Source organism: Pongo pygmaeus, chromosome 1 (genome assembly GCF_028885625.2).
Source record: "Pongo pygmaeus isolate AG05252 chromosome 1, NHGRI_mPonPyg2-v2.0_pri, whole genome shotgun sequence".
NCBI lineage: Eukaryota > Metazoa > Chordata > Mammalia > Primates > Hominidae > Pongo > Pongo pygmaeus.
In genome coordinates this window covers 42309510-42361709 of record NC_072373.2, presented here as the reverse complement: position 1 = coordinate 42361709, position 52200 = coordinate 42309510, and the positions used below count along the sequence as shown (strand labels likewise).

General features: G+C 39.3%; 2 protein-coding genes across 10 annotated transcripts in view; both read left to right on the top strand.

Moving 5' to 3' along the window:
• Positions 1–6901, top strand: part of C4BPB (complement component 4 binding protein beta) — a 10774-nt gene extending 3873 nt beyond the window's left edge. For both annotated transcript variants that reach the window (XM_054475294.1, XM_054475212.1), the window contains exons 4-6: positions 3548–3641; positions 5169–5283; positions 6699–6901. In XM_054475294.1, the coding sequence (XP_054331269.1) occupies positions 3548–3641; positions 5169–5283; positions 6699–6839 (350 nt within the window). In that variant the 3' untranslated portion in view covers positions 6840–6901. The remainder of the gene's footprint in view (positions 1–3547; positions 3642–5168; positions 5284–6698) is intronic.
• Positions 6902–11097: 4196 nt separating this feature from the next.
• C4BPA (complement component 4 binding protein alpha) lies at positions 11098–51812 on the top strand. 8 transcript variants are annotated; one of them, XM_054456885.1, is made up of 13 exons: positions 11138–11293; positions 19894–20060; positions 20984–21169; positions 22293–22392; positions 30736–30821; positions 30989–31180; positions 33532–33714; positions 34306–34356; positions 38394–38588; positions 41247–41435; positions 47942–48112; positions 50656–50831; positions 51384–51812. In XM_054456885.1, the coding sequence occupies exons 2-13, from the start codon at positions 19919–19921 to the stop codon at positions 51555–51557; spliced, it is 1845 nt and encodes a 614-aa protein (XP_054312860.1). In that variant the 5' UTR covers positions 11138–11293; positions 19894–19918; the 3' UTR covers positions 51558–51812. The 8 variants fall into 8 exon arrangements, with proteins under 8 accessions (XP_054316837.1, XP_054312860.1, XP_054315283.1 ...); XM_054459308.1 differs by having other exon boundaries at positions 19891–20060; XM_054457754.2 differs by lacking the exon at positions 11138–11293 and adding an exon at positions 13934–14078.
• Positions 51813–52200: the final 388 nt, after the last annotated feature.

Here is a 52200-nt window from a genome sequence, read left to right as displayed (position 1 = left end):
ATCACAGGATGCCATTATTTGCAGAATATACTTCAAATATCCAAGAAAGTCTACTAAAATATTTAATATATGCTTGGATACAAAATGAATATTGAAAAAATCAATGTTTTCATTTTCTATTAATAACTATTAGTTGAATTTGAAATGTAAAAGTAATTCTATTCACAAGATCTATATGAAAATTTACTGAAAGATATAAAACAAGACTTGAATGAAAGAAAAGACATGCATGATCCTGGATGGGCAGACTTAGTATTACAATGCAATGCCTCCCAGAATTTTAAATTCAAAAATATGAAAAAAACATTAATTAAAGAATCTCATCTGGTAGGATACACATCTAACATTGTAAATATTTTTGGGAAAATGATGAATGATGTATATATTTGACTGGATCAAAGGGAAAGGAATACTTGCCGTATTAGATAGTAAAAAATACTACAAAGTTACTATGAGCACAATATGGCAAACTGTAGGTACTACAAATTATATATCATTAAAATAGCAAAGTATAGGTACATATAAGTAGAACAGATTAAGTCAGGAGGAAAAGTCTATTCAATGGTGATGGAATAATTATCTATTTGGAAGAAGACAAAGTTAGGGCTCTAGCTCACACCATATGCCTAATACATTCCAAATGGATTTTAAATATATAACTATAAGAAGCAAAATTATTAAATCATTAAAAGAAAACATGAGATAATATATTTATTACATTGGGATGGGGAAAGCCTTCCTAAGCAGTTTCATAAAACTCAGAAGTCATAAAGGAAGAAAATGGACAGATTTAATTAAACTTTTAAAAGAAAAACTTCTACCTACTAAAAGACATCATATTGAATAAAGTATTTGCAACATATTTGATTGTTAAAGAGTTAATGTTTTTAATAAACAAAGATCCCCTAGAGATCGGTAAGAAAAAAAACAACCCAATAGAAAATAAGCAAAGTTGGGTAAGGACAGGCAATTCCAAAATAATGGCCCTAAACAGCACTTCTATCTCCTGATTATATGAAAGGATATTGAACATTACAAATGACTATAGAACTGGAAATTAAAATTAGATATACATCTTTTACTGATCAGATTAGCAAAAAATGAAAAGATGGATTTAATTTAATACTATTCATGACCTGAGGAAATAGCCATTTACGTCAGTGAGAGTGTAAAGTGCTGTCACTATTTGGATGTATTTTGGCAGTAGCTACTAAAATAATAAAAGCCAGGCATGGTAGTGCACACCTGTAGTCCCAGCTACTTGGGAAGCTAAGGCAGGAGGATAGCTTGAGTCCAGAAATTTGAGGCCAGCCTAGACAACATAGTGAGGCCTGTCTCTAAAAAAAAAAAAGAAATGATAAAGACAGGCAGTTTAAGAGCACAAACTATATAGGCTCTTACATGAGGGAATTTGGGGTTATTTAAAACATGCATACATACTATTATATATACAGTTAAATTACATGCATATAATAGCATTTTACGTCATTAGCTTGACACAAGTTTAAAGTATTTCCTTATTTCTTCCAAATGTTTTCTGTTTTACTCTCTTTTAATTCAGTAGTTTCTATCCTAGCTCTTAACCACAGGATCCCTGTCTTTTTATGTCACTTCATTATCTAAATCTAGGATAAGTTCCCTAGGTTTCTGAATAAACCGGATTCTTTCTGTTTATTCTTTCTGTTTACCACATCATCTCCTTCCGTTCAAAATTGTACTCATAAAAGTTACCAGAACTCTGGTGGACTGGAATCCCCCGAACAACTCCTGGAAATTCTTCTTGCTTTCCTCTATTTAGCCTTTGAGCTCAGTCTCTGAGCTTTAAAAAATTACAGTGTATTAACTGCATAAGTAATATTAATACACCTTTGTTGTAGAAAAATACAAAAAATAAAAGACGAAACCAATTATGTACAAGCCATCTAAGGATAAGGGCATTAAGTATTTTGGCATATAACTTTCCATACTTTTTTCCTGTGCTTGTGTTTGTGTAACCATGATTTACAAAAATAATATTATACATGCTTTTTCATGATCTGCTGTTTTTACTCAACCATTTGTTCAGAAGATTTTTATGTTTCTGTAAATATACACCTACATAATCATTGTTGGCCACTGTTTTTGATCGACATGTTTAGTGTCCTGTGGTCTCAGAGCTGACAGGGACCTTGAGATGATATTATTTAACCTGCTTGTCTGATAATATTAGGAAGGAAGCCAAGAGGAGCAAAATGGCTTTAGTGCTACATAGCTAGTGGAAGAGCCAGTATCAAGACTCACAACTCCTAACACGTCATCCTGCTTTCTTTCCACAGTTCCACAGACTTGTCCTCTTCCCTTCCAGCCATGTCATCCCCTATTTCTTTTTCTTTTGAGACAGAGTCTTGCTCCGTTGCCCAGGCTGGAGTGCAGTGGCACGATCTTGGCTCACTGCAACCTCCACTTCCCAGGTTCAAGTGGTTCTCGTGCCTCAGCCTCCCAAGTAGCTGGGATTACAGGTGTGCACCCACGCTGGGCTAATTTTTGTATTTTTAGTAGAGACTGAGTTTCACCATGTTGGCCAGGCTGGTCTCAAATTCCTGACCTCAGGTGATCCACCCACTTCAGCCTCACAAAGTGCTGGGATTACAGGTGTGAGCCACCGCTCCCACCTTCTCCCCTTTTTCTGATACTCTCTTTGATGTAGTTTGGATGTGTGTTCCTGCTCAAATCTCATATTGAATTGTAATCTCCAGTGTTGGAGGTGGTGCTTGGTGGGAGGTGACTGGATCATGCAGGTGGATTTCTCATGAATGGTCTAGCACCATCTCCCTAGGTACTGTCCTCATGACGGTGAGTGAATTCTCATGAGATCTGGTTAAAAGTGTGTAGTGCCTCCTCCCTCTCTCTCTTGTTCCTGCTCCTGTTATGTGAGATGCCTCCCTTCCCTTTTGCCTTCTACCATGATTGTAAGTTTCCCAAGGCCTCCCCAGAAGCCAAGCAGATGCCAGCACCACGTTTCCTGTACAGCCTGCAGAACTGTGAGCCAATGAAACCTCTTTTCTTTATAAATTACCCAGTCTCAGGTATTTCTTTATCACAATGTGAGATGGACTAATACACTCATGTTTCACAACTCTTATCCACAGGGGATGTTAGCTTCCATTTGAGCTCACATGTTTCATCTCGTCTCTCAGGGAGTTATTTCTTCAGCCTTCACCTATGGCCCAATTTTTCTTTTCTTGTACATTAACAATTAGCTTCTCTACAACTTAAAATTTCTTTCCTTGAGCTCCTGCTAGTCAGATAATACTCCCAAATCCCTAATAACTCAGAAGATGAGCTGGGGGAAAGCTCTTTCCCATGGAGAAATATGATTTAGAAGAGAAGGAAATGAATGAAGAACATGTTTCCAGATCCCACAGGTGTTGCTGTGAGGATGTCAGGTGCTGGCACAGGTGTTGCTCTGAGGCCGTCAGGTGCTGGCATAAACAGCTGCAATTAGGGGTGCTGTTCATTGAGCATGCCTGGCCCTCATAACTGTCACTTCTATACTTCTTTCTCTCAGGGGACTGTGACCCTCCTGGGAATCCAGCTCACGGCTATTTTGAAGGAAAAAATTTCACCTTAGGATCCACCATTAGTTATTACTGTGAAGACAGGTAAGTGAACACAGCCTGTCAAATGCCAGATCTTGCCCCTTGGCAGCATTGTTTTTGGGAATAACCCAGTCTGTGTCCACCTGGTCATCTGATTTCCTACTGCTGCAGGATTCTGAGCTCATTCTGATTTTGAGAGCTGCTTTGGCCCTCTGCTAGCTCTCCTCAATCCCTAGAAGACAGACTGATCCTACTAAAGTATCCTACTTACCCCAATGCAAGTATCCCTTTTTCCTCTCTGCCAAGACAAGATAAATTATTTAAAATGAATGGATTTGGCTGGGCGTGGTGGCTCACACCTGTAATCCCAGCACTTTGGGATGCCAAGGCAGGCGGTTTGCTTGAGGCCGGGAGATCAAGACCAGCTTGGCCAACATGGCAAAACCCTCATCTCTACTAAAAATACAAAAATTAGCTGGGCGTGGTGGCACACTCCTGTAATCCCAGCTACTCAGGAGGCTGAGGCATGAGAATCGCTTGAACCCAGGGGGCGGAGGTTGCAGTGAGCCTAGATGGCACCACTGCACTTCAACCCAGGTGGAAAAGTGATACTCTGTTTTAAAACAAATAAATAAATAAAATGTATGGGTTTTTTGTTTTTTTTGTTGTTGTTTCTGAGACAGTGTCTCCCTCTGTCACCCAGGCTGGAGTGCAGTGGTGTACTCATAGCTCACTGCAACCTCTGCCTCCTAGGCTCACGAGATCCTCCCACTTCAGCCTCTCTAATAGCTGGGACTACAGGCATGGGCCACCACGCTTGGCTAATTTTTTAAGGTTTTGTAGAGACAGGGTCTCCCTACGTTGCCCAGGCTGGTCTTGAACTCCTGAGCTCAAGTGATCCTCCCACCTTGGTTTCCCAAAGTGCTGGAAAGTGCTGGAATTACAAACATGAATCACTGTGTCTGGCCTAAAATGTATGTTTTTCTAAAAAAAAAAAAAAAATCAGAGACTATAAATACTAAAAAACAAATACAGAAGTGCAGGAATAGAAGGACTTAGTGTATAGACCCTTAAAGCCCCCAATTAACTCAGAGTCATGTGGCCTCACTGGCATTTCGATCTCATTATATTCCTTCAATGCACTTTGCAGGCAACTCTCATATTTTTCTGATTAAAAGCAATTGCTCCTTTTTAGCCCCTTTGCTAAGATTTATTTGCAGGGTGTCTCTCATTTTCTACTCCTTTTTAGAGCTTAGATGCCAGATGCCTTTTTAGGTTATTGAATGATAAAGTGCTTCTATCACTCTCCCCACCCGAAACCTGTGTGCGTAAACACCTGATTCAGAATTTCTCGCTTCTCTTATGTTTTATGGGTTGACTCATCATTTGGGTCCTCCCCACCTCCAGGAGAATGGTTTTACTTTGAACTGCTTTGTAATACTGATATAACTTAAGCATGCATTGAGGCTCAAGGGCAGGGAGGTGGATTCCATCACAGCATGAAATACTGAAATACAACTACACAAAACCAGTCTCCATTACCCAATTCAGAAAGTGGAAAAGCTAAGCCTTGTTCTAATTTCTGTTCAGGTACTACTTAGTGGGCATGCAGGAGCAGCAGTGCATTGATGGGGAGTGGAGCAGTGCACTTCCAGTCTGCAAATTGATCCAGGAAGCTCCCAAACCAGAGTGTGAGAAGGCACTTGTAAGTAGGAGGCTCGTGTCTGTCTTGTTCACAGCTGGATCTCCAGGGCCTGGCATCACTCCTGGCATATGCTCAGTATATATCTGTTTAATGTGGGACATTTTGCTTTTGAATGGGTTGGCCTTGGCCTGGCTGTAGAAGGGGCTTATAAGCTATTAACTCACATTTTTATAAATGGAAGTTGGAAGTTCCCATTCACCATCATCATCACAAATACCTCATGAGACCCTGTTGGTAGAAGTTGTTGTCTCATGTGCCTTATAGAGCAGTGGTTCCCAACCTTTTTGGCACCAGGGATGGGTATCATGGAAGATGACTTTTCCATGGATGGGGGTGGGGAGAGTGGGGATGGTTTGGGGATGATTCAGATGCATTACCTTTATTGTGTACTTTATTTCTATTATTATTACATTATAATGTATAATAAAATGATGATATAACTCACCATAATGTAGAATCAATGGGAGCCCTGAGCTTGTTTTCCTGCAACTAGAGGGTCCCATCTAGTTAGGAGTGACAGATTATCAGGCATTAGATTCTCCTCTGGGAGTGCTGGGAAACAGCGACAGATCATCAGGCATTAGATTCTCATCTGGGAGTGATGAGGGACAGTGACAGATCATCAGACATTAGAATCTCATCTGGGAGTGATGGGAGACAGTGACAGATCATCAGGCATTAGAATCTCATCTGGGAGTGATGGGAGACAGTGACAGATCATCAGGCATTAGAATCTCATCTGGGAGTGATGGGAGACAGTGACAGATCATCAGGCACTAGATTCTCATCTGGGAGTGATGGGAGAGAGTGACAGATTACCAGGCATTAGATTCTCATAAAGAGGGGTCAACCTAGATCCCTCGCATGAGCAGTTCACAATAGGGTTCATGCTCTTATGAGAATCTAATGCCACCGCTGACTTGACAGGAGGTGGAGCTCAGGCAGCAATGTGAGCGAAGCAGAGTGGCTATAAATACAGCTGAAGCTTTGCTTGCCTGCCAGCCGCTCACTTTCTGCTATGTGGCCCAGTTCCTAATAGGCCGTGGACAGGTACCGGTCTGTGGCCCTGGGGTTGGGGATCCCTGTTATAGAGCAAAGCATATAAGCACAATGCATGAGAATTGGAAAAGTCTCTAAAATTCTTCTAGGCTCCAAAACTAAACAAACAACACTAAACAGATCCATTTTCATTGAGATTCTTCTTTTAGTTCATATTTATTACTGGGATAATATTAATAAGTATATTTAAGCCAGAAAATATAAATGATTTGCCATGTTGAAAACCCAAATCTTTACTTAAGCTAGCCTGGTTCTCAGCCCCCATTCAGAGAGCTAACTGCTGCTCACTGGCTTCAGAGTATACAGCTGGGTCTCAGTCCTTATGTTGTAACTTGTAAAAAATTTTCTTTCTTCAGCTTGCCTTTCAGGAGAGTAAGGACCTCTGCGAAGCCATGGAGAACTTTATGCAACAATTAAAGGAAAGTGGCATGACAATGGAGGAGCTAAAATATTCTCTGGAGCTGAAGAAAGCTGACTTGAAGGCAAAATTGTTGTAACACTGCAGCTGAGCAGATGTAATAGAAATAAACCTATGAATAAATTTTCTTCTTGGTTCTGAGATTGGTTTCAGATTTACCTCTTATTGGGCTGAAATTGCCAACTGCAGTTGTATAATGCACTGTGTGTGTGTATGTGTGTGTGTGTGTGTGTGTGTGTGTGTGTTGTTCTCAGAATGTGAAAAGGCCAAATGTAGTGGTTGTCTAAGGCCAGAATTAGCAACATATTATTGGAGAATAGAGGGCTTAATTTCCAGTCTGTAAGGAGAATGGAAAACTCTGATCTCAGCCAAGAGCGTAACTCGTATTTTAACATGAGACCATGAATTATGAAACCAAAACTAACCGCAACTTATGAGGCAAAAATTAACCTTCCATTTTGGAAAATATTCTTAGAATAGTTGCATCCTTACAAATGACCCATTGGGACAGAAGGAGAGCTAGGACCCAAACTCTCCTCCCAGTCTTGCCCACATCTGGCTTATGGAAACAGGTTTCCAAATCTGCAGGAAAATTGCTTACTGCCTCTTGAATGAAACCTGGTCCTGCATGGTAGATTAGAGATGGTGCAACACAAATGAATATATTTCTTCTTTTTTTAGAAACAAAAATTTTAAATTATTTTTTACTTACAATTCTCCTTTTTAGAGGGTAGAAGAAATAAGAATCCTAAGGCTTTCAATCAAAATGTCATACTGAGCTGGCATGACAAGTTTCTCCCACCTCTCATCCTGACTGCTACCTGAAACACATAGGATATCTGGATAAAGTGCAACCAAAATATATAAGCCAGCTTGAAATAATAGAAAATCACTAGGTAAAGTTATGAAGGGGAATAAGAGATGGACTCTCGAGTACCCCAGAGTCTACTAGTAGACACAAGACATGTACACACGTAGCATTAGAGTGGTTAGAATGAACTAAACATTTTTCAGAAAACAGTGGGCTATGAGAGCTCAGATGAGAGGAGGTTCACTTCTGTCTGGGAGGAGGAGGCAGGAATATTGTCAAGGAAGAAGTCACAGTTATTTGGGCCTTCAAAAGTAAGTGAGAATTAGAGACAAAGATTAAGGAGCTCATTCCGGTTGGAAAGAGTATTTGAGAAATGGAGTAAGACAATATTAAGATTTTTTTTTTTTTTTTGAGATGGAGTTTCGCTCTTGTTGCCCAGGCTATAGTGCAATGGTGTGATCTCAGCTCACCACAACCTCTGCCTCCTGGGTTCAAGCGATTCTCCTGCCTCAGCCTCCTGAGTAGCTGGGATTACAGGCATGCACCACCACACCCAGCTAATTTTGTATTTTTAGTAGAGACAGGGTTTCTCTATGTTGCTCAGGCTGTCTCGAACTCCTGACCTCAGCTGATCTGCCCACCTCGGCCTCCCAAAGTGCTGGGATTACAAGCATGAGCCACCATGCCTGGCCAATAATAAGATTTTTAACCAAGTAAATTCATTCCTAGGATTAGTCTCACTGGAGCAAAATGATTGAAATTGAAGCTACTTCTTATTTGTATATATTATCTATCTAGGAGGACCTTATGAGCATTTGAAATGTCTACTCTTAGGAAAATTTTGAATAAATTATGGTACTTTAAATGTAATGCAGACCTATATGGTGATAAATATGAGGAAGTAGGAAACCTTAAAAATATAATCTTAAGTAAAAATAGAATATTTAATAACAAGGGCTTATGATTGCATTTATGTAAAACCTTTATTCTCGTGGGAAAGGACTAGACAATAATAGGCACAGATAAAAACAATTGTCTTAGAATATAAAATTATAAGTGTTTATTCTCTTAAAGTTTTTTAATGTTGTAAAATGAATTTCTAATAATAATTTTAGAAGGCATTGCACAGAGGCAGAAAAAATGGGATATGTTTAGGAACTTGCACATAGCCTGGACTGGCCTAGATGAAGCATGGAAATTGGTGAGAGAGAAGGTGGCTGGAAAGATAAGTCAAAGCCAGTTTATGGAGGGTTTTGAATGACATGCTAGAGAATATACACTTGTTTTTGGTAGGCAGAGAATAGACATTTGTTTTTTGGCAGTGAGACCATGAAGACATGGAAGCCTTTCAAACAAGGAAGTAATAAGGACAGAACATAAAGATTTCTCTCACAATGTTGGTTGTAGTATTGGTTGATGAGGGAAAAGAACTAAGAGAAACCAATGAAAGGACTCCTACAATAGTCCATATGGGAGGCATTATCAACCCAAACTGGTTTGATGGCAGCAGAAATGAAAAAGCAGCAGCAGACATGAGAGATATTGAAAACTTGTATCAAAACAACCTGTCAACTAATCAAACATTGAAGGGTGAGGGAGAGGAAGAGTTCAAAAGTGAATCTGAAATTTTATTCCTGAGAACCAGAGGTCAGAAAAAGTTGGGGTCAGAAAGTGAAGCTTGTTGGCCGGAAATGAGAAATTCCTCTTTGGATGTGCTGAGGGTGAAGTGTTTGCAAGATGTCCAGTGGGCAATAAAAAAAAAAAAAAAAAACCTAAGAAAGTAAGTCTTGAGTTTCGGAGAGTAATCAGAAATAATAATGTAGTGCTGGCTAGTCTTCTTACTGGTAATAGTTAAAGCTGTGACAGAAGGCAAGATCATTAAAATTGCGAAGATAATTTTTTTAAAAAAAGAAGAGCCTGAGATATATCTATATTTAGGAATGAGAAGAAGGAAGAGAAGGTAACAATAACTAAGAAAGAGAAATTAGTGAAGGGAATCAGGAAAGTTTAGTGTCACGGAAGCCAAAGGAGAAGAGAGTTTCAGAAAGGAAATGATCAGCAGTGACAAACGCTGCAGACAGATCATAAGAAATGAATTAAAGGTATTTTGGACTTGGACCTAAGGGTGTGCTTCAGAGAGACATGTCAGTAGAAGAGGGGTAGAAGCCAGACTGGAAAGCAACAGGTGGAGTGATGAATGAGAAAGAACAGGCAGGTAGAACAAGTCACATCTTTGAGAAATTCATCATCACAGTAAAGAAAAAAGGTGGAATTTGAGGTATTGGCAAAATTGAAGGGACATTTCAGGATGAGAGATGCATTGAAAATGAGGCAGGAAAAGAAGAAACAATTCTCCTCGAATGAGGAGTGAATAGGAGGGAAAATTTGACATTGATGAAGCTAAGGTAGAATGATTTTTAGTAAAGTAGGAGGTAAGAGCATCTGCTGAGAGGGAATGTGACAATTTGGTGACCTGGAGAGAAAAATCTGCAAGAGTCACTGTGGAAAGTAAATGAAAGGACTTCAATACATTGGAAAACAGTACTTTAAAGAAATAGTAGCTTTAAAGGTGATATTTCTTCCAATTTAGTCTCAAGACTGTGCAATCTGGAATCCTCTATCTTCATTCTTGTCAAATCAGTGTCTTACTTTGGTGACCTAGCGCATGGTTTCTTTACATCTAATATCCTTACCACTTTTATCTAATAATTTCTACCTTTTATCCAAATCTCACATCTTCTGTAAAAACTTCCTTGATTAACTCAACCTGTTGTAGTTTAGTTCCTTTTCTGAAACTCTTCTGGGACTTTTAGTATTTATTACAGAAAAAGTGAAGTTCTCAGAAAGAATGACCTTTTAATAGCAATCTTCTGAGCACACAAATGTTAATCTTGAGGATTAGTAGCTTAATTGGACAATGTAAGTGCTTGTGGTCTTTTTAGATCTATGTGAGAAGAAACATGGCCGGTCCTTCATTGCGTTCTTCTGAGCATACTGGATAGATCAATTTTTGGAGGCCCTCCGGTGCCTGACATGCAGTAGCAGTTAACATTTGCTGAACTCCAAATATGTTCTAGATAAGTCAGCACATAGTGTCAACCCAATGCATGTTTGATAAATTCCCCACCTTTTGTAATTCCTTGGGGTGGGATAGAGACAAGCTCTGGGCAAGAATATCAGTTTTCAAACTCCAGGAAAGCATACTGGACCTAGTGTCATGGAAAGTGGATCATTTTTGTGGAGGCTCTCTGAACCTCGCAGTATCTAAGGTTTCCAGGCTAGCTGGACTGTGTCTTGCATAACCCTTGTGTGTTTATGAAAAGAAAAAAGAATTCTGGCTTCAAATTCAAATTACCTTTCCACTTAGGGGAAACGGTTGGCAGAGGAGAAAATAAACAATTGCGACATGTTATGAAGAATGAGGACTAGCAAAGAGGAAGGAGCTTAGGTAAACAGTGCTGCTTTATTTCTGCTGTTAATCATTCATTGGGCCCGTCAAAAGTTTCTGCCCATCTATTTCCATCAGCCATCCCTAACCAGCCAACCGCATGGCTGAAATTCAGGGACTTTTTGGTGGAGCAATTACCAGTCAACTTCAGGGTATTATGATAAACTCTGATCTGGGGAGGAACCCGGACTACATAGATCAAGGCAGTTTTCTTCTTTGAGAAACTATCCAAGATATCATCATAGAGTCTTCTGCTCTTCCTCAACTACCAAAGGTCGGTGGACTACTAAACCCTTGGGATAGCTTGGAGGAAAGGCTGGTGGTTTGGCCCTTTAAGGAGTGCAGGATTAGAAGGATAAAACAGAGACAAAAGCTTGGAGGTGTTTTCAGCAGAAATCTTTTCAGGAGCACTGTATTGGGGGATGTAAGACTTGAGAGGTACTTTAAACCCTATCTGAGCCTCAAGTTTTAAAAATTATAAATGGAGGAATAATATTGCATTCTAATAAAATAAGCTAAAGAAGAAGAGGTGTAAGGTGTTGCTCTTGTTACTGTATCTAAAAGACAGCTGTGTTGGTTTGTTGATCTTTCACCACCTTCCCACATCAGAGAGTTGAGGCAAGGGGTCAACCAGACTTTTCAAAGAGTTCACAGGAAGCTTGCTTTTCATAGTCTACATTCTGAAAACTGGGGCCATTTCTATTTTGAGATTTGATTAACCACTCCAAATCTCCTCCACCATTGACAGCAAAGATGTTTAGATTTGGTAATAAGGAGGACACTGGCCAGCCTCCAGTTGGATGACTAGCAGGCTTAGTCGTCCTCATCTTCTTTACTTTCTTAATTTGAAGATGCTGATAACCCTTCCTTCTTGAAATTCTCTTCTTCCTTGGTTGGCCAGGATACAGTACCATTCTGATCCTCATTTTAATTCTTCAACCACTTATCTCTTTGCTGATTCCTATTCTATCTCTAAATATGGCAACACTAAAAGAATAAAAAGTAGACTACAGAAGAGGCAGAAGCATCAAAGAAGGTTGGCATTAAGCTTAGAGATACATTTGAATATAGTATGAGCACAGAATAAAGGAGCTGACAGAAAAATAAAGAGATTTGGCCAGGTACGGTGGCTCACTCCTGTAATCCCAGCACTTTGGGAGGCTGAGGCTGGTGGATCACCTGAGGTCGGGAGTTCGAGACCAGCCTGACCAACATGGAGAAACCCTGTCTCTACTAAAATTACAAAATTAGCCAGGCATGGTGGCACATGTCCGTAATCCCAGCTACTCGGGAGGCTGAGGCAGGAGGATCGTTTGAACCAGGAAGGCAGAAGTTGGGGTGAGCCGAGATCGTGCCATTGCACTCCAGTCTGGGCAACAAGAGTGAAACTCCATCTCAAAAAAAAAAAAAAAAAAAAAGAAAGAAAGAAAAAAAAAGAGATTCTAGGAAGAGTGGGGAAAGTGTGGAAGCAAGTTCCTTCTGGAGTTTGTAAGTGATATAATTGAGAGCCCAGGTATAAGGAAGAAGACACTCAGCCCGAGACTGGAGAAAAATACTATCCTTTCACAAGGTATCTGCATTTTAAAAGGGGGAAGTTAGACAAAATAAACATTAACTTAAAAAGTAACTTCTCATGAAAGGAGAAATTTGAGGACTAAAGATTTTTCCAGTGACTCTCAAGTTGTACTGCGTTGCTAAGTGCTGATAGTATTTTTTCACAAGGGACCCGCAATGCTGACTAAAGTTCTTGAGTTAGTTCCATTTCTGCAGGAATTTAAAAGATGACGTCCTTGAAATATGAAAGTTTGCTAGAGTAGTCTCAGCTTTTCAGTGAGCAGTTACATAATTGCAGAATTTGTTCATCTAGTTTTAATGTCATCATTTTAGAGATGGAGGGAACTGATATCCAAGAAGCTGATATAGCTTCTTCAAGATCACAGACTTAGACTGTGGTATTGCTGGAATTCCAACTTGGGTCTTCTCAGCTCGCAAGTTCTAGCCTCCATTCCCATACTCTGTGGCCAGCTGGTTTCTGCTGAGGGACCACCAGGAGTAGTCATGGTGAACTGCAAACGCCGTAGTTGGAGAAGAGTTAGGATGCATCCTGATGGTTTGTTAGGGAAGCCTAGTCACTGTATTATCTCTCTTCAAAACTGACAAAGCATTTCACACACATTATTTCATTTGGTCCTCAGTGAGACAGTCATTCTCATTCTAAAGATAAAATTAAATTGAGTTTCATTCCTTTTAGATTTATTATTATTTATTCCGTCTTATTCCTTCCTTCGTGTAAGTTTTTCTTTTTTTTTTTTCTTTTGAGACGGAAGTCTCGCTTTTGTTGCCCAGACTGGAGTGCAGTGGCGCGATCTCGGCTCACTGCAAGCTCTGCCTCCCGGGTTCACGACATTCTCCTGCCTCAGCCTCCCGAGTAGCTGGGACTACAGGTGCCCGCCACCACGCCCGGCTAATTTTTTGTCTTTTTAGTAGAGACGGGGTTTCACCGTGTTAGCCAGGATGGTCTCGATTTCCTGACCTCGTGATCCGCCTGCCTCGGCCTCCCAAAGTGCTGGGATTACAGGCGTGAGCCATCGCGCCCGGTCTCCTCCGTGTAAGTTTTAAGCTAGTTAAATTCTGGTGCTCAAATTAGGTCTTTCTAAAGGCAGTGAAAGAAATCTCTGCAAAATAAGGAGGAACTTTTTTCTCTTCCTCTGCATCTGCAAAAAAGCAGATGATAATCTGCGTGACAAAACTGACCTTGCAAATGTGTTTTTTTAACAAAGGAGTCACGGGGTTATATAGACCAGTTACAATACCACGTTAGAGATGGAAAGTTGAATAAATACCTTCCTTGTCTTCAAGGAATTCACAATGTATTTCGGGAGGCAAAAGCAAATAGATAGTTAGGATACAAAACAATGTTACAATTAAGGTATTAGCCAAGTACTGGAAGAACAGAAAACACTGGCATTTCATGATGAAGTCAGGCAATGCTTCACCAAGGAGGTGGCATTTGATCTGAATAGTGAATAAAGGAATAGTGAATAAAGGAGAAGTTGGAGGTAAGAGCATTAATGCATGGGAGACATTAACTGCAAATGCTTGCAGATGTTTTTTTAAAAAATCCTGGCTGTGTGTGGTGGCTCACGCCTATAATTTCAGCACTTTGGGAGGCTGAGGTGGGAGGTTCACTTGAGGCCAGGAGTTCAAGACCAGCTTGGGCAACATAGTGAGACCCCTGTCTTTACAAAAAATTAAAAAATTAGCTGGGTGTGGTGGCACACTCCTGTGGTCCCAGCTACTGGGGAGATGGAGGTGGGAGCATCATTCGAGGCCAGGAGGTTGAGGCTGCAGTGAGCTGTGATTGCACCACTTCACTCCAGCCCAGGTGACACAGAGTGAGACCCTGTCTCAAAAAAGAAATCCAGAATGTTTTTGGGGAAGGGTAAGTGCCTCCTTGAGACTGAAGCATGATGTTCTAAGGCAGAAATGATGGGAAAATTGGGACAGATGGGGAACCTATGGAAACTGGGAACCATGAAAGTTTTTAAGCAGAGTAACAACACGTAAATTGCTTTTTAGGGACATAATGGCATCAACATGGAAGCTGGCTTATAAATGTTTGAAGGCTTTTGTAGTGGTCTAGGGTGAGGGGAAGGGAATTATAGGAACCTAAACCTGGACTATGGAAGTGGAGTGTAGGAAAGAGTGGCAGATTCTGGTGCTGCTGCTATGACCAACTTGATAGAACTTGACGACTCTGAATAGTGCAAGGAGGTGAGACAGAGGAGGCAATAATGACTTGGATTTCTAGTCTGGGAGGCTGGGTGGAGATTGTCACCTTCACTGAGACAGAAAGCACAGATATTAAGTAGTGTTGGAGGAACATAGCGAATTTAGTTTGAAATATATTAAATTCAAGGTGCCTGGGAGATACAAATGAAGTAATTGGAAATACTGATTTGAACCTTGGGAATTTTAACTTAAATTATTATTATTATTATTTTTTGCTTAAATCAGAAATCTAACAGAGTCAAAAAGTTTTAGTTTACTTTCAAGGTTGCAGATAAAGAGGAAAGTGTAATAATTATTTCTGGATTTGGCAAGGAAAACTCACAAGCACTTATAACTTTCAGTAAACAGAAATGTTCATTTAAATATTATTCCAGAAAAGAAAATTCACTAAGATAACTAAGAAAAGTGTAACTCAGAATTACACTCTTCTGAGGTTAAAAGTTACTGTCATGTGGCAGAGCAGTCATCTCTAAAATCCAGGAACGACTCCTTTGTTAGAAAAAACATTTGCAAGGTCAGTTTTGTCACGTAGATTATCATCTGCTTTTTTGCAGCTGCAGAGGAAAAGAGTTCCTCCTTATTTTACAGAGATTTATTTCATTGCCTTTAGAAAGACCTAATTTAAGCACCAGAATTTAACTAGTTAACAACCAGAGTAAAGAAGACAAGCCTGAATAGCTTAAAACTTACACGGAGGAAGGAATAAGACAGAATAAACTAATTATTAACAATTGAATTTATGGAGCATGGAAGTTTTTGCATGAACCAGAGACAATTAGGCCCAGAGGTCTGTGGGTGATTCATTTTATTTATTTATTTATTTTTGAGACGGAGTCTCTCTGTCGCCCAGGCTGGAGTGCAGTGGTGTGATCTCGGCTCACTGTAACCTTCACCTCCTGGGTTCAAGTGATTAACCTGCCTCAGCCTCCTGAGTAGCTGGGATTACAGGCGTGCACCACCACACCCAGCTAATTTTTGTATTTTTAGTAGAGACGGGGTTTCACCATGTTAGTCAGGCTGGTCTTGAACTCCTGACCTCGTGATCTGCCCACCTCAGCCTCCCAAAGTGCTGGGATTACAAGCGTGAGCTACCGTGTCCAACCTGAGGGTGATTCGGGTACGATGATTAAAGTTATGGATGTGGATGACTTCCTTTCAGGAAGATAGTTGAGGGCAAGGGAAGACAAAGCCCCAGGACAGCCCGAGGCGCCAGCATCCCTCTGCTGTGCATGACACAGTAGATCTCATTGTACCAAAGGCCACAGTGGAGACCAGACCCAGGGCTTCTAGCCAGAAGTTCAGTGGATGTTCCTCGGCATTGGGGTGATTACATTCCCTGGTGATGCAACCATTTATTGCAATTTTAAATCATAATGATGACAATGTTTTGACGTCCAGGAGTTCGGCTTCTGACAGTGACATTCGAATGCCAATTCTATGAAACTCTTCCCTATCATTTCTTTTAAATGTTTACTATGTGCTGTCCACACACCATGCCAAGCCCCTCTCAGAAATTCCGAGATGAAATTACAGTTATCCTTCTTATTTTATAATAAAGGAAACTGAGGCTTAGAAGAGCTGAGTGTTTTGCCCATGAGACTCGGTTCCCATGTGGTAGAGCCAGGATGCCAACTCACATGTTCTGGGTGTGACTCCAGAGCCCATGCCCAAGGTCTTGGCCACACTGTCCTCCTCTGTCCCCAGCTCTGTGGCCATGGCCTAGGTGTGAGGCTGAAGTAAAGGGAGTGAAATATCTTCTTCATGACAGTGTAGGGTCTGCATTTGTCTGTATCTCCTGTCATAACCTGTGGAAGGAGGAGAACCAGTTTTTGCTTACTGCTTCCCTCCTTCACTGTCCTCCCTTGACTAATTGATGATATGATGACTTTGGTTTAAGAATGGAAGAGCCTAGAGTAAAATTATTTGGGCCAGTTCTCATTAAAATACAGGTGTTTGCCTTGCTTTAAAATCAGGTAAAATCAGTCCTTAACAAAGCATACACTGTAAGGGGAGACAGTGATATGGCACAGTACTACTTTTCTTTGGAACACATGTTATCACTAGGAGCTTTTGGATTTAAATTCAATGCACATTTTTTGAGCACTTTAACTTCATGAGGTGCAGGCTAGGTACTATTGTGGGGCAGAAATAAATGGGAGCGTACTCTGTCATTTCAAGGATCTTGTGGTTTAGTGGTGAAGGCAGACTTCAGATATGAGTTACAGACCAAGTCTGAATCAGAGTTATAAATACAAAATTGTACTTGGTATGTGGAGGCTTGCCTGGATAGGAGGGAATGCTGGAGAAGGGACTGGCAGAATGAGTAGGAATTAAAGAGGAAAAAGAGAGAGGGTAGATGATGTGGACAGGAATGGGAGATAGGAAAGCGCTGGGAATGGTAAGGAATTCTGGTTGTCCAGGATAGCTGGAGCCTAAGGGGTCAGACCACAATACTGAAAAGTTAGTCATCAAAGCCAATTGAGTGAATGCCAGTACCTGAAGGATCAGTTCATAGAAATAAATTTGCTGAATTTATCAAAGTATCAATTTATCTAACATTGTTTTAAGAAATATTCATTTTGGAGGCCAGGCATGGTGGCTTATGCCTGTAACCCCAGCACTCTGTGAGGCCGAGGTGGGAGAATTGCTTGAGGCCAAGAGTTTGAGACCAGCCTGGGCAACATAGTAAGATCACATCTCTATTACAATTTTAGAAAAGAAAAAGAAAAAAAAAATCATTTTGAATATTCAATGAGTATAAATATATTCTTTTTGAATGTAGCTAATGAATACATATTCTAGCAGCATTTAAGATATTTTTGTTCAACTTCTTGAAGCTAATGATTTAATCTTATGGTTGTATTTTTGTAAATATAGTCATGAATATTTTTCTGAACATATTCAACATATATATTTTTCCTGTGAATGTAATAACAACTGCAACAATTCCTATGGGAAATTTCCACTTTATACTCTTATCCTTTTGATTTTTCATAGTCATTTCTATTTTGCCAGCCCGCTGGTGTTTTTAATCCCTTTCTTCAATTTCACTGAAATTCAATAAACACAACAAATCTACTCATTGTCAAAAATTGAAGAAACTTTTTCCCATAGTTTTCATAGTTCATAACACATCTTATTGGGTGGGAGAAATTTGTCACATTTTATAAATTTCACAGATTATGAGTGAGGTGGTTTTCATGATATGCAACCTGCCTGGCTCTCAGCTGTCTCCAGCTTCACAAGATTGTGAGGGCAGAGAGGAGCATAGAGTTAGGAAGGAGGATAATGGGGAAAAAAGAAGAGGAAACTGAGTAGAAAGGGGAAGCATGAAGGCCCAGAACGTTGGTCCTGGCTCCTCCCAACCTCTCTAGACCACCTGGATTCATTCAGTACAAAGTCTGTGAACACATTTCCAGTAAGTGACTACAACTGGTAAATTGCTCGTTAGGTGAATTTACATATTGGCAGAATTGCCCCGGTGGGGATGTATAGAGCTCATGGGACAGGACGTGTGTGACATGGGGTTCCCACAGCTGACAACAGGTGGAGGGATGGCTTCATCAGAACTGAGTTTTAGAAAGATAAGAAGCTTATGTGAGTCTTTACTCAACGAAGAAATTAGACCCCACAAAGTATGAAGGGCACTATAAACTTCCCTTCTCCCACACAGTTTCTCTCCAAGATGTTTCAGTCCCACATTATGTAAGACTGTTCCATATTACTGAGACCAGTTTTATGTTGAGGGACTGAACATTACCTTAGATATACATTACATTACATTACAGTCCTACATTATGTGAGACTGAAACATCTTGGGGAGAAATATTGATTGAAGGGACTCCCTTTACCTAAACATATATGGGCTTTGTATGAATTATGGATGCATGAGAGCGTCCAACCATCTGGATCTAACAAAGATGTCGAAGTAAAAGATGAAATTCACTATTTTATGGGAGTGAATTTGGTTAACTTCATATATTCCTTTGAAGACAAGGACTATTTCTTTTCTTAATTTCTTTTTATTTTTATAGATTTACAGTACAGAGATTTCTCAAAAAACGAAAAATAGAACTCCCCTTTGATTCCCACTATTGAGTATCTACCCAAAGGAAAGGGACCTTTTCCTAATGCAAACTTAGGCTATGTCGTGTTCTCCAAAGGGAATGGGAAGTGGTGATGAAGATTAACAAAAAAAGTCCTTACTAATTTTGCTTTAAACAAGTCTATATAGTCTGATTTAAAAATAAAAGTGCATTTGCCATGTATATTTTTAATATATATATGTGTGTGTGTGTGTGTGTGTGTATGATCATTTTTCAAAACTGCAAATTGCTTCATGGTTTATTGCCTTTGTCAATAGTTCTCGCAAGGAACTCCCAATACTTCTATACGGCAACTCAACTCTTTCTCTCTATCCCATCATTTTTCTGCCTTTTTTTTTTTTTTATGTTTGTACCTTTCCTCTAACTCCTCTGCCATTTCTTTGTTAGATCATCTGGCCAATTGCAAGTCTTCTCACTCAACCTCCCTGTTTCTTTCCTCTAATCCCTTCAATCTATCTTGTGCATGTCTGCCATAATGATCTTAAAGCATAATAATTGTGTCATTCCTCAGCTTAAAAACAAACATTCACATCAAAAACAAGCACTTTTATTCCCCAAAGAGTAAAGTCCATGAATTTCCTAAACTTGACATTTACATCCCATTCAGACACATCTGTAAACTGTCCCTTCCCCATCTCAGACATTCAGCCAAATTGGAGTATTATCTGTTGTTCCCTCAACATGACCTGCATCCATTCTGCAATGTCTTCAGTATACCTAGTGCAGATGCAGTCTCCTCTGCAAAGCCCACTCCCTCCCTCCACTTGGAATCAATCTCTCTTCTGAGCACACAGCTTCTGCAGAGGCCAATCCTTACTGTCTTGTGCTGTAACATTTGTGCTCAGCGGTTTGTTTTGTTTTGTTTCCACTCCAGGCTGTCATTTCCTTGAAGACATGGATCCCATAACATTTATTCTAGTGCTTTATGACAAGTTGGAATTCAATGACTATTTATTAAATTGAGTTCTTTCAGCAGAAAAACATCAGCGAAGCAGCAGGCCATGCACCCCCCAAAAACTCCATCTGGGGCTCTTCATAGAAAAGGGAAAATGGCAGTCTGGCCCTTCTCCAGGCTGTGGAAAGTCTCTGATCCAATTCTCTTCCAAATGACCTTGGTCGCTGCTCTGTTGCCTGCTGTTCTTGGTGAGTAGTGGAAAACAAGCTCAGATCAGCAACAAACAATCAAGATCATCTGTGCATTCACTTTTAAGCCTAAAAAAAATGATGACTGAGCTTCTAGCAGAGACCCAGCTTCATCAACAGGTAGTTTATTTGACAGGCTAGAAGTTAGGGAAATTTGCTTTACACATAAAGGAAATAGTGTTCTAGACATTTTCCCCTAGATTTTTATTTCTCTAGGAAAGAATTTCTCTCCCAACCATCTATATGGATGATAATATGGACAGATCGATATTATCTATTACTATGACTAAACAATTTTCACTGTTTGTGGGTTTATTCAGGGGGTGCTTAAAAAGTAAATCAGCCTGGTAATTATTGCAAAAAAAGCAAAGTTAAGATTTTTATGCTTCAAGGGCTCCATGCTTCTTCCTCCATATCATTCAAAATCAAACAGATGTAAAAAAAAAATTAAAAATGTTATTTTTACCCATTTCTCAGCCACCCTGTTTCCCTTCCCTGAGGCAACCAATGTTATATAATGTTATTTCAATACAATAATATGTTTCTGTTGAGGCAACTTGTAGGGACTTCTGACTTTGCACAGATGCATTTGAGTCAGCAGTTATGGGGAGTCTAATAGGTTGGTGAAGTTCATGTCTTTCTTCTTTTTCAGATAAATTATCCCATGTGTAGTAGAGAAGGGAAAAAAATTCTGCCTCTTATCATTACTGTTTATTGTTATCATTGTCATTATCATTTGTGAACAAATATATATTACTGATCACTCACTAGGTGTATTGAACAGAGAGTATAATAGGAGTTATGATTTTTCTTGACTAGAGGTGAAAAGAACGATCCCTGCTCTAAACATCACACTACAGAAACAATAAGATGCTGTGTCCCAAGGTATAAGTTTTGGTGCTCCTTCTCATTTTGGTGTCCAGGCAATTGTGATCCTCCACCCACTTTATCGTTTGCTGCCCCGGTGGATATTACGTTGACTGAGACACGCTTCAAAACTGGAACTACTCTGAAATACACCTGCCGCCCTGGCTACATGAGATCCCATTCAACTCAGACGCTTACCTGTAATTCTGATGGCAAATGGGTGTATAATACCTTCTGTATCCGTAAGTATCAACATTTATTTTTTTCCTTTGCTTTTCCTATCTTTGGAAAGTTGTCTCAGAAACTAAATTTTCTGAATCTTTAGTCACCAAGAAGACAGTTTGTCAATTACTGATTTCAATGTACATACTTGTGGCATTTTTTGAAAAACAAAGCAAAACAGAAAAATTAGGGGTAGTTAATTGCATTGAAAAATAACTCAGTTCTTTTTTTTTTTTTTTGAGACGGAGTCTAGCTCTGTCTCCCAGGCTGGAGTGCAGTGGTGGAATCTTGGCTCCCTGCAACCTCTGCCTCCTGGTTTCAAGTGACTCTCCTGCCTCAGCCTCCTGAGTAGCTGGAATTACAGGCGTGCGCCACCACACCTGGTTAATTTTTGTGTTTTTAGTAGATACAGGGTTTCACCATATTGGCTAGACTGGTCTCAAACTCCTGACCTCAAGTGATCTGCCTGCCTCGGCCTCCCAAAGTGCTGGGATTACAGGTATGAGCCACTGGGCCTGGTCAGAAGTCTATTCTTTATAAAGTAATCCACCAAACACTTCTTTCAAGAAATGAACCACAAATTTCATTATGATATATTGAAAATCAGATTCACTTTTTAAAAAATTATAAAAAAGGTAGGTGGCTAGAAAGTGGCAATGCAGTTTTCAAAAGAACCTCACTCAAAATATTTGCTGTGTTTTGAAGAAAAGTTATGATTCACTGTCAGTTGGGAATGCATTCTGTGGTGTTTTCCAATAGTAGGGGTATACAATCGATACTTTCTCTTTTTTGTTCCTTTTGTGACATGCATTTTTGAGTGGCCTAGGTTCTAAGTACATGCCATAGACATAGAATGAAGCAAAGCTCTCCCGTCCCTGGTCAGCTTATTAAGTCCTGGACCACGTGTTCTACTGCTGCAATTATTTAACTGGTCATTTTTCTCTATTGGTAAAATGTACCAGAAAAAAATGAGATCAAATTTTATATTAATTTTGAGGTGAGTCAGGGTTAGAAATAAGTTTGAATCTAAATCTCTCCGTGTTTCCAGAAGCAGAGGTGAACCTCGGTTAATTTCTTTTCTTTTCTAATGCCATATCTGTGAGTACTTGGAAGTACTAATCATTGTTTAAATTTTTCTCCCAGACAAACGATGCAGACACCCAGGAGAGTTACCTAATGGGCAAGTGGAGATTAAGACAGATTTATCTTTTGGATCACAAATAGAATTCAGCTGTTCAGAAGGGTGAGTGTGAGGTAATCTATGAACAATTCTTTTATATTTATTTAAAAAATAGCTGAAGTGTTCATATATTTCAAAATTTAAAATGATGTAAAAAGATAGACGCTGAGAATTCTCATTTCCATCCTATCTCCATACACCCCATTCCTTCTTGTCCTCAAGCAAAGATCTATTTTTATTGGTTCGTATGTATCTTTCTAGTGTTTCCTTGTATAAATACAAGCTAAGAAGTTAGCATATATTCTTATTTTCCCCTTTTTCCTCTAATGAACCTAGTATTGAATCTTGCTTTATTGTTTACTTATCAATGTATACTGGAGATATTTCCATGTTTGCGCATAGAGAGTTTCCTCAATTTCTTTTTACAACTGCATAGAATGTTGTTGTGTAGTTGTGTCATGGCTTTGCTGTCCTTGTGATGGATCCATAGATGTTTCCAATCTTTTGCTATTCTGAACAATGCTCTGACTTATTCTCTTGTATGTATGTCATTTTATACATATGTAGTTACATCTGCAGGGTAGCTTCCTAGAGGAGGCCTCCCTGGCTCAAAGAGTATGTATATTTGAAAATTTAAAAGATATTGTCAGACTGCTTTCCCTAAGGGTTTCGTGGTTTTGCAGAGTATGCAAATGTCTGTCTCTCCATAAACTCTCCAACTGTGTTGTCAAACTTTTGAAAACTTCTCAATTTTTGAATTTTTCCCAATGTAAGAGGTGAAAATAAAATCTCACTATAGTTTCACTGTACATTTCTCTTATTGTCAGGGAGGTTGAGTATATTTTTTTATGTCCAAGGGATGTTTGTATTTATTTGTGCACTAGTTAGCATGTCTGATGCCTGGTTGCTGTTTTTTTTTCCTTAACTTGTTGAACTTTTTATTCTTAAGTTTTAGGATATATACATTTAGACATACACATGAGTCTGTGCATAGCAGGATTTAGGCCTTGATTCTGGTATATACTGTAACTTTTCCCACTGTGTGTGTGTGTGTGTGTGTGTGTGTGTGTATGTATGTGTGTGTGTGTGTGTGTGTGTGTATGTATATGTATAATGTTTTTGACTTGGCTATTGGTATTTTTTTCCCCTTAAGGAGAAATTATTTGTATCTATGTTGTTAAATTCATCAATTTCCCTTTTAGAAATGGCTTTTGGATTTTATGTCTTAAGGCCTTCCCCAATATAAGGTTTAAAAAAATTGCCTATATTTCCTCTACTTCTTTTATATTTTCATATTTTTTAATATTCAAAGCTTTAATTTATTTGGAGTTAATATACAGTATACAGTATCAGGTACAGATTTTAGACTATATTTTTTCATATTGCTTTCCTGTTACCCCAACACCACTTATTTAAAAGTTTGCCTTTACTGATTTGAGATGCTCTTTGATACTATATAAAATTCATATACTTATCTAGGTCTATTTCTGGACTTTCTATTCAATGCCAGTATTTTTTCTGTACATTTATGTACAAGTTTCACAGTCATTTAATAAATGAGGCTTTATAATATGTTTTAATAGCCAATATGGGTAGTGCTATCTTATTGCTCTTCTTTTTTGAAGTTTTCCTGACAGCACGTATTTATTTTTCTATAAGAACTTTAAAGTTAGACATATTTTAAAATCAGTGTTAGATTAGTTTTAAAATTAATTTTAGGTGAAGCACAGTGGCTCACACCTGTAATCCCAGCAGTTTGGAAGACCAAGGTGGGAAGATCTCTTGAGTCCAGGAGTTCGAGACCAGCCTGCGCAACATAGGGAGACCTTGTCTCTATAAGAAATTTAAAAAATTAGCCAAGTGTATGGTGGCACGCACTTCTAGTCCCAGCTATGCAACAGGCTGAGGCGGGAGGATCACTTGAGCCTGGGAGGTCGAGGCTGCAGTGAGCCATGATAGTGCCACCGCACTACAACCTGGGTGACAGGGCAAGACCTCATCTCGAAAAATAAATTGGTAAAATTAACTTTAGGAGAATAGATATTTTATAATGTTGACTCTCTCTAGACAAGAATATGTTACTGTAGAGAAGGCAAAACTTTTCCTCTACCCTCTTAGGGTCTCCACCAGGCCTGAGAATTAAGTTGACATGAAACAGATTAACAGGAGAAAAGCACACAGGTTTTATTTTAACAAGTACACAGGAACCTTCACAGGAAAATGAAGATCCAAAAAGTGGTCTTTGTACAAAGTTTCTTTGTACGGATTTCTCTTGGCCTTGACTCCCTGCCTCTGGTGATAAGAGTGTTCTTTTCCTTAAGGTACAGGGAAGGTATCTTTCCTGTGAGAGTTTCATCTCCTGCCTTCAGGAAGAAAAGGGGAGGTCAGAGTGCCCTTCTGCATCTTGCTGTGTTTCAAGTGCTTTTAACTCAAAAAACAATCCTTATGCCAAACTGGTCTATTTTGGCATATTCTGCTACCCTTTGCTATGCTTTCCTCAGTTCATCTTAGTCTTTTTTTTCTTGTTTCTTAATGTGTGTTTCAGCTTTCCTCACATAGATTTTGCATTTCTTGAAGAGTTTAAACCTCTGGCAAAACCAAACAAAAAAGGTTTTTGGTATTTTAAATGGATTATTTATCCATTTTGTATTGTAACTAGTTTATCTATCTATCTATCTATCTATCTATCTATCTATCTATCTATCTATCATCTATCTATCATCTATCTATCTCTATCATCTATCTACTATTGATTTCTGCATGTTAGTTTGATATCTCAGCTAACTTTCTAAATTTTTTTATTATGCATTAGTTCATTCTCATGCTGCTATGAAGAAATACCCAAGACTGGGTAATTTATAAAGAAAAGAGGTTTAATTTACTCACAGTTCCACATGGCTGGTAAGGCCTCAGGAAACTTACAATCATGGCAGAAGGCAAAGGGGAAGAAAGGCACCTTCTTCACATGGCGGCAGGGAGGATAAGTGTTGAGTAAAGGGGGAAAAGCCCCTCATAAAACCAACAGACCTCATGAGAACTCACTCACTATCACGAGAATAGCATTGGGGTAACCGCCCCCATGATTCAATTACTTCCCACTACATTCCTCCCATGACACATGGGGATTATAGGAACTACAATTCAATATGAGTTTTGGGTGGGGACACAGCCAAACCATGTCATATTATTTGTAAAAATTTTAAAAAATTCTTTCAGTTGAATTCTCTTAGGATTACCTGGTTTGTAATCACATCATTTCAATGATTCTTTTACCTCCTACTTTCCAATTTTTAGATTTCCATTTTCTTTTTCTTATCTACTTACGTTAATTATGTCAGTCAGGATTTACCTGGAGAAATAGAACCGCAGGATTTATTGTAGGGACCTAACTTGACATAGGTGTGGGAGATAGTTAAATGGTGTTTACAGGAGGCTGTTCCTTCAATGTCTATTGCTGTGGCCTGAAGTCAGCAGGGCAGGGACTCAGGAAGGGAAGATAGACATGAACTGAGTGCTTCAAGGACAAACTGGAACCTGCAAAGATGAGTGAGTAAAGCCCACCATTGTAAACCGGAATTCATCTTGTTCTTTCACTGCCCCTTAGCCTTCAACTTCAAAAATGGGTATGTCCTGTAGAAGTTGTCCGTCACAGTGCTAATGTACTTGGATCAGAAGCCAGGGTACATCAAGGAGGAGATCCTGCAGGAGCTGGCTCTGCAGTGGCCTGGTTGAGCCCTCTGCTAACAAAGTGATAGAACAGAGAAACAACAGTGCTTGTGAACTGCAGTCACATCCTGTGCTCTGCCCTGACCTTTCTAGCATATGGAGTATGGCTCTACTAATTCACATCTACCATCTTTTATGGGCCATACTAACTTGGCATTATGTATGGAAGATAATTCTGGGAAACATAATTACAGCTTAGCTAAGTTGACACAACATAAATCTACCACAGCTCACCCCTTGTCAAATGTGATATTTGTATACACTAGTTTTAACCATACTTAGCTTAATTTCCAAATAAAGTCAATAGCAAAGTAATACTCACATTTTACATAATGCAATTATCATACACCCAAAAACATGGAAATTCTCTTCCTAAAAGAGAATTCCCTTTGAGCTGAGTCGTATCTCCCCTTTGATATTCTATAACTTAAATATTGAGATGTAAGGTAAGCCACTACGAACACATCTTATACAGTAGGGGAAGGAAAGGGGTAAAAAGAAAAACAATTAATGTAATGTCTATTTATATTAAAATAAGAAAGAAATATTCACAACTTTTATGGTCCTTGTTTATGCAACTGGTCATGTGGTTGTAGCAGATATTTATAACGACATGTTTCTGTTACTCATTCCATATTCTCTTTGCCCTCAGCAAGCACTTCATCTGACGTTGGTTCCTTGCCCAATGGGGTCACCTAAACCTTTATTCTTGAATGGTCTGGGCCATCAGCAGTCCTGCCTGATTTGGGTTATTATAGTTTTTTGTTGATTTTAATTATAGGGCATTGGAGTATAAGGCGGTGCTCCAGGGAATCTCCTGCATTCCAGACATACTCATCTTTACCATCACTGTGCAGAAGCAATCTAATTTTTCCCTTCATTATCAAGATTAGTCACACCAACCATCAGAGTGGACTCCTTCTTTGCCTTTCCTTCACTTGCATGAGGGTCCAGAGTTGGCAGGTCTCAACCTCCAAGCTTAATTTAGGGTTTTCAGGTAAAATACAGGATGCCCAGTTAAATTTGATTTTCGGGTAAACAACAAATAATTTTAGTGTATGTTCCATGCAACATTTGGATCACACTTAAACTAAAAAAACTGTTCATTGTTTACGTGAAATTCCCATTTAACTAGGCACCCTGTTTTTGTATTTGCTAAATCTGGCAACTCTAATTTTTGGAACTCTTGCTGCGTCCCACAGTAGAAGCATTCTTCCACTGAAGACTTCCAAACTGACTGGGCCAGGTGCAGTGGCTCACGCCTGTAATTCCAACATTTTGAGAGGCTGAGGTGGGAAGATCACCTGATCCCAGGAGTTCAAGACTAGCCTGAGCAACATAGCGAGACCCATCTCTAAAGAATAAAAAAATAAAAAAAAAAAGAAAAGAAATAAAAAGACTTCTAGATTAACCAAGAATGTTACTATTTTTATGTTTTAAAATTTACAGAGGTTTTAGGGTGCATCATAATATACCATCAATTTTCATTAATATTTCAACAGGCACTGAAATGAATGATTTTTTTATTAGTAGTATATAGAGTTTGCTATATACACATCAGATTTACTTTCTTTTTTTGAGACAAGTTCTCCCTCTATCACACAGGCTGGAGTGCAGTGGTGCAGTCTTGGCTTACTGTAGCCTGGACTGCCCTGGCTCAAGCAATCCTCTTGCCTCAGCCTTCTGAGTAGCTGGGCCTACAGGCATGTGCCATGATGCTTGGCTAAAGTTCTAACTTTTGTAGAGATGAGGTCTTGCTATGTTGCTCAGGCTGGTCTAGAACACCTGGGCTCAATGGATTCTCTTGCCCCGGCCTTGCAAACTCCTGGGATTACAGGCATGAGCCACTGTGCCCAGTCAGATCTACTTTCTTGATAAGTTGTTTTGAATCTTTCATTGTGCTTGTCTTTATATACCTTAAGCATGAAGATAGGAGTTAAAGTAAATTAATAATTTTATAATTATTTTAACTATTATAAAATAATTTAATGATAATAGCATATTTTGATCATTTTTCTTATGTCTCATTTACTTCTGTTTTATTAAAATTGCTGCTACGTACATATTTTGCTATATAAAGATTCATAGCTCTTCACTGAAAATCAAAATCTTTAACATATAAAGTACCCATTTTGTGTAATTTAATAATCTTGGTTCTGATGTCTAACTTATGGGATATTAAAATTATTATCTTTGCTTTTCTTTTGATTTGAATTTGCTTGGTATAATTTTATCCTGCCTTTTATTTTTAATCTGTCTGAAACACTTTTAGGTTTGTCTCCTGTATATAACATAGAGCTGAATTTTGCTCCAGTTAAAGCTGTTTTTCTTTCATTAGGAGTTTACATTTATTGATGTGAGTCATACTTATAGACTTGATTTTGTCATATTATTTCATATTTTGTAATATATATGTATGTGTATATTTATTTTCTATTAAAAATATATAGTGGTATTTAGGAAGGTTCAAAATTTGGTTCTAGTGTTGACCTATATACATTTAAATTTATATAATACCATTATTCCTCTTTATCTTTAGATAGTTTAAATTGGTTCCTTGTTATAAACAACAATAAACATCTTGTATTCTTCCCCCTCCTTCACCCCTTCTATCTTCCCTACCAGTAAATTTGTATCATTTATATTATCTTAGTGTTTATTTTGTATTTAACATTAATGTGAAATATTCATATGTGTCTATGGTTGCTTTCACTCTCAATTTTGCAAACGATCAGGCAACAAGGGAATTTATTTTACTCTCTCTTCCCTATCTCTATTTTTTCTTAGTTATACTATTTCAGTGCTGTCTGAGCATATAACACTTATATTTCCTTCAGTCACACTTAAAATCACATTTGTTTTGTCTTAGATCTGCAGGTACAATATTTGCTACCATTTTTGTTTGTTTTGGCTAAAGTTGCCATTGTCATCTCTTGGTGGGCTATAGTTTGTCCTATGGTGGTTTCCCAAAAAAAAGTCCCAAGTGAAAATTATTCTTTGAGTTCTTGCAGGTTCAGATAATATATCTGAGGCATTGATACCTAGAAGATAATGGGGCTTGATATAGTCCTTGGCTCATCCTTTCTTTTCTTGGATGTCTTATAGGTACTGCTGCACTATCTTTTGCTAGTGAATACTACTGATCTGAAATTTCTTCTCATATGGCTTGATCTTTGTTTGAATATCTAAAGATATTATTCTTTATCTTTGAAACCTAATACTTTTACTCTTAGTTGTTTTGGTAGAAATCACTTGGTTTAATTTTTTGCTACTATGTGATGTGCAATTTTAATATGTAGATTGAAGTATTATTTTATTTTAGTAACATTTACTTGAAATATATATATTTTTTGAGTCAAGGTCTCACTCCCATTGCCTAGGCTGGAGTGCAGTGGCACAATCATGGCTCACTGCAGCCTCAACTTCCTGGGCTCAAGCAATCCTCCCACCTCAGCCTCTCAAGTAGCTGGGACTACAGGTGTGCACCACCATTCCTGGCTAATTTTTGTATTTTTAATAGAGATGGGGTTTTGTCATATTGGCCAGGCTGGTCTTGAACTCCTGGTCTCAAAGAATTCACTTGCCCCAGCCTCCCAAAGTACTGGTATTACAGGTGTAAGCCACCACACCTGGCCTGAAACAAATTTTTAAAAAGCTATTTTGTTCTACTTGGATTCCTTCTTTAGGTTATCCAATTAAGCATACGTTGATTCTCTTTTGCTTGTTACTTATATCTATTAGTTTTCTCTTATCTTTTCCGTTTGTTTCATTTTTGTTGATTTTCTCATTTTTATCCTCTGTTTTCCTTATTGTGCATGGCTTCCATAAGGGAAAGTGAAAAGAATCAGAACTAAGATGCTGTTGGAACATTAAGGTGTTCCCATTGAAACAACCAGAAACAATATTTTGCACCTAGTCTCTGGGCTAGGTTGGAAAAACTACATTTTAAAGAAATTTTAAAGTAAAGAAATACTTAATTGTAGTTGTAGTTGAGATATATTTTCTTGAAGTTATTATTCAATAAATTCCACAGGCTCTTAGATTGCTGAAGGTGACATTTACTTTAGTGTTCTATCACATTATAGGTTTATTCTTTGATGATGCTACAATTTGATATCATTGATGATTATCAATATCCTTGATGATGCTACAATTTGTAATCATTCATATCTTTTGTTTTTTTCTGTTAGCATAAGATAGAGGGCAGGAAGACAAACTGAGGAAAGAGTAGGACATGTCAAGAGCCATAAAAATGGAAGTGGTGAACTGAAAGCTAATGATGTATGGGAATAAGACACCCACCCGGAAGTCAGAGGAAGCTTCAAGCCAAAGATGGGGAGATTGTGGACGCAGTAATCTAGCTGGTACTCTCACCCAAAGACAACGACAGAACACACTGAAGCCAGCCTTTTATTGTTGTGCTTGAGCTCTGGATGAACTGCATTCCTGATCCCTAGTAGATGCTCAGTAACAGATTAAGGAATGAGGGTCCAAAGGAACAAACACACACGCATCTCATTGCAGTAATGAAATTTTACTGAATGGAGTGCTCAATGGGAAATGATATCCAAGAAAATATGATTTCCTTATTTTAATATTGAGTAACAATTCTATTTACTCAGACCTCTTTAATTTAGGGTAGGAGGAATTCCATTAAAATCTTTGATCTATCTTATTCAGATTTTTCTTAATTGGCTCAAACACTAGTCATTGTGAAGTCCAAGATAGAGGAGTTGGCTGGAGTCATCCTCTCCCACAGTGTGAAAGTAAGTAAAGACTCTTCTGACTTGATTATCAATTTAAACTCTGTTAGGTAATAAAGTCCCCGTGCATCTTTACAGGTATGTGTACCTTCCATTAGAATTTGCATGAATTTTAGATTTATAACGATGCCTTCCCTGAGTATTTCTTTCTCTTCACTCACTTACCTCAGTTGTCAAGTGTGAGCCTCCTCCAGACATCAGGAATGGAAGGCACAGCGGTGAAGAAAATTTCTACGCATATGGCTTTTCTGTCACCTACAGCTGTGACCCCCACTTCTTACTCTTGGGCCATGCCTCCATTTCCTGCACTGTGGAGAATGAAACAATAGGTGTTTGGAGACCAAGCCCTCCTACCTGTGAAAGTAAGTCATAATGATGAATTCTGCATCAAAATATTTGCTCTCTTTTGTTTAAAAGAGAAAGAAAGGTAAATTTATTGGGGCGGAGGGGGCGCAAATGGAAAATTCAAAGATAAACTAATTATTGCTCTGATGTAATCATTTATTTGGCCACCTGATACTTATTGCATGTTGTTTTAGAATATAAAAGCCATAAAAATGGGAGTGGTGAACTGGGAGCTAACAGTATATGGGAACAAACAGCAACAACATCTCACTGGTTTGGTGAAGTAAAAGTTTATTCTCATTCACACTGAGTTTGTTCCATGTCCAGGAGACTCTCCAGGGCAGCTGTAGTCTGTGTTAGCTTAGCAACTAGCTCAGCAAGCCAGGTTGCTTTGATCTTATGGCACCTCCATTTTAAAATGTGCCTTCACAGTCTCTTCAGTAGACGAAGAGAGAAAGGCCAATTGTGTCCTGGCTAAGAGTTTGGCCTGGAAGCAACCACATATCACTTTCCATTACAGGCTTTTGTCTCGAACTAGAGAGTAGCCTCAGAGGACTGGGGAAGGTAGTCTTGGTCTGTTCAAGAAGCGGAACTGAAAATATAATTTGCACCTATAAGATGAAACACATAAGCCTGTAGGGCAAGCAAAACCTACTAAGTGCCAGAAGGGCAACAGGACAAAGCAAGTGATAATTGAGTCAAAAGATATGTTAGTTAGTGTGCTAGTCTAAGGAATCTTACTTTATTACTAAGTTTACACAGTATTGCTTACTAACCCACCACAGGACACAATCAGACGAGGGGCACAAAAGAGCAGGATACTGCCAACAGTGCAAAATGCCTGGAGTTAGATCTGCAACAAGTGAAAGTGGCAATAGCTGAGGGTGGAAAAGTGGGCAGGGGCCAGGTTATGAAGGGCCTTGTGTTTCAGTCTCAGGCGTTCAGAGCAATCATGGAGGGGAGACTTTGAAGGGCTTTAACAAGGGGAATAAATGTGCCGCATTTTAGAAAGATAACTCTGGCTGTGGGACAACAACCTGAAGTGGGACAAAACTTAACGGACAGTCACCTGCTATGGCTTGAATGTGCATCTCCAAACTCATGATAAAACCTAAGACCCAATGTGATCATTTTAACAGGTGGAACTTTTGGGGAAGTGATTAAGTCATGAGGGATCCACCCTCATGAATGGGATTAGTGCCCTTATAAAAGAGGTTGAAGGGAGAGCCCTAGTCTCTTTTGCCCTTCTGTCTTGTGAGGACAGAGCATTCATCCCTTCCCCCATGTGAGGACTCAGCAAGAAGGCACCATCTTAAAAGGGGAGAACAAGCAGACATTGAATCTGATGGTGGCTAGATCTTGAGCTTCCCAGCCTCCAGAACTGTGAGAAATAAATTTCCATCATTTAAAACTAGTGAAAGTATTTTGTTATAGCAGCAGGAACAGACTAAGACAGCACCTGTGCAAACCTCCAGCCAAAAACTGAAGGTGGCTTCCGCTGTAGCATGGCAGTGGGGCTGGACAGAAGTTAAGGGATTGTAGAGGAATTAAAGTAGCAGAATTGACAGGATTGGATGACTGCCAGGATGTGGGTGAGGGGTGTGAGATAGGGGGTGGCTTGTTCTCTGCTTGTTGGGGCATGGGTCTCTGATCCCCTGGGCTGCCTCTGCACTATGTAATTACCATGGGCCACTGACCCATAACCAAAATCATCTAGGAAATTAGTCCATTATACTGAAAGTTTTGGGGGCCTTGGAAATATGTTTCTGCTGGGTTATGTATGACTGATTTTTATTGGTAGGGAAGTTGGAGGAGCTATCCACAGTCATCTCGAAGAAGGACCAATGTAATGAAAACTCATTTTAAAAGCTGAAATTACATATTTTATATATATACACACACACATACATATATGTATATATAAATATATATCAAATATATAATATATAATACTATTAGTATAATGTTATATATTCTATAAGACTATATTATAGAATATATAAAACATATAATATTATAAGTATCATTAACATAATATAAATAATTTCAGCTTTTAAAAGCCTCAGTAAAATGAGTTTCCATTACATTGGTCTTTCTATGAGGTAATTGTGGATAACTTCTTCAACTTCTCCACCAATAAAAACTGGTACTAAAAGGATTACATATATATATATAATATATACAGATATATTATATATGTATGCGTTTGTGTATGTGTATTCACTTTAAAATGTTTCCCTTGTATCTACTAGACATGCACATTCATCAGGCCTTTGTGTTGCACTTGTAACTGGATTAGCAGTGGCAGTAATATCCTTATTACCATCTATCTTTTAAAATCCACTTGTCTTTTCTCACGATTCTTTAGAAATCACCTGTCACAAGCCAGATGTTTCACATGGGGAAATTGTCTCTGGATTTGGACCCATCTATAATTACAAAGACACTATTTTGTTTAACTGCCAAAAAGGTTTTGTTCTCAGAGGCAGCAGTGTAATTCGTTGTGATGCTGATAGCAAATGGAATCCTTCTCCTCCTGCTTGTGAGCCCAGTAAGTATGGACTATGATGGAATTTCAATGTTTGGCATCTAAAGGTACCCAGTACTGTTAATATGGGTATACTTGCATGCATAGACCTACTATGAATTACAGTAAAAATTTACATCTAGATCAATAATTTCCTTTATTTTTTTCTTGTTGGAAAGAAGAATGATTTTAATGCACTCTGCAAGGTCATATATCATCACACAAGACTGCCACATACCACAAGACTGTGCACATTCCAACCTTAAAGGGAGGTGTTAACATTGGAGATATTATGGATTTGTATATTTATTTCAATAATTTTCTGGAATTTGATAGAAAATTGTCTTATTCTGACAAAATCATTATATTATTATAATTACTTTGAAAGACAAATAATAAATTGTCCTGAGGAAAAATGCCTTTTATAACTTGTACAAAAGTGTTATGTGAACTGGTTATGATTCCAACACTCTGAAGTTATAAACTCATGTGGATTATTAAAAATAATGACAATAGTAATAATGCTAACTTGGCACTAGACTAGGTGCATAACAAGGATTAACTCGACAAATCCTCCCAACAATTGTGGGCACTATGATTATCCTTATGTTACAGATGAGAAGCTGTTCACAGAGGCTAAAAGACTTGCCCAAGGTTATACAACTGGTAAGAGAAGGAAGCCACTGATGCCTTGTGCTCTAAGTTTTGCCCTCACAAAATGTCAAGAACTTCTGCGGATTTCTGGAACAGTGGTGGAGGAGTTTGGGGAAACCTCCCCCCTGAAGAGGTATCCACCAAGCTGGTCAAAATTAGCAAAGAAAACCATTTAAGGTCTCTGGAGAGTGATCAAAGGGACTACAACAAACTGAGAAGCATTTATTCAGCAAAAATATGGAGACTTGATAGGAACAGTGGGAGGACACTGCATTAGAACTAGGGGCTGCAACAGCTCTACCTTGCAGGAGGATGCTTTCTGTGGGCTTATCCCACTAGTGGCAATTCCCATCTTCCCCAGCTCCCTGGGGTAAAAAAGTTATTTGGGGTGGATTTGGCAGCCAGTGAAAATTATATGACAGTATTTTTCAAAGATCCATGCTGTGGAAGTCGAATATTGAATAGGTGCCAGCAAACATGCATCAGTGTCTGTTCCTTCACCCCCAACTCCCATTATATGGGGAGGATCTAAGTGGGGCAGCTGGTAAGAAGTCAGTCCCCCCTTTTTCATGGCTCTATGTCGCAGGAGAACTATTCCAGTTGGCTCAGCAGCCAAGCGGCATCTCCCATCTTCCCCAGCTTCCTAGAATGGAAGAACTATTATGGGTAGGTTGACAGCTATGAATATTGGCAGTTGCTATTCTCCCCAGCTCTGTGTTGTGGAATATGTGTACTTGGTGGTGGGCACAGCTGGGTGGCAGTGCCAGTTCCTACTTCCCCCTTTTTTCTTCTCACAGCTCCTACACCATAAGGGGAACTCTAGTGCAGTGCCTGGGGAAGAATGAGTTTTCTAATTTCCCAGCTCCTGATCTATAGGACAGACATTCTTCCAGGGCAGATTTGGAGCAAGCTTCCAAGACCATAAACACTCTGCCCCTTTCAAGGAACTTTAATTGGATTAGACTGTGAAGCATATTATGCCCCAGGGAGTTGTTGAAAAAAGTAGAACAATCAGATAAAAATTGCTGGAGGCCAATGGTTGTATGTAATACCAACAGAGGTAGACCACCCAAAGTCTCAAAGAGAAAGAGACAGTCAAAGAGAAAACCACAGTTATCTCTGGCAGTTAAAAAGACTGTGTACATGCCCAAGTCTGTGCTCTCTGAGACATGCTGTTAGATGTTGCACACTTTGAAGGAAATAGACTTAACTGAACTAGTCCAATTATGTCACTAAACAAACAAGAAAATGAGGAAACAACAACAGATCCTAAAGGTGGTAAGGAAGAATCAATATCCAAAGTTGCCGCAATGTATTATCTAACATGTCCTGTTTTCAACAACAAAAAAAATTGTCAGACGTGCAAAGAAACAGGGAAGAGTGACCCATGTAAAGGGAAAAAGCCAACAATAGAAACTGTTTTTGAGGGAGCCCAGAGATTGGACTTAGCAGAAAAGTTCAAAGAATCACAAAGCAGCTATTATAAATATGTCCCAAGAACTAAAGGAAACAATATTTAAAGAATTAAGTAAATGTATTATGACAGTGTTTTATCAAATAGAAAATATTGATAAAGATAGAAATTATTTTAAAAAGAAAATGGAAATTCTAGAGTTGAAAAACACAATAAGTAAAATGAAAAATTCAAAAGAGGAACTCAACAGTAGATTTGAGTTGGAAAAAGAATCAGTGAATTTTAAGATAAATTGAGATTATGCAATTTGAAGCACAGAGATGAAAAGAATGAGGAAAAATAAACAGCATCGGAGAAATGTGGGACATCATTAAGTGTACCAACATATGTATAATGAGAATCCCAGAAAGATGAGAGAAAGAGAAAGGAGCTAAAAAACTATACAAAGGAAAAATGGCTGAAAATATCACAAATTTGACCAAAAAAAAAAAAAACCCAAACAAAAAACCAAAACAACACATTAATCTACATATCCAAGAAGTTTGTTGAACTCAAGTAGGATATTGCAAAAAGATCTAGACCTGGAGACATTATAATCAAAATGTTGAAAACCAAGAATGAAGAGAAAATCTTGAAAGCAGCAAGAGAAGAGCAACACATCATGTACAATGTAACCCCAGTAAGATTAACATCTGATTCCTCATCAGAAAGAATGGAGGCTAGAAAGCAGCTAGATGACACATTTAAAGTGCAGAAAGATAAAAACCTCAACCAAGAATCCAACAACATATTTTGCACTTACATATATTACAAACTGCACAATATATTTTTATAATTATTGTTTGATATAATTTCATGTTTCATGTCTTTTATAGTAGCTGAGAGAAGAAAGGAGGGCAAGTATATATTTATAGAGTTTATTATGTTAATCTTCTTATTCATCATTTCTGGCTCTCTTTATTTCTTCCTGTAGATTCAAGTTACCATCTGGTGTCATTTCTGTACTACAGTACAGCTTTGTTCCCTCCTACCTTTCTTGTGATGTTATTGTCAAATATATTGCATTTCTGTATGTTATAGGCTTAATAATGCAATTATATACATATTGTTTTATGCAATTGCTGTTTAAATCATCCAAGAGAAGGAAGGAGTAGTAATATATATTATATTGTGTTTCAAATTACTGACATAATGACCTCTGCTGATGCTCATTGTTTTACTGTGTGGATTCCAATTACCGTCTGGTGTCAATTGCTTTCAGTCTGAACAATTTCCTTTAGCATTTCTTGTAAGGATAGCCTTCTAGTAACAATCAGATACCACTTCACATCCAGCAGAATGGCTATAATAAAAAAGATAGACAATAACAAATGTTGGTGAGGATGTGGAAAAATTAGAACTCTCATACACTGCTAATAGGAATGTAAATTGGTGCGACCATTTTGGAAAAGAGTTTTTGCAGTCCCTCTGAAGTTTAACCATGGAGTTACCATATGACTCTAATTACCCTCCTGGGTATCTACCCAAGAGAAATGAAAACATATGTCCACACACAAAAATTTTACATGAAGATTCATAGCAGCATTGTTCATAATAGCCAAACAAACCAAACGCCCATCAACTGAATAATGAATAAACAAAAGGTGGTTTATCCGTAAAATGTATTATGTCATTTGGCAATAAAAATGAAAAATAAAAAGTACTAATGTATGCTACAACATGGATGAACCTTGAAAATATTATGCTAACTGAAATAAGCCAGCCACAAAAAGTACATGTATTGTGTGATTCCATTTATTTAAAATGCTCAGATTAGGCAAATGCATAAAGAAAAAAAATAGATTAGTGGTTGTCAGGACCTAGGGGGAGGTGGAAATAGGGAGTGACTGATAATGAATATGAGGTTTCTTCTTGGGTTGATAAAAATATTCTGAAATTAGTTAATGATGACGGTTGCACAACTCTGTATATACTAAAAACCATTGAATTGCACATTCTAAATGGGTGAATTTATTTGTTGTGTCTTTAATCTGAATAATGCTGTTAAAAAAGAACTTTTATATTCCATTTCAAATGTCTGAGGATAAAATGTAATAATCATCCAACGTGGTAGATGTTTGCATTATATTTCCATATCATATGAATCAGTAGCATTGGGAAAGAGAGAAGAGGACAAGACCCAAGGCCCAGGCTCAAAAAATGTTTGGAGCTTGGTTTTTTTCTTGCCAAGCCATTCCTGGTATCATCTGGATGAGGGGAACGGCTCCTGTTTATTTTCCCCAATCAATCAGGAAACATAGTTAGATTTGTTTGTGACAGTTTTCCTGCCATGCTTCAGTTCAGAAACTAAAATCTCTGAAGTGTAAAGAAGAGGAATGAGAATTAATATTATTATACTTGGCACAGCATGTGGAAACCACTTGGGAGTGCCCTTAGTAAAAAGCCTCTCTGGAGGTGTGCACATTTGAGTGAATGTCCGTGTGTGTTTTCTGGTGTGGTTGATACATCAGGCCTTGCAGGCTGGTTCCAGGCTGAATGAACACATGACCCCCTTTGACAGGACAGCCTTATTGACTGCTGTGGCAGCCCTAGTAATAGTGTCCTTTTGTTCTTCTTCTTCTTCTTTCATGAGTAGATAGTTGTACTAATTTACCAGACATTCCACATGCTTCCTGGGAAACATATCCTAGGCCAACAAAAGAGGATGTGTATGTTGTTGGGACTGTGTTAAGGTACCGCTGTCATCCTGGCTACAAACCCACTACAGATGCGCCTACAACTGTGATTTGTCAGAAAAATTTGAGATGGACCCCATACCAAGGATGTGAGGGTGAGTTTTTGTTTTTTAATGTTTTTGTATATTAAATGTCCAGTATGTGCTAGGATTCTCTACCTTAAATGAATATAATTTTATCCCTCACAACAAGTTTAGAATTAAGTTAATTCAACAGATTAGTAAACTGTTAGTGCCAGAAGGGGACCATAAACATGTTACAGTTTGAGGCACTGAGAAATTGTAACCTTTCTTTATCCCAGTTCAGAATCAAATGAGAAGTAGACACAGAAGTCAAACATTATGCAGATTATGTATTAGTTTTCTTACTGGTAAAACTAGAATGGAGACTACAGCTCAACTATTGTCAGAGTCAGGCTTCCTTCATAGCCCTTACCTCCCCATATGGGCTTTGGGGTGTTTGGCAGAAGACAAGTTTGTGAAACAGTCATGAACGTAACCAGCTGCAGAGTGACTTGTGTCTCATGCCTCTTGAACCATGAGATGGCAGGGCTTCCTGATCCGCCTCTAGAAGACAAATCCTGACTCGTGACTCGGTATTCTCACTTCGGAAGCATAGAAAGGAGACTTTCTCCAGTTTCTCTGGTAGGAGACGCACCTCTTTTATTTGTGGAAATGAGCGAGGGACTGAACGACAAGTGGATACTATTTTATGAGCCTCAGTGGAACAGACAAGAGGGGAAGAAAATGCTTTCTTCTATCCATCTATCGGAACCTTGCCACTTTAGAGGTGAAGACACTGAAGCCAAGAATACAGGGAATTTTATGCTGCATATCAGAATTTGAACAATGTGTGAAATGCACAAATAATGAAAAGTGGTAGTTTAGATCAACCTGTCAGAAGATTATTTATTTCATATTAAGGCTTAACAAAGTTTAATTGCAGTTATTCAGACTCATTTTGGGGAAATAGAATAAAAGATTTTAATAAAAGGACTGAATTAAAAATATACTTAATAAAACTTACTGCCATTACTTAAATAGCAAAAAGCATTGCTTACAAATGTTTAAAAACCTCCTTTATAATTGTATTTAGGCTAGGTGCGGTGGCTCCTACCTATAATCCCAGTACTTTGGGAGGCTGAGGCGGGAGGATTGCTTGAGCCCACGAGTTTGAGACCAGCCTGGGCAATAGAGTGAGACCCTTGTCTCTACAAATAATTTAAAAAATTAGCAGGATGTGGTGGCACACGCCTGTAATCCCAGCTACTCAGGACGCTAGGTAGGAGGATAACTTGAGGCTAAGAGGCCAAAGCTGCAGTGAGCCGAGATCATGACACTGCATTTCAGCCTGGATGACAGAGCAGGACCCAGCTGTTTACATTTATTTGACCCACTATGGTCTTATTGATTTAATTATTTAATGAAGAATATTTTTAACCATTTTAAAAGCAGAAGTAGTATTTATCCAAGTTATGAAACCTGATCAAATGTGAATTTAGACTCATGACTTACATATTTAAAAGTATTTTCTACACTGCAAAGCATTTCATAAATATTATTGTTGTTATAATATCCAAACCATATGATTGCTGAATATTTTTATTATAATTCCTAAACAAATGAGCACTGGAAGTGTTTAAGTATGTCCAAAAGACCCCATTTTAATACTGGTCGAGTTACTGACATGGAGAATGTAATATTTTATTCTGTTTTGATGTTTTCTCTTACATCAGACAATAGCAAGTTTTTTCTTAAAGTATTTCTACTAATGAATAAAAAATTATGTCCCTATAGCAGCTCTTACTGTATTAAAAAATTAAAGAATTTGGCCAGACGTGGTGGCTCACATCTGTGACCCCAGCACTTTGGGAGGCCAAGGTGGGGGGACCACTTGAGGCCAGGAGTTTGAGACCAGCCTGGGTAACAGAGTGAGACCCCTTGTCTGCCAAAAAATAAAAAACTTAGTGGGTGTGGTGGCACACACCTGTAGTCCCAGCTACTCAGGAGGCTTAGGTGGGAGGATTGCTTGAGCCCAGGAGTTTGAGACTGTAGTGAGCCATAACTGTGCCACTATACTCCAGCCTGAGTGATAAAGCAAGATCTTGCCATTTAAATGGTTATTTCTCTCAAATTTTGCATCAAAAAACAAAAATCCTTGAAATAAGCAGTAATTTAAATTTTTTCATATGCTTTAGCTCTTAGGTGGATATAAACTTTTGAAAACTTTCTTCTTCCTTGTGACTTGTGAAGTGTAAGTTAATAGAGAGTTTAATAATGAAGCCATAAGTAAATGGATGTTGTTTGTCATTGCCCTTGAATAATTTTGAAAATTTACATTTTCATATTGGTTAAATTTTTTTTAATATTTTTTATTTTTTAGAGACAAGGTCTCACTCTGTTGCCCAGGCTGGTCTCAAACTCCTGGGCTCAAGCAATCCTCCCATCTTGAACTCTCAAAGAACTGGGATTACAGGCATGAGCTACCACACCTGGCTCTTCATATAGGTTTAATCCAATTTTTCATTTTGGAGGCTCCTAATGAAATGCTTAGTTGGAAGGAAATAACTGGATTAGAGGACTTTAGCAAATAAGGGGGGAAAGACCAGACTTGGAATGTCTTGGGTCTCCTTTTCTGTTTCCCCAATCTCTCTTCAGTGGTGAGATCTTCCAAAGATGGAAATGAGGTTGTTAGCCATAGAAGCTTCCTCATGGTGATTTTACTAACCATGCACCTCACATTTTATTTTTCAGCGTTATGTTGCCCTGAACCAAAGCTAAATAATGGTAAAATCACTCAACACAGGAAAAGTCGTCCTGCCAATCACTGTGTTTATTTCTATGGAGATGAGATTTCATTTTCATGTCATGAGAGCAGTAGATTTTCAGCTGTATGCCAAGCAGGTGGCACATGGAGTCCCCGAACACCATCCTGTGGAGACAGTAAGAGTTCATAGAATTATCTTATTCTGGGAGTTTCTTCATATCAGTGTGATGGAGATTATTAAGAGAAGGTTTAAAATTAGGCAAAAAAAATTCATATACCTTGCATGATTCTTGGAATGGGTCCAACTTTCTCCTTCTTCCTCATTGTGTGTTCCCTTTCTTTTGGCCTCCTCAGTTTCCTCTTTTCTGAATCAGTGAAAATAGACAACATGTAATAGATAAGCTGGACTTTTCAAGTAATGCGTTTTTGTTTCTTTGTATTATTCTCTTTCTTCCCTTATTTCTGGTCCATATGTCTCAATCTGCAGAAGAAGAACTGTCGAAATCTATTGAATCTGCCTTTCTGAACTTGTTTCCTTCTTCTTCCTCAAACAGCAGCCTTCTGTTGCCTCTGAGCCCTCCAGTCAGACCATCACGCAGTGTGGAATGCCTCCTTCTGCTTCTCCAAAAGGCTCAAGTGGGCCAGGCATGGTGGCTCACGCCTGTAATCCCAGCACTTTGGGAGGCTGAGGTGGGGAGATCACCTGAGGTCAGGAGTTCAAGACTAGCCTGGCCAATATGGCGAAACCTGGTCTCTGTTAAAAATACAAAAAATTAGCCGGGCATGGTGGCTTGGGCCTGTAGTCCCAGCTACTCAGGAGGCTGAGGCAGGAGAATCACTTGAACTCAGGAGGCGCAGTTGCAGTGAGCCGAGATCACGCCACTGCATTCCAGCCTGGGCAACAGAGCAAGAATTTGTCCCAAAAAGAAAAAAAAAAAAGGCTCAAGTGTTAACGCATTCCACCCTCCTCCCTTTGTGTTTGATATCTCTATCTAGCAATGGTGAGGGCTCATTACTCCTATTAGGAGCCCAAAGTGATCAGGCATTAGTTGCAGCTTATCCATCAATAGGAAAATTCCTATCTCCCACTTGTAGAAATGTTCCCACTTTGCCAACCAGGTCTTCTAAACCTGCAGGTCCCAGAGCTTCAGAGATGTGAAGCACAAATTTCCCAAGTAGGTCACTTAGAGTGGTAGCCAATGGGGCCGCTCATGCTTCCATCCCCTGGTTCCTGGACCCATGTATTTATTTTACTGGGGACCCAGAGCCATATAAAAGTCAATATGATTCAAAATAAATACAGCATTTTGGAAGATAGTGTCCCATCACTGTCAAGCATTGCCTCCCAGCTGGCACTTCAACTGTGCCTTTAATAGGCCATTCAGTGTTTTCACAGGTTGGCAGGTTCTGAATGATGCAATATGTGATTTGAGTAGTGGATTCCGTGAGCAGGGTCCCAACAACACACCTTCTTTGCTGTGAGTGGGTTTTCTAGTTGGATGTAGTGGATCCTATGCCAATGCCAATTGTTCAGACACTCTATAACCCTTAAGATGACCGTGCTGATTGAGGTTCTGCAAGGAAGAAAGGCAAACCCATGCCTGCAGTATTTGTCTAGTTCTATCAGAATACACTTCTCTTCCTTTCATGGTAGAAGAGGTCCAATGTAGTCAACTTGCTAGGAAGTGGCTTTTTGGTTGCCTCAAGTGATGGTATCATACTAGGGACTTAGCATTGTTGTTGGCAGGTTGGAGATTCAGTGACAACAGTGAGCCTTCGTGAGTGGGAGCCCACGCTGTTGGGCCCATGCTTGTCTTCCATGCATGCCACCACAACCACTCTGCTCCTCTTCCTCTTGTGCCAGCACCCATGAGACCAATAACAGAGAATGGCTTACTTCAACTGGCTGAGACTTTTTTCTTTTACTTGGTTGTTTAATACCTTTTCTACTGGGAATGCTCTGGTGTTAACACACAAAATAAAGATCTTCACACTTCCTGCCCACTCTCAAATGTCCACTTACCTGCTCCTACCCCAGATCTCTTTGTGCCCAATCTTCCAATCTTTCTCCTTACAGGACTAGGACCTTGACCAGACAAGCCATTCATTCCATGCCCTGAATCCTAATTTAGCCTATCCTTAGGCCACTTTCTTTGGGTGCACCATCTATAGCACTTCCTTTCAGGAAGATTACCCCTTACGAGTTGTCTTTCAGGACTGACCTTGATTGGGCTGTAATGCAGCTTCCATTCATTTTAGCTTGTACACACCAAAGGAGTGAAGGGCATGCCATTTCAAAATATGCTGAATTGGTATGTTGAATATTTCAAGTGGAAAACGTTAGAGGAATTGAAGTTTCAGAAAGGGCTGTCCTGTCTCTTTTTGCATGCACAAGCCATAAAGATTGCTCTGGGAACAGTACCCTCCCCCTACTAGAGCAAGAAAATAGCCCTTATCACCAGAGACTGGGAATTAGGGGCTGCAGTGGACCTGAATACTAAGCTTCCCAAAGTAGCTTTTATCTTCCACTAGTTTTACAGCCCCTCCCTATACATCTCTTAGTGACTCTCCTAGAAATTTATTGCTCCTAGCCAAATCCTCTTTGTCCTGTCATTTCTTCTCAAATTTATTGTTCTTTGTTTACAAAGTATAAAATGTCTTGCTTTGGCCACTTCTTCAGACTTTACCCTCTTGGGAAGATCCCCATGTATGAATAAATTTTGTGTGCTTTTCCCTTGTTAATCTACCTAGTGTCAATTTGATTTCTAGATCCAGCCAAAGAGCCCACATAAGAGCTAAGGGGATTAGGGGTGGAGGTGATCTCTCACTTCTCTACAATACATAGTGTGAACCCAAAATATCTGAGACAGGTCTCAATCAATTTAGAAAATTTATGTTGCTAAGGTTAAGGACGCGCCTGTGACACAGCCTCAGGAGGTCCTGATGACATGTGGCCAAGGTGGTCGGGGTACAGCTTGCTTTTATACATTTTAGGGAGACATAATACATGTAAGATTTACACTGGTTTGATCTGGAAGCATGGGAGAACTCAAAGTGAAGTGGTGTCGGCGAAGGAGGAGTGAGGCTGGGCTTCCAGATCATAGGTAGATTTTCTGATTGGCAATTGGTTGAATTATTATCAGAGGAAAGGAATATCTGGTTTATGATAAGGGGTTGTGGAGATATGTTTTGTTTTGCTTTGTTTTGTTTTGAGACAGAGTTTCTCCCTGCTGCCTAAGCTGGAGTGCAGTGGTGTGATCTCGGTTCACGGCAACCTCCACCTCCTGGGTTCAAGATATTCTCGTGCCTCAGCCTCCCGAGTAGCTGGGATTACAGGCACATGCCACTGGGCCCAGCTAATTTTTGTATTTTTAGTAGAGACAGGGTTTCACCATGTTGGCCAGGCTGGTCTTGAACTCCTGACCTGAAGTGATCCACCCACCTTGGCCTCCCGAAGTGCTGGGGTTACAGGCATGAACCACCGCACTGAGCCATAAATGTTTCTTATTAGACTTAAGATCTGTGTTGATGTTAATGTTGGAGGGGTATAATGGGGAATGTCCAACCCTCTCTTCCATCATGGCCTGAACAAGATGTTCAGGTTAATTCTGGAATGCCTTGGCTGAGAGGAAGGGTCCATTCAGATGGTTGGGGGACCTTAGAATTGTATTTTTGGCTTACAATACCAAAAATATTTATCTGTGAACCACGCTCAGAGTTTTCCCCATCTGGACAGTTGGTTATACTGGATAACTGGTATAGCCACAACTGTGAGCTAAAGAAGAGGCACTCTTGCCATAGTGGCTGGGCACAGGTAGGAATTGGGCTTTCTGTTTGTGCAGCTTGCCTGTGCCACCTTGTCCTGACCATGCTCAATCCCAGATGCTCTACTTCCATCTTATAATGAATGGTTGCCTGCTTGACCTTATAACCTGACGGGTCTGACAGACTTGGCTCATGATGGGTGATTCTGGCTGCATGATCACTTGATGACCCACTGTTGAGAGCTTTCTCTATCAGGACCTGGTAACATGCCAAGAGTTATATTTCAGAAAGCATACAGTCCTCTACTGCAGTGCATGGCCTTGCTTCAGGATCTCAAGGGTCTATGGTGTAATTGTCCTGTTGACGTTTACATCTTTTCCTACTACAACCACCTTCAAATACACTAGGCTCTGCTGGGTCCTAAGGCTCAAGCAACAGGATAATTTCACTGCAGACTAGACCTGCTGTTGAGCACTTTCCTAACATGGGCCCTGCTCAAACCTGGCAATCATTTGTCCCCCCTAGCCTATGGGTTAGAACAGTAACCCCAAGTATGAATTATGCTGCCTCTAGAATCTGAAAAGTCCTATTTAGGTGCTGTACTGCATTCTTCAGAGTGGGATGTGCAATTTGCAATAATTTGACTTTAGTTTGGATGGGATATCTTAGTGTTCCCTGAACCTTGGACCTCTGAAAATTTTATTGATGTGGCAAACACTGACTCTATTTTTTATTGTATTTTTTACTTTGGAGCATCATCATGCTAATACCTCTTGCTTATCTGGGGGAATTAACATGATGCCATTGATATATTGGATCAATGTCATGTTCTGTGGATATCCAGACGGTCAAGATATATTCAGACTCTATTATGACATGGGCAAGAGGGTTATCATAGCCCAAAACCTGCAAATGTACACTCCTGACACCTTCCATGTATATGCAAACTGTTTCTGCTAGGAAAGGAAAGAAGGGCCTCTGCTGAATCAGTGACCTCGTTTACTTGAAGCCACATTAATCTGCCCTAGCAAAGATACCACATCTGGTACAATGGCTGCAATAGGAACTAAAATATGGTGCCTTTTTTCAGTGGTATACTGTAGTTCTTCAGAATCCTTCTAATTTTTGTAGTAGACAGATAAGAATTTAATGGAAATATCATAGGGATGACCACTCCCATGTCTTTAGCTATTTGAACGGCACTAATTTTCATGTTCCTCTCCCACCCCGGGAGATATTGTGGTGGTGTTTTTTTCTTTAAATTTACTTTATTTGCCTTGGGGAGAGGGTGAGATGGGTGGACAGTATCAATTGCTTTCACTTAGTCTTCCTGCATACGATGGCTCTTACCCCGCAGGTCAAGAACCCAATACAGGGGCTGGGCCAACTACCAATTTTGTCTATTCTGACTATATGTTCGAGGATAATGTAAATGACCACAAACTGGCCTAATAGGAGAGCTATAATGGTTCCAGGTATCCATGTCAACTCAAGCTCTATGTGCAATAATTTTTGAATTATTGTACCTCTTTTATCAGTGCACAGTTACCTACATAAATAAACATAGGTCCTCTTGGAGGACTGGCAGATTCATTACTGTGCAAACCTTCCAAGATTTTGTAGCATCTTCACTCCTGGCAACTGGCTTCATCTTCAATTAATGATTACCAGGCTGGAAAACTGTCCTAGGTTTATATATTGGGCAAAGGATGGTGACTTTCTATTGGGCCAAATGCCGTTGGTCCCTTGATCATCCATCCTTAATTTCTTTTGATGGTACAAATAAAGTGTATATTGTTGTTGGCTGCTCATCTGTTTTCACCCCTAAGAATGCAATGGTTTAATCTTCATAACTCTCAGGCACCCCTGGTTGCCTCTCTGACCTTGCAATTCATTATAATGTTTGCATTTATTTAGCTTCTGAGGCATATGAGCAGCTCTCTGACTGCTATGGCTATCAGTGAACCTTTTTCATTAATTACCTTTTTTGTCATCAGCTCCAGCATTTGATGCTGGTTCTCCTCTTTTCAGGGAATTCCTTATAGCTTTGGTAAATATTGTTCCCTCTAGGACTTCCCATGTGGCATAACTACCTGGTGCGTTTTTCAGTGTACACAAATGTCCACTCCAGCATGCTCACTTCCCTGAGTCATTTAATCCCTTCTTATACCATCTGCCATGGCAATCCCAGCATTTCAGTCTGACTTATTGTGGGCCATCACCTTTTCCATGCTTCCAGGAGCATCTTATTATAGTACTTACAACTGCCATAGTCCACTGGTATAGTACTTTGTCCGACATTCCTGCTGCTCTGTTTTTTTTTTTTTTTTTAACTTTCTCATAGAGTGTTTGTGGACCTGATAGTGTTCCCTTTCAGAGAGGTGCTCTGCACCATGTCCTCTTGACTATTTCAATGTTCAAGTAACCATATTCATTTATCCAATGAGCTCTTTTCTATAACGTTTTAAAATGCAATATTTTCTTCTTGGGCATGGATGGACAGTATTGATTGGGGAGCAATGACTCAGAGATTGTGGATGATATAACATCCTTACAGTTTCTCACAGATGCAAATCTCTGCATTTAGCCTGAAAGTGACTAAGTGTACTATGAGTATGATATGACCTAAGGCTGAATTCAACCTTCATGCCAAAATGGTTCCTAAACAATGGAAAGTTGAGTGAACTTGTCAATAAGATGAAGGAAAACCTAAGGGCTATATCTCGAGCCTTTCTATGGTTGCTCAGCTTGAGGCTTACAGGAGGGCAGAAGTGTCTGGGTTTGGCCACGTGCTCTTACAGGCAGCAAGGATGGAAGGACAGAATGAAGCCTCCTACAAACTACACATATTCTGCAATGTGCTACTTTATACACTTTACAAGCTAATGCTCTCTCACTTTTCTGTCTCTCCCTCAAGATTGCAATTTTCCTCCTAAAATTGCCCATGGGCATTATAAACAATCTAGTTCATACAGCTTTTTCAAAGAAGAGATTACATATGAATGTGATAAAGGCTACATTCTGGACGGACAGGCGAGACTCTCCTGCAGTAATTCACGCTGGTCAGCTCCAGCCCCTCAATGTAAAGGTAACTCCAGCTTCCTTTTCAGCTCAAGATTAAGTGGGTGGACGTGTCCTGAGAGCACTGAGAGCTAAGTTTCTTCCCTGTCAGAGGCAGCATGAAAACATTTGATTTGATTTATATTAAATAATCAATATATGCAAATGGTACCGAATGCAAAAAGTACAAAGGGCACACACAAACATTAATCTCCTCCATTTCTTTCTCCCAAGCACAAAATTCATCCTTCTTGGGGCAGCCCATATGTGGTTTCTTGTATATTTCCAGAAATATTCTAAAAGCATCACATTTTATCTTAGTGTACCTGTGGCCTGTGGCAAAGTTTCCATAGAAACTTGCTCTAGTATGAATATAGGCTCCCCTGAGTGAATTCTAAATATCATGAGTGACAGTTATTTCCACCGGAGTCTCATGCAGGGCAGGCACCACCTGCTATGATATAGATGGTGTGTGTTGGTGTGAGGGGTCAGGGAGGGTGAAGGGGGACTCGTAGTTTGCAGCAGTTGTGGGGACAGGAGGAGTTGAGATCAGGTCTGATTTTTACATGCACAGAAGTTTGCTGTCAACATGTGTGACTTTGCTGTCAAAAACTTCAGTATTTATTTGCCATCATTGTCTCTTTTGTACACAGGAGAATAATAGTCAAGAAGGAAATTTTTTAAATTATACCTTAAGTTCTGGATTACATGTACAGAACATGCAGTTTTGTTACATAGGTATACATGTGCCCTGGTGGTTTGCTGCACCCATCAACCTGTCACCTACATTAGGTATTTCTCCTAATGTTATCTCTCCCCTAGCCCCCCACCCCCCAACAGGCCCCAGTGTGTAATGTTCCCCTCCCTGTGTCCATGTGTTCTCATTGTTTAACTCCCACTTATGAGTGAGAACATGCAGTGTTTGGTTTTTTGATCTTGTGATAGCTTGCTGAGAATGATGGTTTCCAGCTTCATCCATGTCCCTGCAAAGGACATGAACTCATCCTTTTTTATGGATGCATAGTATTCCATGGTGTATATGTGCCACAGTTTCTTAATCCAGTCTATCATTGATGGACATTTGGGTTGGTTCCAAGTCTTTGCTATTGTGAATAGTGCCACAATAAACATACGTGTGCATGTGTCTTTATCATAGAATGATTTATAATCCTTTGGGTATATGCCCAGTAATGGGATTGCTGGGTCAAATGGTAATTCTAGTTCTAGATCCTTGAGGAATTGCCACACTGTTTTCCACAATGGTTGAACTAATTTACACTCCACCAACAGTGTAAAAGCATTCCTATTTTTCCACAACCTCTCCAGCATCTGTTGTTTCCTGACTTTTTAATGATCACCATCCTAACTGGTGTGAGATGGTATCTCATTGTGGTTTTGATTTGCATTTCTGTAATGACCAGTGATAATGAGTATTTTTTCTTAGGTCCGTTGGCTGCATAAATGTCTGCAAGAAGGAAATTTTTATACTTAGAATCTTGCAGCTATCAAAACTGTGAGTGAGAGTTACCACGTTAGTTGGGATTCTGGGGTCACATACCTTCTTTTAGAAATATCCTGTCATGGAAACAACAGATGCTGGAGAGGATGTGGAGAAATAGGAACACTTTTACACTGTTTGTGGGAGTGTAAATTAGTTCAACCATTGTGGAATACAGTGTGGTGATTCCTCAAGGATCTAGAACTAAAATACCATTTGACCCAGCAATCCCATCACTGGGTATATACACAAAGGATTATAAATCATTCTACTATAAAGACACATGCACATGTATGTTTATTGCAGCACTATTCACAGTAGCAAAGACTTGGGACCAACCCAAATGCCCATCAGTGATAGACTGGATAAAGAAAATGTGGCACATATAGACCATGGAATACTATGCAGCCATAAAAAAGAATGAGTTCATGTCCTTTGCAGGGACATGGATGAAGCTGGAAACCATTATTCTCAGCAAACTAACACAGGAACAGAAAACCAAACACCACATGTTCTCACTCATAGGTGGGAGCTGAACAATGAGAACACATGGACACAGGGAGGGGAACATCACACACGGGGGCCTGTCAGGGGGTGGGGGGCAAGGGGAGGGATAGCATTAGGAGAAATACCTAAGGTAGATGATGGGTTGATGGGTGCAGTAAACCACCATGGCACATGTATACCTATGTAACAAACGTGTAGATTCTGCACATGTATCCCAGAACTTAAAGTATAATAAAAAAAGAAATATGCTGTCATATTATATGAAAATGTTATTACTTTGAGCAAGTGTCTTAATGTATCTCAACTGTCTCTTAGATGAAATGGGAATAATAACAGTGCTCACTTCATAGGGCTGCCAGGAGACTTAAATGATAGCAACATAAAGTGCTTAGGAGAAGTCTGATAGGTAGTCATACTCAATAAAATGCTAATATGATTGTTTTCAAATGAAGAGAAAGATAGAACAATTAGCAGAACTAAATACAGTTCATTCTTATTATCCGAGACTGTTATCATGTCCTTCTTCATTGATTTACAGCTTTCTTAAAAATATGTTTCCATTACAGCTCTGTGTCTGAAACCAGAATTAGTGAACGGAAGGTTGTCTGTGGATAAGGATCAGTATGTTGAGCCTGAAAATGTCACCATCCAATGTGATTCTGGCTATGGTGTGGTTGGTCCCGAAAGTATCACTTGCTCTGAGAACAGAACCTGGTACCCAGAGGTGCCCAGGTGTGAGTGGGTAAGTGGCACAATTCAAGGAAGGTCTGTGCTGTCAACCCCTAAAAATGGTGGCATCCCCCAGAGCTCTGTACCACTCAACAATGGTGAAATCTGACTTGTCGGGATTCATTTCTGAGCCACTCTCACTCAAAGAAACTCTTTTTGTCTTGAAGCATTCTGGTAAGTTAGGGGTGGCAAGTTCTCCCGTTCTCACTTGAGAACAGGAAAAACTGAGCCCTTACAAAGCAGGGTTTCATAGACCTGGTAGTACTGATTCCTAGCTTAACTTTTGCTAAGCTATATAATACATTGTTGTTCCATTTCTGGATGGTCAGCAAAAACAGCCTCTGTTACCATGGGGGCCTTCTAGACAGCTGTCTCAGAACAGATCCATGTTCCCCTGGGGAAGACTGTGGTGGGACCCAAGTGATTTCTTGTTTTCCCAGCCTCAACCACCAGTCTGAGGTTGGTCTTGGTTCAATCCTGTAATCCTTCCACTGTCAGGATCCACCCTCCTTCATCATTAGAAGAGAAGCTTCTCAATCACACCCACCACTTATATCTCTTTTAGGAGACCCCTGAAGGTTGTGAACAAGTGCTCACAGGCAAAAGACTCATGCAGTGTCTCCCAAACCCAGAGAATGTGAAAATGGCCCTGGAGGTGTATAAGCTGTCTCTGGAAATTGAACAACTGGAACTACAGAGAGACAGTGCAAGACAATCCACTTTGGATAAAGAACTATAATTTTTCTCAAAAGAAGGAGAAAAAGGTGTCTTGCTGGCTTGCCTCTTGCAATTCAATACAGATCAGTTTAGCAAATCTACTGTCAATTTGGCAGTGACATTCATCATAATAAATATCTAGAAATGATAATTTGCTAAAGTTTAGTGCTTTGAGATTGTGAAATTATTAATCATCCTCTGTGTGGCTCATGTTTTTGCTTTTCAAGACACAAAGCACAAATTTTTTTTCGATTAAAAATATACGTATAAAAAACTATTTTGTCTTTGTGGTCATTTAGGACTCTGTGAAATAAGCATCCTTAAAAAAACCCATAATATAAAGTTAATACATTTGTTTTACTGTTTGGGCCACAAATAATAGGTACTTGGGTTTTTTGGGGTTCTTTTTGTTTGCTTGTTTTTTTTTTGAGACAGACTCTCACTCTGTTGTCCAGGCTGGAGTGCAGTGGTGCGATCTTGGCTCACTGCAACCTCCACCTCCCAGGTTCACCCAATTCTCCCGTCTCAGCCTCCTGAGTAGCTGGGATTACAGGTGTGTGCCATCATGCCCAGCTAATTTTTGTATTTTTAGTAGAGACGGGGTTTCACCACTTTGGCCGGGTTGGTCTCGAACTCCTGACCTCAAGTGATCTGCCCACCTTGGC

Bases quoted from the DNA above. Each gene is read 5' to 3' on its own strand.
- C4BPA (XM_054456885.1), top strand. From the start codon at position 19,919: ATGCACCCCCCAAAAACTCCATCTGGGGCTCTTCATAGAAAAGGGAAA. The intron at 20,061-20,983 runs GTGAGTAGTGGA...TTTGGTGTCCAG, and splicing joins TCTGTTGCCTGCTGTTCTTG to GCAATTGTGATCCTCCACCC. The intron at 41,436-47,941 runs GTAAGAGTTCAT...CTCTCCCTCAAG, and splicing joins AACACCATCCTGTGGAGACA to ATTGCAATTTTCCTCCTAAA.